At 32.8% G+C, this 70,984-nt stretch overlaps 6 protein-coding genes across 17 annotated transcripts in view; 5 read left to right on the top strand and 1 right to left on the bottom strand.

Moving 5' to 3' along the window:
* Nucleotides 1-10,616: 10,616 nt before the first annotated feature.
* LOC108565268 (lariat debranching enzyme) lies at nt 10,617-18,943 on the bottom strand. Of its 3 annotated transcripts, XM_017924631.1 has the most exons (8): nt 18,631-18,943; nt 18,416-18,477; nt 12,852-12,936; nt 12,467-12,797; nt 12,224-12,375; nt 11,921-12,161; nt 11,524-11,859; nt 10,617-11,464 (listed from the first exon to the last, which is right to left on the bottom strand). In XM_017924631.1, exons 1-8 carry the CDS (start codon nt 18,668-18,670, stop codon nt 10,921-10,923), a joined length of 1,791 nt encoding a protein of 596 aa, XP_017780120.1. In that variant the 5' UTR covers nt 18,671-18,943; the 3' UTR covers nt 10,617-10,920. The 3 variants fall into 3 exon arrangements, with proteins under 3 accessions (XP_017780120.1, XP_017780122.1, XP_017780121.1); XM_017924633.1 differs by lacking the exon at nt 12,852-12,936 and having other exon boundaries at nt 12,467-12,670; nt 18,622-18,943; XM_017924632.1 differs by lacking the exon at nt 12,852-12,936 and having other exon boundaries at nt 12,467-12,670.
* On the top strand, nt 13,350-17,935 carry LOC108565269 (protein halfway). The gene is made up of 8 exons (XM_017924634.1): nt 13,350-13,642; nt 15,220-15,460; nt 15,524-15,838; nt 15,897-16,057; nt 16,519-16,689; nt 16,770-16,928; nt 16,985-17,095; nt 17,172-17,935. The coding sequence occupies exons 1-8, from the start codon at nt 13,616-13,618 to the stop codon at nt 17,448-17,450; spliced, it is 1,464 nt and encodes a 487-aa protein (XP_017780123.1). The 5' UTR covers nt 13,350-13,615; the 3' UTR covers nt 17,451-17,935.
* A 14,115-nt stretch (nt 18,944-33,058) lies between the features above and the next one.
* On the top strand, nt 33,059-52,674 carry LOC108565267 (putative inorganic phosphate cotransporter). Of its 2 annotated transcripts, none has more exons than XM_017924630.1 (9): nt 33,059-33,468; nt 49,660-49,847; nt 49,897-50,151; nt 50,381-50,468; nt 51,280-51,500; nt 51,572-51,721; nt 51,788-51,920; nt 51,983-52,224; nt 52,296-52,674. In XM_017924630.1, the coding sequence occupies exons 1-9, from the start codon at nt 33,405-33,407 to the stop codon at nt 52,476-52,478; spliced, it is 1,524 nt and encodes a 507-aa protein (XP_017780119.1). In that variant the 5' UTR covers nt 33,059-33,404; the 3' UTR covers nt 52,479-52,674. The 2 variants fall into 2 exon arrangements, with proteins under 2 accessions (XP_017780119.1, XP_017780117.1); XM_017924628.1 differs by lacking the exon at nt 33,059-33,468 and adding an exon at nt 45,194-45,938.
* A 1,682-nt stretch (nt 52,675-54,356) lies between these two features.
* On the top strand, nt 54,357-61,874 carry LOC108565260 (putative fatty acyl-CoA reductase CG5065). Of its 4 annotated transcripts, none has more exons than XM_017924617.1 (8): nt 54,357-54,393; nt 59,805-60,007; nt 60,066-60,374; nt 60,427-60,622; nt 60,696-60,894; nt 60,948-61,187; nt 61,250-61,507; nt 61,571-61,874. In XM_017924617.1, exons 2-8 carry the CDS (start codon nt 59,807-59,809, stop codon nt 61,722-61,724), a joined length of 1,557 nt encoding a protein of 518 aa, XP_017780106.1. In that variant the 5' UTR covers nt 54,357-54,393; nt 59,805-59,806; the 3' UTR covers nt 61,725-61,874. The 4 variants fall into 4 exon arrangements, with proteins under 4 accessions (XP_017780106.1, XP_017780107.1, XP_017780104.1 ...); XM_017924618.1 differs by lacking the exon at nt 54,357-54,393 and adding an exon at nt 57,147-57,243; XM_017924615.1 differs by lacking the exon at nt 54,357-54,393 and adding an exon at nt 59,124-59,349.
* A 262-nt stretch (nt 61,875-62,136) lies between these two features.
* On the top strand, nt 62,137-66,171 carry LOC108565273 (amino acid transporter ANTL1-like). Of its 2 annotated transcripts, none has more exons than XM_017924642.1 (7): nt 62,137-62,499; nt 63,023-63,176; nt 64,483-64,651; nt 64,712-64,900; nt 64,967-65,211; nt 65,273-65,479; nt 65,546-66,170. In XM_017924642.1, the coding sequence occupies exons 1-7, from the start codon at nt 62,398-62,400 to the stop codon at nt 65,878-65,880; spliced, it is 1,401 nt and encodes a 466-aa protein (XP_017780131.1). In that variant the 5' UTR covers nt 62,137-62,397; the 3' UTR covers nt 65,881-66,170. The 2 variants fall into 2 exon arrangements, with proteins under 2 accessions (XP_017780131.1, XP_017780132.1); XM_017924643.1 differs by lacking the exon at nt 62,137-62,499 and adding an exon at nt 62,637-62,725 and having other exon boundaries at nt 65,546-66,171.
* Nucleotides 66,172-66,458: 287 nt separating this feature from the next.
* Nucleotides 66,459-70,984, top strand: part of LOC108565263 (protein furry) — a 26,848-nt gene continuing 22,322 nt past the window's right edge. For 4 of the 5 annotated variants that reach the window (XM_017924625.1, XM_017924622.1, XM_017924623.1 and 1 more), the window contains exons 1-10: nt 66,460-66,757; nt 66,902-66,984; nt 67,313-67,510; nt 67,571-67,797; nt 67,851-68,035; nt 68,098-68,307; nt 68,378-68,723; nt 68,814-69,048; nt 69,108-70,602; nt 70,664-70,840. In XM_017924625.1, the coding sequence (XP_017780114.1) occupies nt 66,939-66,984; nt 67,313-67,510; nt 67,571-67,797; nt 67,851-68,035; nt 68,098-68,307; nt 68,378-68,723; nt 68,814-69,048; nt 69,108-70,602; nt 70,664-70,840 (3,119 nt within the window). In that variant the 5' untranslated portion in view covers nt 66,460-66,757; nt 66,902-66,938. Of the gene's footprint in view, nt 66,758-66,901; nt 66,985-67,312; nt 67,511-67,570; nt 67,798-67,850; nt 68,036-68,097; nt 68,308-68,377; nt 68,724-68,813; nt 69,049-69,107; nt 70,603-70,663; nt 70,841-70,984 lie in introns of all 5 variants that reach the window. The other variant, XM_017924624.1, reaches the window with a different exon arrangement.

Raw genomic sequence — 70,984 nt, 5'->3', positions numbered from 1 at the left:
TGCGTTGCCCGATGATTATCGACTGAAAAGATCAGTCTCGTCCTGATGATGATGATCGTCACGATCGTCAATTACAGCTTAAACGATTTGCGCAAATTATCCGCATCAATCGCATCCCGTTCCCATTTATACACACTCACACACATTCATTCAACTTCATCTAACTGTTATTTATAGCAGCGTTTTCCAAACTGAGAAGCGCGTCTCCCTAGGGAAGCAGTGTTTTTACATTTCATTGATTTTCATTGAAAAGTATAATACATAGAATGAATCCAAAACATGCATTTGAAAGCTGAATGTTTGGGGAATCTAGGCAGTATCGATATATTACTGTGGTTTTAGCCGTTTGGCTGTAATTCCNTGTTCAAAGTTTAAAAAATGCTCGAAAGAAACAGTGTAATTAGTAGACATCTGACATTTCATTGATTTACTCGAAAACTTCAAATCCACTTCAAATCTAATAGGAAACAATAACTGGAAGATTCAAATCCAGTAGGAAACATTCAAATCCAGTAGGAAACAATAACTGGAAGATTCAAATCCAGTAGGAAATAATAACTGGAAGATTCAATCCATGAACAATAACTGGAAGATTCAATAGTGAACACATGTCAGGAAACATTCAAATCAGTAGGAAACAATAACTGGAAGATTCAAATCCAGTAGAAACATTCAAATCCAGTAGGAAACAATAACTGGAAGATTCAAATCCAGTAGGAAACATTCAAATCCAGTAGGAAACAATAACTGGAAAGATTCAAATCCAGTAGGAAACATTCAAATCCAGAGGAAACATAACTGGAAGATTCAAATCCAGTAGGAAACATTCAAATCCAGTAGGAAAAATAACTGGAATCGATATATTACTGTGGTTTCAGCCGTTTGGCTGTAATTCGTGATCAAAGTTTAAAAAATGCTCGAAAAGCAGTGTTTTTACATTTCATTGATTTTCATTGAAAATTAGTTTGGAAATAATGTAAAAATATCTACAAACTAATTCTAATATAAAAAATACAAGGAAAACCTTTCATTCATTGCACTTAATAAATAATGCAGTTCGCAAGGTTACGTACCGTAGAATTCTCATGCAGTAATCCCAAAACAAAATTAAAGTAATTAAAGCAAAAATAATTTTCCATTTTTTTATATTATCAACTTTAACCATTTAAAGCACAAAACCAATAATATAAGAACACATTAAAAATTATTGTTAGCTAACAAATCTAGCGTGAAGCGTGCGAGTCAATAAAACGACGAAGGCCGAACCTCAATTCGCTTATTTATTTATGTACTTATAGAACAATTCTCGTTCAATCTATTATCCTCATCCTCTTGTCCTACTCTTAACAACTATATTACTACTACCACTTAGATCCACGCTAAAAACTAAACTGCAAGACGAACATCATCTTCGAATGTTAAAAAAAAATCTATAAATAATCTAATATTTGCTAAATTTATTACCAAAACAAAAATATTCATATTTAGAAACTATTTTTAGTCTATTAGATCAAGCCCAGAAAATTTTCGCTCTTCTATTTTCGGATGCAAATAAATCTCATTTTCTAATAGCTAAAATACAAGTGTTTCTTTTTTATAGAAGCAATGCGAATTAACATTTTAAATTGATCAACAGAAACATCGTTAAAAAGTAAGTGATAAATTACGTTTCACGTGAACGCAATTATTTCCGAGTCGATGAGTTTGTAATTTAATAAATTAATAACACAACTGGAAATGAATTCAGCATAATTCAAACAAAACGCATGACTATCAATGTAATTTAAACTACTGAAAATATCAATTTGTACTTTAAATTCTATTTGAGAAAACTGTAGATTTTAAGTGTAAATAATGAGTTGCAAACTGGCTACTTGTTAATAGACTTAATTGTTCATAGAATCAATCTAATTTATGTTATTGCTTTAATCGAGATGAGATAGAAGCAAATTATGCGGGTTTCGTAACAGAATTCCTGCAAACCATTGTGTTGCGTTGCGCAAATCGAACTTAAACTGTCCCGCAAAACAAGACATTATATAAAATAAACTTTAATGTTACCTTCTGACATTTCGAGTGCGTTTTGCGTGTTGCCACATCACGATGGGAGCTCCCAAAGACACTCAGAACCAACCGAACACCTATTAATCTCGTTTCCATTTTATTTATTTTCTCAGTTTCTCAGCAAACTTCTTGTTTATATCGTTTCTTTTTTGCATGGAGAGATAAAAAAAAAAGAAAGAAATATCCTAGTTTTATTCCTTCGTGTAAAATTAAACGATTTGCATACGACTAGCAGAAAGAGCAATAATAAAGTAAAAGTGCTGTTCGGTGCAGGTAGAGCGACTTACTTTGCGGTTTTTAAACGCGACCACAATTTTTGTCTCTCCTATGGAAACGTTCATTAGTTATTTAGAACAGTTTATTGCACTTAACCTAATTGATAAATCAACTATAAATTTCTATTATTTTACTTGGTTTATTAGTTTTTATATCCAGAAAAATGAGGAAGAAAATTTCAAAATCTAATTGCTAACTTCGCTAAAAGATTTTGTTAACAAACTAAATAGTAAAGAATGAAACTTTTCGTTAAATCTCTCTTTTAAGATTTGATTAACACCTGTATTGTAAACGATTACTATGTAATTGTCATTTGCATTCACTTAATAGTTTAGTATACTACTAATTGCCATTTACAACTTGAATGAAAATGAAAAAGCATGAAAAATCTTTACTTTTTTTTTCGGTTTTTAAAGAAAGATATTCGAGTAATTCATAACAATGATCGAGCTTGAAAAACTCTATATAAAATTTAGTATTTTATTTCCAAAAATCAGGATACGAAAATAAATGTCTTTTTCAAATTTCAACGTTTCTTTGTGCATAAAACGAACGGTTTACTTGATCATTCGAATTCGTTTATTTCGATCCTATTTATAATCGCTTACAAGGAATTAAAATCCAAATATTATAGCAATTCTCAACAACAACAAAAAGTAGCGGAAACATTTTTGCACGCGATACCAAAAAATTCCATTTTTTTTAAGTTTTCCTATTAAATTATTTGCGACCGCAAATGAGTTCTTAAAATCACGTGCAGAAAGTCCAGTCACCGTGAATTCCGAATCACGTGCTCCCATATGAAAGCAATTAATTGAAACCTACGTTAAAAGTGTAGATTGATACAAAATAGATACAACAGCAACAAATAAACATTCACGAACGAAATGAGCTGTCGAACGTTTAAAGGTTACGCAACGAGCGCGAATTGCGTAAAGCGAAAGAATAATACGTACGAGAGAGAATCGAGGTTGCTAATTTTTTCGCAGTAGTAGAGAATTTTTAGGGTCAAAAAATTACGGTCTAAAATTTATATGACCATCGTGATCTCACTCAATCGATTACGCAAATCTTTCTAGCAAAAAATTTAACTATGCTTATTTTTAGATTGTTTAATATATTAACTTCAATGCAAGTGTAAAGTTTCGAAACATCGAATTACTTCGTTTTCACATTAAGATTTTTACGTTCCGTCAAACTGCTAAATTCAAGTATCAAATTGACTGCAACCTATTCAATTAAGGCCAATTGCGGCCGGTTTTTTCAATAACGTTCTCGATTATATTATCGTCATTTCGAATTGTCCGCGTAATCCAAACAATTACTTTAATTAGGATCAAAGAGAGGCGGTCGGCTTCTGTTTCTTGAAATACTCCATTTGTTACTTGATTTCTTGCGCAATTCGCGTCTCAAATCAAGTGTGCGCGCTTGCTTCAATCGAGAATAACAATTAAGATCAGAGTTTTTCCTTTTTTTTTTCGGTAGATTAATTTCAAGCACACTCTTATCACTTAATTTTCTGCTACATTATGTGCACTTCGCAGTTGTAACAAATGCACGACGTACACGTGTTTTTCTCAATTTTAACAAAACAAAATATATAATTATTTTTTATGTTAAATCAACAGTCAAATCAAATGAGTTAGAGATAAATAATATTTATAAGTAATTAAGAAAGTAATCATTAAAGCACATAAATAAAGAAAATAACGTAGGCTTAGAATTAATGTTTCAATTAACCGAAAATAGATGGCGAATCTATCTTTACCAATTATTAAAAACTTAATTAAAAAATAAATTGTATTCGTTATTGCTAAATATACATAATTTGTTTCTTATTTAAAATGTTAAATTTAGAAGAAAACTGTAAAATTTATGTGCATGGTTAAATGGCTATAAATATCCAAATATTTTCAATCAATTTTTCCCCGCATGTTTACGTTGTAAATTTGCCAAAAAACAAAAAAAAAAACTGTTACGCCGAGAACGTTACATAACTTACAATGAAAACAACTCGTTATTATATATTATACATACTTTTCTTTCTGTGTCGAATGCAAATATAAATAGAAAATCATTTTCCGTCTGGTTTCACGTGCTCTTTATTTATATTTATTTGTATACACACATACACAAACTCTGATCAACACGTGCCAAGAGCGAAAAACGATCCGTTTGTGTTCTCCGCAAATTTGCAAACAATAATTTCGATTTCGAAAGTCGATATTCGTACATGTATGTAGGTAAGGTATTAGACGTAGATTGTTGTTGTTGTTTGTGTGAAATAGCGTTAGTCCTTTTTTTAGGCATAATTAGCTAACAATGAGGTTATTGGCCTTGACTTTTCCGCGTTCGTAGCGCAGTTTATATTTATTTGGTAGTGACTCGACGTATTTTTATTCCACTTTGCGTTATTGCGTATAAACAAGCACATTTTTCTTGTTGTTGTGTAAATAATTCAATAATTACAGCAGTTTGCAAAATAACAAAGCAATATCACCCTTAATTTATGTATTGAAAATGTTTAACATATCAATTAAAAATTATGAAAATCAATTTTTAATTTCAGCTATATAATTTATTAATTAATAATAATTCAGTTTATTTCGTACAAAAAACTTTAAACATCGTGTATTAGGGTAATAATAATGTTATAAATCAAAGTTTCAAATGACTGATAACAGATGGCGTAACTAAATTTCGTAATTTACTGTAAACTTAGATAATTCTTAGTAAAAAGATAACATTTTTAAGCGTAATAACTAAATCCTTGTTTAACGGTTTTCGATTAAAAATGAAATCGAAGAGAGTGCAGGAAAGCGTTGATTATTTTGTTGGGTTTTCTTTGCTACTTTTGGCAATCTCTCCCTTTTCACGTCGTCACTGCTATTCGAATGCGACAATCCCATTGATTATATAACAACAGCTCGAGCGTCGTCAAGGTGATCCTCATTGTCTTAAGCAGCTTCGGGTGGGGAGTGGAAACGCGTGGACCCGCGGTGTGGTCGACCTCTTTCCATCCTCGTTTCTTTTGCGTAACACGAAACAGAGAAGAACAACAAGACAAGAGAGAGAGACGGAGAGAGAAAAAAGGCAAAGAAGAAACGGCACCCAAGAAGCATCTGGCCAAACGAAACCTCGTTCACAATTTCTCCAACAACTCACCTAAATAACCGACATTAAAATCTAGTTATTCGTGTTTTAATTATTCGTTGCTATGGTTTCAAATAACAATAACAATTGTCCAGTTGAAAATACGTATCAATTAATTGATTTAACGCTTGTCTCTGTTGTCCTTGAAATCATCGTTATTATTATCATTCTCAGTTTTCTTCTCATCTTGTTTGTTGTTTCGTTTACTATTACGTAAATCGATGGAATTTTACGTCCGGAATTCGCGCGCTCCATGAAAGATGCCTGATAAATTAATTCAAACTAAGATTTCTTCATATCAACAATTATATAATAAACACAATGATTTACCAAAATAAATATCTCTTTGGTACAAAATAAATTAGTTTGAAATTTAATAAACAAGAATATATTTCTTATCGAAAATGATAGTATGTAATAAATTTTAAACATTCTTATTGAAATTCTTATTATTACTATGTTCATTCATATAATGTCATAACAAGATTTAGATTCTAATGAATATGTGATTACAATATGACATCAATGTCATCTGTCAGTAAATGTCATACATTTAAATGAAATCTTATATAATTTTAATAGAATGTAATCAAAGCAAAAAGATTATACTAAAATTAGAAATTGGTATATCTATGAAAACATAGACCATCTGTCAGTGATTGTCAGATGTATCGAGACAATCAATTGATATACCATTAATATCTTTTGATTAAATAATTATAGTGAATTTTCATAGTAAAATTATAGTCAATATATAACTGATGTATATATTTGAATTGAGACATTCGTTAAAACATTTATAAAGGAAAAGAACACAAAACTGTATTAATGTGCAAAGTGATTTCAGTCGATGTAAAGTCCCTTAAAACATCGATTGATGAGTGAAGACTTACATAATACGACTCGGAACTTAACAATTTTCGGACAGACTAAAGTATTTTTATTGTACGTCGCTCGGCCACCATCATATTATGCGACCGTACCTTTCCGCAAACTAAAAATAACCGCCCCCAGCGCCAACCGAGATTATCCGTATTTATATTTTTTCCGAGGGACCGCGAAAAAATTAATTATACTCGACAGAAAACAACAGGAGAAAAAGAAAGGACGAAGTATACGAAAACCTGCGACTTGTGTTTGAGTGTGTGTATTTAAAGGTTGTTATCTTATAAATATTATAAGTCATGTCAGTGAGGATTTCCTGGCCATAGTTCAAATCCGCTCTTATCTGCTTAAATAACCAAAAAAACACGTGGTGTCTTGCAACGTGCAATCATTTCCATTAATAAAATTAGACCATGTTTTTAGTGAGATTCGCAAAATAGTTTGACAAAATTGGTGGCGGATGTATCAATTTTGAAGTTAACATTGTAACAACAGTGATTTATGGGGAAGCAAATGTACGGATCTTTAAATTTAGAATTCGCATTCAATGCCAGCAGAAAATCAATTTCGAAAATTTCGTTGAACTTTTCTGCACTTCGCAACTATCGTTTGGGGAATAAAACAGCATAAAGCAACAACTATAAATCGTGTCTTACCATTGATGGAAGTGATTGAACTCGAATCGAAATAATCATCACTGAGAGAGAGAAAGAGGGAAGAAGCACAGTTGGAACAATCGTGAGATTGGCACGGCGTGAAAGTACCACTTCCTAACGACAACTACCACAATTCTACCTACTACAAAGTCATATAACTCGGCTCTCGTCCACAAGTGATTTAGAACTGAGGTCCAACGGAGGCGAACCAACAAAAAAAAACTAATACAAAGCACACGCAAAGAGAGAGAGAAAGAGACGGTGATGGAAGTGAAACAAAGAGAAATGGAATAGCAGATCAAAATCGCTGTCGCTGCTGAATTCTTCATATGAGTGTTGACCGCCGCAAGTTTACTATCACCACTTCAATGCTTTTGGTGCGACCCTTTGGTTCGGATTTTGATTTGTTTGGAGCGTCGACGAATCGATATGCCTCTCAATTCACGGCCCGATTGGCAATTGATCAGGATTTGCTCAACCGGACATCTCTTATAGTTCACTTATTCCTTTCAATACCTTCCAATTACAACAGACACCATAGGATACGCACATCGTATTACGATCAAGAAATACCTAACACCACCATTTAAATTGTTAACGTAAACACATCCAAGTGCATCGCATCATTGATGGAATTCGCTGAATAAACGCAAAACTATTCATTCGATTATATTGCGTATTATATAACTTATTTGTATACTTTACTCATATACTTAATTGGAAAGATTTGTTATGAATTTTTCGTTCTTTGAAATTGCAAATTATAGACATTTATTTATTTTACTCTATATTATAATATGGGAAAGCTTACCGTGTGAAAAGATCTTCGATTCGGATAATTAATTGCGAGCCGTCACTCCCACTGTAGTAGACCTTCTGCAACAAAGAAATAACAGTCATCAATTATATTACATTATTGTAGGTCTAGAAACCGCGTTGATTGATCGCTCTTTCAGCCCTGAAAACCCAATAACCTCAGAAGCTTTTTTGTATATCTTCAAACCGTCCGTCTCGTTCGGAATGTCAGGGATTTCCTGAATGCGGAAGCACTTGTATTTTTCAAGTTCAAACCAATTTCCAGTGGATTTTATATAAATGGTTCCAAATTTGTTACGTTGAAACTTGTACAAATACCATAATTGAATTAATACAAATGCAACATTTTTGAATGATTTATTACATAAATTCTTCATAAATGTTTGTTCCTTCTTTATTTGTCCTTTTTTAAAGATTCGAAGCAAAGTTATAATCAAATTTTTGTAGATATAAAATTATATTTACATGATCCAAACTTTCGTTCAAACAAATTTCAGCGAGATTCTTGTAAACTTCCACTCTCGAAGAAATCGATCTAAGACTTAATTGACTTAAGTGACCCTAATTTTGTTTTTTCTTTAATACCAGGCACGTTTGTTTCTGGTAACAATTAGCGATTCGCTTAATAGAATTAGCGCCGAATTAACCGAGCGGACGGCCGTTGCGTAAACGCGAATTATCTTCGGTTGATGGATGGATATCACAAGGAAAATCACTTAGGAAATTGATGTGCATTATGTAAGTGCTCGTTGATAATTGGCACACGCAAAAGAACATAAATAAATTGGTCATATGATATCAATCAACTCACCACGAAAAAACCACAACCATAATTATGGCGTTTGCGAAATTGCCGGAATTAAGGTCATTCGCTTAATCAACTAACATGTAATTAACGTATTCGTATTTTTCCCAAAAAATAAATAAATAAAAAATTTTAACTTAATGACGAGTCGTGTTTGAAATACAGAAGTTACATAACAAAATATACAATATTTGTTTTCACCATAGAAACAATTACCCAGTGGTTACATAATAAAATAAACAATATTTATTGTTGCCTTAGTTACAAATATTTATTCGAAAGTCAATACAGAAACAATTACATAATAAAATATTGATTGTCAAACATTCATTAACATTCACTCAAAAGCTGAAGTCATAAATTTGGCATAATTCTAGCAAAACAAAGAAACTGTAACCATCTTCACTATTTTTGTTACTTTTTTTAATGGATGCCATCGGTGTGATTTGATGCGATAATAACGTTTTATCTTCGTTTGAAAATAATTGTGTAATTAGTGAACAGCGATTATGGAAGATAAAACAGAGCAATTAGCGGGATGAAAAAAAAAAGTTAATGCGTGCATTCATTCAAACGTTAAATAAAACAGGAAGAACAGAAGAAGAATGAAAACAAAAGGTTGGTAAATAGTGAACTACGCCAGTGACCTTGATCTAATTGAATCCAACAGGTGGATGAGCTTGATCCTCGCTCCGCACTCACCGCTCTCGGTTTCCTCCTCTTCGTCTGCGGACCTCGACGGTCTGTGTGTGTGTGTGTGTTTATAACCTCTAATTTAACAAGAACTAAAGTTGTACGGACATCGTAGTCCTTCGATGCGTGCAGCTTCCAACTGAAGATATCTCGCAAAGATGCAAGCGAACCGGGCCTCACATATGGTCACCAATTAAGCTGCTGGCATGCGGCTTCTTCTTCTTTGGGGGCACTTTGATGGATGTACCGGAATGTTTATTGTTTACTTTCTGGAATGCTGCTTTTTAAATAGCAACCAACGCCATCTGACCGTTTCAGAAGACAGGTTTCTCTACTGAAAGAACTGAAGAGCATATGCAACTTGATGAATGCTATGCTCATTTAAATACTACGCTCTTATCAACAATAAATCCTATCTGTGCCATTTAGTTTTTTTTACTCTCAGAGTTATTGGAAATCCACAATGATACATGTTTATTGCAGGTACCAGATTATATTTTGGATTACATCACTTCCAGCAAATACGATTTGCTCATCACTAGGAATTACACATTCCCAGAACTCAAATGAGTCTATTGATTTATAATTGTATTTAAAATACTGTATAATGATATATAAAAAGAACTTCAATAATTAATATCTTAATCAATTGATCAATACCTCAAATAGAAATTTAAAATTAAAACAACTTTGTCTTTGATTATAATTGTATTTTTTTGAATATTACAGAGAAAATACGCACATTTTAAATTCAAAAACTTAAATTTAAATTATGCTTGCAATTATACAAATATAACTATTTCTGCATAATCATATTTGCAATTAAAACCTTAATTTTCAATTAGGTATTAAAACAGCGTCAAAATGGTTGAACTTCAAGCTTTGCAATTTGTCCTGAAGATGACCATAGACAAATTAATTATTTAATTTGAAATAATTCCGCTTTGCTCCATCTGTAAGCAATAATTATAAGCTTATAGTTCAACGGTTTGAGCGCTGTTTCAATTCAATTAGTATTATTAGTATTTATTAAACTAATCTAACTAACTAATAGCAGGTCAATTTACTGCATTTGCAAAGGTTTCGACCTGACACTCACCATTTTGCTTAATTATTGTAGATAGTAAATGATCCTACCAACAGGACCCAGTTAAATGTGAAGGGGTTTCCAGGAAGGAAGGTCATTGTTGGAAGAGGAAGAATATTTGTATTTTCTAGAATTTTGTTGAAATCGTTTTAAAGGTTCTAAGAAAGATTTTTAGTTGAAATATAATGAAAATTATTTTGTTGTTTATTTATAGTTACAATTATAAAATCAATTACATACAGTCGTTATGTACCTAAGAAACACGAGGATAGAGGAATCCGTCCCTACCCTGAAGACCCGCACTGTTATGTACAAATTAATACATATTGAGAAATAACTGAATGTACATTCAATATACATACACATAGTAAGTCTCTCTTATTATGTGTATAGATACATTTATATAAATTTGTGGATACTATATCCATACAATTCGTCACAGATACTTACAAAAAATGTACAAATAGATCGAATAAACTTTAAATTTATTCGGTCTCTTCTGTTGCATAAAGACTAGCGTTGCGTCTCTTGAACTTCTTCGTAAAGTTATTTGCATCGTCAGTCTCTTTCACCTGCGGTAAATCGTCGCATTCATCAGACATTTTGATGTATTTACGCGGACTTTCATCTTCTTCCGTTTCTTCTCTTGCGTTAACAGGTTTAGGCAAGCTCAGACCCGTCCTCTTAAGAGGAGACAAGATTTCAGCAGATTCGCTGATATCCTTCGCTACGTCCACATCTTCAATGACAGAGGTATAACTGCTGTTCTCCGAATTGCCGCTAAGGTTAAAGGAATAACCCGCGAGCGATTTCAGAATCTCTTCGGTCGGGTCAATCACTCCCAATTTCTTGCAAAACTCTGTTGTTTGCGCATTGATTACGGCTTTAGGCTGTTGAACTGTGGGACCCTTGAACGGAGTCCCCGCCACGTAACTGTCGACAGTCTTCACGAAGTTTAATGGCACTGTTAAATCGCCGAACATCTTCAGAACTTCGTGCTTCTCTTCCTCGGTCGGAGTAAATTGCCATCTAAAATTAATGGATTATTAATGGATAACGTAATAAATTATTGATATAAAAGTAATTACCTTTCGTGACCCATTTTACTAGGTAAATAATTATTTGATTGCTTAACGCTGAACAGGTGATTCGTCAAGTAAAGGATTGTTAACCATTCCAAATCGTATTTTATGTGTACGCCATTGTCCCCTGTCTCTTCGCTAGGAATATCAAGAATCTGAAGGAACTTTCTCTTAGGAAGACACTTGTCCAAAGCCAAAAACTTGGTGGTGCTTTTGTCGTCGTGTTCGACGAGCGCCGCGAATTTGCAGTGAAGATGTGCAGCGAACCAATACTTTGGTTTCAACGTGCTCATGATTTCCCTGCACGGAGCGCTACCCAACTTGCCCTTACTAATATCGTCCCTGCAGCAATAAAAAAACGTTCGTTAGTTTCAATCACAATTTCCAAAACTGAAGAACTTACTTGAACCATGGTTTAATTTTAACTAGCGAATTAACGTCGCCGTGATCTGTGACGTCCTGAGGCCAATCGTGAGAAATGAACACATCGACGAGTCCCGACAACTGCTTGAATCTGTGCACCTCAATGTTTCTTGTGTGGTAAACAGACCTCTTTGCTTTATCATCGTATGGAGAGATTTCATGATGACCCCTCATGTAATCGGATGGTGAATATATTCCTGATATCCCACCAATTCGTATCCCTAAAATAGCATACTTATTGAAAAAATCTGTTGGGATGATATTGAAATTAAGAATTACAAACCTCCTATATTTATAACACTGCCGTATCCTAGATAGTAAATGTTGGGGGCCACCCATCCACCATAAGGAAGTTCTTGCAGGTAATTTGAAGCCTCATGATTTCCTCCAATGAAGATAGTCAGAATAGGTGCTTTCTTTTCACCACTGTAATATCTGAAAAAAGTATACATATAAAATGATCCAAGTTCTCACAAAATCATGTTGCCATAAACATAAGCATGTTCGAGACTCAATATAAACTTACTTGTAGAATGTGCACATATTGTAATATTTCTCTGGCACTGCCATGCAACGAAGATCTCTCTCATTCCTCACTGATTGAAAATCTCCACAGCAAATCAGCAGATCTATTTTATAATTATTCTCTTCCTCGAGCGCCTGAATAGAACTGTACAAGTTGTCCAGCTCTCCATGGGCACATCCTTCCACAGCAATTTTCATCTTGCCTCTACAATTATTAAAGCAACACTCAACGAAAACACGAACTTCACCAGATGAAAACCAAGTGTAAACTGATGGTAAATGCAGAAAACTGCTGTATTTATATGAACCCCAGGTATGGCAATAAAAGTAACCTAAAAATCATCAATTGTTTATTTACAAGCAGGTAGATGTTTCAAGCAACCAACTAATCAGTTCCCGGGATTTGGGATTGGGCATGATGAGAATGCGCAGCCCATGTTTACTTTTTGGAACTGGAACAGTTACAGTTTCCTGTAATTGGGTTTAATTTTAAAAAAATAATTCAAAATTTGAAATAAACAAAAGAGAAACAATTTGGATTATTAAAAAAAATACTGTTTTAATACTTATTACTTGATGTTTACGTGATTATTAACTAAAACCTAAAACGAAATGAGGTTAGATTCTTAGAACGTACAGTCTCGATTTGTTAACAAAAATCAAATTCTACATTAGTTTACTTGTAAACTAAACTAACTGTGTTAATTAATTAATCTAAATTAAGTTTGTAATGAGTGTGAAATTATGTATACGTTATTTTCTATTCCATTATTATAAACTATAAAGTGTAGAAATTGAAGAAAATGTATAGTTTAATAACTTGTTTTTTGCTGTTGTTGTTGCTTTTTCTAATTATATAGCAACAGCAGCAGTTTCTGCTTTTTGTTTCAAACACGCACGGTTGTAAATCAAATGTATCAGAAGTGTATGAAACCAAAGCTGATGCAGCGTTCGGTTTGTTGCCTTCCAATTTGTCGCTCCTTATCAGTTTTCCTTCGACCAAAAGCAACTTCAGTTCTGTCGCCTACAATAATTTCGTTAATTGTTTACTGTAGATCGTGCACACTACATAGATATAGACACATCATAAATAGGGACAATTCCTTATTCGAGTGTGTGGTGTGAGGAATTCCGAAGAAGACATGATCGGATGTTGAAGACACCAATTTCTGCTCAGGTGAGAAATCGCATGAACAAGTGCACAAGGAAGTGCTCGCAAATATCCGAAGGTTACATTCATTCCTTGTTTACGTATCTGTGGTAACGCAACGAGCGGAAATCCAGTAATTTGGACGTTTATTATTATGGTTTAATTCTCGTTTAGGTTAAAATACATTTCCACTATTTGGAACGTAGGAGTCTGTGCATTTTGGAATGGAAACGGTCGACATGGATTGGGAAACGTTGAATTCACGTCTATAATTGAATTCATTTCAGACCTTTAACCTTTTCCATTCAATGACAATATTTAGTCTTCATTTGTTATTTGAACAATTATTACAATTTTGACACCCAAATTTAGCTAATTCTTTAGCATAAATAAACAATTGCATATTGTCAATGAATAGTTGATTTATTTTTAGTGATTGTCTATTGTCTATGCACTAATCATACATGTAAATAGATCTAAAAATAAGTTACTACCAAAATATTTCCATTTCCAGAGAGAATAAACTATAAATAGATAAGTTGAAAATCTAAAATATTGCGAGAATTAACAAATTTATTGAAAATAAAAGAAAAATACGTTCAAGGATTCTCTTCGAATTGGAAAAAATATGTACATTCTATTTAGTGGCTTTCAATTCCATCATAGAATCAATATTTATAATTAAAATTGATGCACGTTGTTGTTTTTCAACAAATATTGATTTCTCTTTGATCTTGGGATGTGTTTGCATCAATTAAATTATTTGGCAAATAAAATATTTAGACCTTTAAAGCAATAATTACGAAATATAAGTGTTTGTAATCTATAATTAAACAGTGCTGAACGTTGGAGAAACTACCAATTTCCAAGGTTGCTTTAGGTCGTTCTAAATGAGGAATCCTATTATAATTCCTATCATCAACACTTGTATATTGCAACACTAACTACCTCATAGTATTTGTTCGTAAGTTTTCAATTCATCGCTAATTAATTAATATTATGTATATTCAAGAGTCAAGATTCTAAATGAAATAGCTTCTTTAATTAAAATCTTAAATTATGACATAAAATAAGTATTAGTAAGCCTCTATGATGATGATGTATAACAGTGTTTCTCAAGCATCCCATCTTTAATGGGTATCAAAATGACAGCTGCCATCTTTCGTCATCTCATAATACTATATATTTAGACAGTTTTCTATGATCAGCATTTCTATATTATGTAGTAGTATACAATTACTTATTAGTAAATCGAGTGTTGTTTTCTAGAATACATTTTTTGCTTGGTAATCATTAGGTAAATACGCATTGGCTTCGATATCGAACGAATATTTGCATATTGTTGCTCTTGGATGATAGCATTCGATTGAGCTGCCGTTTTAATAATAGGTTTAAATTGAGATTAATATGTAGCATGTGAAACCAATATAATATGAAAGCGCTTCATCGCCGAGCGAATGTAATCTTAGCGTGTGTTATCTGCATGATAAAGTCGCAGCTAATGAACGCAACACAAATATTTAATGAGTTAGTGAGGGACGCGGATTCGCGAAACAAAATTAAAAGGAAATTTCACTCGCTCACTCTTACAGTAAAACTTACAGATGTGGCGATTATGCTCCCTTCTTTTGCTGCTGTCCTTCACCATCCTGCCGTGCTGGTGCAGGATGGAACCGCTTCCCACCGAAGATCCGTGCGACAAGCCCGACTGCTACCATAGACCGGAGACGGATTGTCCTGCCGCTACGGACATCTGCAGGTGCAAAGTGGATGCCATCTGCAAGACGGCCGTCATCTGCTGCGACGTGGACGCTTCCGGATTATCCGATGGATTAGCCTGCGCGAGTACGTATTTATATACTACTGTTAGTTAGTTTCTTTTGTTCTTTCTAACATTCTACGATTTAGATGTGAACCGCATAAACATCTCTTCGATTCACATTAGGAACGCCACCCTGAGCACCCTTAACCTCTCCGATTACACTACGTGGCGCGGTCTCGTCTCGATGGCGTTCACGGATGGTAATATCACTAATATAGTCGGGAAGTTCGTCAAGTTTGCGAGCACCTCCTGCTTGAATTTCTCGTCGAACGGGATCAACCGGATCGAGGATCGTGCTCTGGCCAATCTCTACAATTTGAGGGAGCTCGACTTGTCCAATAACAATTTGACGGATGTGCCGCACTTTAAGAAAGAGGGAATCGTATCTTTGGATATTTCAGGTGCTCTAGTATAATTGATGATGATGACTTTTTACTAATAATTAAAAGGCTTTTGTAGATAATAAACCGATGTTGTGCACGAGTCTGAACGATACAATAAGACGCTCCGACATTCAATTTAACAATAGGAACAGAACTTGGTGTCTGTCCTCGAAAACCTTCGACTGGTTCAATTCGACTGAGCTGGTGCCTTTGGAGCAGATCGAGCGTGTCAACGAAGTAATTATGAACGACTGCAGTTTACAATAACTGCATTTTCCTTTGATAGACCTGCAATTCATGCTATTAGTAGTAATATAAAATGTATAGCGTACACCAGGGGTTCCCGAACATAAAGTCCATCCTGAGATAGACTAATGCTTTGACTTGGGGCGCCTCGGAAGAGTTCTGTTATATTAAGGACGCCGGCAACTGAAAAAGTTTGAGAACCCCTGATATACACAATTAATTATCAAAACAAACGGCCATCCTCTAGTGACATTTCAAAAACAAAATTTGTTTGATTAAGTAAAATTTAATTTAACTGTGTGTGCATGTGTCTGAAAGTGTCTCATTATATATTCGAGTAATTAGTCGGATTTAAATACACACATTCGTTCTTGCATTGAGATTAGTTTATTAATTGCAAATTGAAAATAATATATATATAAATAAATGTTTGTTTTTTTTTTGTTTGTCAGCTGAGGAAGGACTGCACGATAAACTGCACATGCCAACCATTGAGATTCGATATCGTACCTGGAAAATCGCCCATAATCAATGTGTACGTCAGTTGCACGTCGCAGCATCTCACGGAACTTCCGTCGCCGTTGCCCCCGAACACGAAGGCTCTGAATGTCTCCTTCAACAATGTGTGTGCCTCCCGAGAGAGAGACTCTAAGGCTAATTGCTTAATTAACTAATTGACTTTTTCTTCTTTTTTCTCCCGCAGATAACGTCTCTGCAACCAGTCAGCAAGGATCCCTCTTACCAGAGCCTGAGCGAACTGTACGCCGATCACAATGAGATCACGTCCATTCTGCCGCTCGAGGGAAGCAAATTCATCACGAACTTTGTCGCGCTCAGTCTCAGTCATAACAAATTGGAAAAAGTAAATTTCCTATAATTTATCGATCATTTAACCAATTTTCTTCGTTTTCATTCCAGATCGAAACCTACGTTCTGACGAATATCTTCGATAGGAATTACAATTCGCGACGAGTCAATCTCGGACATAACAAATTGCTCTGCGATTGCAACACAGCCAAAGTGCTGAAGGTAATTACGATCACGTATAAGAAAAACTCAAGATTATCAATAGAAATATTTTGATTTATAAACTGTATTGTTTTAGGTATGGCTGATGACGAAGCAAAAGCATATTCCCGATTACGATCAGATCGACTGCGAGAATATGGATATGAAGGTGAGCGATCTGGACCCGTCCAAGCTGTGCCAGAGCCAACACGACTGGACCGATTACATCTACTACATAATAGCAACCGAAGTATTGCTGCTAGTCTTCCTCATCGCCAAAGTATCTTACGATTATTGGATCTTCAAGACTGCCGGATACCTTCCTTGGCCGGCAAGCAAAATGCCCAAATTGCCGTGCGATTGGTTGTGCGAATAATAGTCATAACTTAACATAAGCTTCTCAAGCTCTTCTCATCATCTATTTTCTATCTATACATGGTTGTGATATTATCTTAATGTAGGGCGCGTCTGCTGCGGACGGCGCAGTCTAAATGACTCTAGTGTAAAACTATGAGTTTTGAGATCTCATGATTACTTTATAAAAAATAATATAATCCAATTGAATTTGTTAAAAAATCAAATTAGAAAGAAAAAAACTTCATGTGCCAATCAATTGAAGCTCGATTACGGCCAAAGAACACATAAATACAATATGTGGATGCACGAAAAATATATATTTCAATTTGGATTATTGAATGAAAAAAAAGAAACAATTATGAAATTGATTTTATTGTCTAGCTTAGCTAATGCTCGTGCTGATGATTTGAGCTAAAACAGTATGTATGTTTTCGAACTGAGCCTAATGCGTGCCTCTGTCCAAAAAGATAAAAAAGATAAAAAAGAAAGATTCTATGTGCCTTACAATATTTGAATGTGAAATGGTTGTGCCTAATCTATATTTTATGTGTACTTTAGTCATTAAGTTTCTTCGTGGTTTGTACTCAAAAACAAAACACAAAGTAATGAATATGAAATGATATTGAATCGTTATTTATTGACCACCAAAATTTAAGACTTGGATTCTAGTATATTTAGAGTATATATTTGTAATGTGTATAATATGTATGGTTACTATAATAAAGGAATTCAAATCGTAAGAACAAAAAAAATCTTTATAACGAAAACGACGACAGTTGAAGCTGTGATTCTCATTTCATTAATAATTAGCTAAAGCGTTTCGCTAATTAGTCAAAGTCAAACACTAATATTTGTTATTAGTTTTCGTGTTCGTGGTCGCAATTAATACACGTGTGTGATGGGAGGAATAAAAGCAATTTCCGCATGAGAAGTTGCACACATTTTGTAACTAAATTAAACAATCAAAAGAAAACTGCAGCTCACCGCCACCACCACCGACGATGATTCCATTGTTGTTGCTCGTCCATGTTGTTGCGTCGCAAATCCTGGAAATAAAAATGAAGTAATAAATCAGTGAGATATAAATAAAGAAATAATCGTAAATTGAAAACAGTATAAATTATAATCTTAGCGTTACGTAAATGCTTCGTGCAGGCATCAAATTAATTTAATTTCAATTGTTTCCTTATCTGACGTACCTTTTCTTTTGAAAACACATCGTCGAAGCGTCTCTTTCATACACTACATATTATTTTTACTCTTTCCAGTCTACTGACTCTTTCAGCCCGAATGTAATACACACACGACACGCAAATTGTGTATTAACATACAGACTCAAAGCATATGCTAATTGCCACATCTATTTACGGAGTTTACCTTTATTTGAACCATTAGAGAGATGCACGAAATGAGCCATCACCTTTTTTCTTCTCTCTTTTTCCAATTCCCAACACGACATTTTGAGATTTTCATTTGTTACTATTGGATTAGTTTTACAGTTAAATATCCAAGGCACACTTAAATTATGATTTTGTCAACTTTTGTACACTTATGTCTTAAACTTCCAAACATTTTAATTGATTTACATTTTATTATATTAATTTCACTTTTTTTTAACTCACGGCTCACTTGAACCTACAGTTAAATTTCCAAGGCACACTTAAATGAATGTGGATTATTGTTTCTTAAATTTCAATTAATGATCTGTACTTATTTCCCTGTTTTCTTAAAATTTATTATGTTTTACTCTATTTTCTTACTGTTTTATTCATGTTACGACTGCTTTTCATTCCTAGTACTTCATTAATAGAAGAGTTTTAATATAATAGTGATACTAACAAATATTTTCAGTAGAAATTTTTGATATTGAATACAAATTTTCGAGAACTTATAAACGATTATTATAGACAAAATAAAACACATATTCGTTACAAGATCATAACAATTTTCCTTGAAACACATGTAATGTTCATGATATTGAAACAATGACTACAAAAAGTACACGTAACAAAAAATCCAATCAAAGAATCCTTCCAAAAGGCCGCGACATACGCAAATGCAAATCAAAGCAGGTACACGAACGTCCTTTCCTGTATCCTTTATTCTTCCTTGAACGAAAACATGAAAAAAATTGAAATGATTAAATGTGCGATTATCTAATCGCTAAACACGTGGTTCCGTATTGAATATCGATCGACAGATCGATCATACTCTTAATTGAATCTCTCTGCAGGATAAAAATAGATGCAAACTATACATTCTCCGACGCTATCGACGTTCGGGATCTCCGAATTGAAGTGATTTTTACGTAAACGGATCACTCGCTTTCAAGTACATTCCAATTCGTACTCGAAATATCTTTGCCCTTATCGCACACCCGATTTCGAAAGAGAAATGTCGGTTTTCTCAACGACAACAACAAAAAAAAAGATCAAGTTTCCTGTTTTCTCTTCTTTTTCTCGTCCTTTTCCAGAAATCGACCTTTCTTTAAATTTAGTTTGTCTTCTTTTACACTCAGTTGAATTCATTCAGTTATCGACAATCTTGAACTTAGATAACATTAAAGTAAATTAATTCCAATGTTGTTGTTTATTTTTCAACATTTCACGTTGTTTATAATAAAACGTTTTCTTACGCATCTTCACTGTTTTTTTTAACATTCCATTTTTCGGTATTTTTCACTAAATCACTTCATCCAAAGTATGTGAATGTTTAATGAAATTTATTACAAACAAATGTGGTCTAATGAATTCTCTTAAAACATTAAATTGAATGTTGAATATTTTTGAATGTCATACATTTTGTAATTGGGATTTAATGCATTCGCATCGTGTCTGAAAAATTTCAACATCCAACATAAATAACGCATGTAGTATGTGTTCTTTGTGCGGAAGGAGAGTCAAATTCGTGGAATCCTTGATGGAAAACCACGAGTTCTGTAAAACCCCTCGAGTTATGAGTTCATTCGTTCGTTCGTGCAATGCATTCACTGATACTTTTGTAACACACATTGTGAACATGAAAATCATATTAATTTCGCCAAAGAAAACGTTTAAAATCACTGCTCAAAACATGATCTCATACGTATTTTTACATTTTTTCCCATATTATAATATGTTTACATGACATTGCAAGATTCATCTTTGTGGAATTAATGAATATTTTGCAAAAGATTAATTTTATTGTTAAGAACTCAATCATTTATAATAGTACATTAAAATTTATTGTCTGCTTTTAAAAAATAAGTTTTTTTTTTGATAATTCTTATTAAAATTACTTAAGAGTGAGAATTAAAAGATTAAACATAAAATGACGTTCTTCTCGCTGCGAAAGTTTAATAAACGTATTTATTAACGATTTACGACTTAATGGATTTATGAAAGTGTTTCAATCCCATCACAAATTTCGTTTCCTTTATCTAATTAACGTCACTGTGCAGGAAATCGTTACAAATTTACGTATTTGAATGTGACCGATAACGAAGTAAAAGGCTTTGCCAAACTTTTTCCATTCTTTAAAAAAAGGTATATATAATAATATCAACAATAAAAAGATTAAGTTACTTACGATTATTTTAAGTATACTAAATACCTCAATTATCTTGATTATCCTACATTTTTTTTCCTATAGATAGATACTTTGCAAAATAAATTGATTGTTCCAATTAATATCTAAATACATTTTCTATTTATATCATTTATTACTTTTTACGTACTTTTTTTTTTACAACAATTAAGTTTTTATATAATTGACAAATATTACATTTATCTAAAAATTCTTTATTCTGTAACAATTTGTTAAAATTATCCAAATTCAACAACAAATATTTTATTGCAAAAAGAATTATAAGAGAGTTTATCAGATTTTTTAAAGAAATTAGACAAAGTTTATTAATAAAATCTAAGGGAAGAGGAAATTCTTCAAGATATTACAAGCATTTATTTTAAGCATATTTATTAACTCTCAAATCTCAGCGATAACATTTAGAAAATGCAAAAAAAATCATTGAGATAAATCATGGGCAATTGAAACTAAAACTAGTTTTATTTGTGCGTTATTCCTGTAGCGGATTTCAAGGAACCCATTCACATCCAATCTGAATGCAATCTATATAAGTTACCTACATCTAAAATTAACAGAAAACATAATAACAAAGTTAGTTTTGCAACAAAAAAATTTGCAATTCATGATGCCTATTATCCGACACGCACGTTTCGATCGTAATCGCTTAATTGATTTGATTTAAAAAACATAATTGTCGCTGTTCTCTCGATAAACTAATTTATTTATAATTGATTCTCATAGATCAATTAAACACATATAGTTTTATCTGAAACAATTAGATCATTATTATTATAAAGTTTTTCAAATAATTTACAGTAATTAACACATTTTTCAACTAATTCAAAACAATTTTAATTGGAATTCAAGATTGGTTTCTGCTTGATTGTAGGAATTAAGAAGTTAAGGTCATTTAAATCTCCGAACTTAATTCACAATTATTTTAATTTGAATTCGAGATACGAAATAATTTCGAAGAATTATCTCATGATTCATTGTGTTTCTTTCTAAAAATATACAATAATTTCTTATGTTCTATATCATACTTCATATATTTTGGTTTCAATTGAACTTAAACGTAGATTATGATCTAAAAATTGATTAAATGCAATTGAAAAGTATCAAAGATAAAGTTATTCTAACAATTTCCCAATCGAGGACTTCGTGAATCCACTCAAACACTTAAAAATAGCGCAAATTTACTTAAGTTGACAGATACATTGGAAGAGATGATTCGATTTTAGCGAATCCAAGGATAGTCCAAGGAAATCCGCATCGGACGATCGATAAGCCGTGTTTTGGCAAACAAATCTGATAAAGACGTTCTGTTAAAGATTAACGTAAAACTTTGAGGTTTAGTAACCTTCACTCATTGATTGAGCCTTGAAACGTAAAGAGTCTAATTTCTAGGATTTTAAACTTAAATTCAGTGCTTCAGTTATTTATACACTGTATGAGAAAATAATCTGTGTTTCAGATATATTTTTGGCATCAAATTTGAGTAAATAATTCAACTTGAAAATTCAATTTTTAGTATTCATGATTCAAATTATTATGATTATCAATTAGATATTTTTATAATTACATATAGTTATCAATCATGAAATGTTTAGATTATGAAAATTTAAATTTGTTTACGTATTTTATTAATTATTTGAGCTGTTAATCTATTTTTACGTGGACTCGAGTGCTCCACAAAAATTCGTCTATATTTAGCGAAATTTTGCCGATTGCTCCGAAAACTGATGTAGAAATGAGCAATTATCGAATCGTATCAATCCGCTTTATAGGTTTTTTTTCGTTGTTTTGCGGTGGCGACGACGTAAAACGAGACTGTACTCACGTGTTCCGAAAACGCGAGCAAAGGTGTAAAGTCTACGAGATCAAAAATCGAAAAATAAAATAAATGTATAAAAAAAAATAAAATAAAATATATAGAAATGTACTCGTAATGACGTAAATCGAGTCGAGATGATAGGAGGATAAGTTATTACGTTTGACCTACTTGCCGGCATTCAATTACACGCACTTTCGTTTTATTTTTACCCATCAACGAAACACTAGGAAAACCATTCGCTTCGAAGATACAAAAATCAACATTTCATATGTTATTTCTAAATACAAACATTTTATATGAATCTGCATGCAAATTGAATTAAACTAACAACTTTGCTTCAATTTACAAGTTGATGAAGCACAAAATACGTTAGTGAAATTAAGCAGGATTACTTTAAAAAAATGCAAAAGCTAATTTGTCCCATTCAAAATGGATCTTGTAAAACCGTTGCTTAACTTTCACAAATTGCATTTAAATATCTATGAACATCATCATTTTCAACCAATAGTTTAAAAGATAAACATAAATTTCATTATGACAGCAGCTGTCACTTTAGTTGATTTCTTTTCCAGTCGACTTGATTTACAAAATTAATTTATTAAACAATATGCAGATTCCAATTTGCACCCGAGCCAAAGTCCAGACAAACATCAAATAATCGTGTTTATGTTGCTGCATTACTTTCATTTGAAATCACGTACGCAATTTCCTTTTCCTGCTCGAAAATGATGATCGTACCACACACACTTAATCAATCTATCAAATTAGTCGCGAAACATCTGCCTAACGAAAACACGCGTCCTTGCGTCCTTGTCGTAACATTTAAATTGCGGGTTTATTGAACCAACTAATTCCACTCATTCCATTGTTTAATTAACGTTAAATTATCAGAAAACAATATTGACACTTCGTACATAAATACATTTAAGCTAAATTATCTTTGAACTCTTGCAAATACAGTTTTTTTTTTGCAATTAAACTAAAATTATAATAATTTCATTTGTTTTGAAATCATAGCTTTCCTGATTGATTGATTAATTAATTGTATTAATCTAAAGTAATGGTACACATGATTAACGTAAATCTATAGAGAAAACAACAAATATTTGATAAAAATGGGAAAAATATTAATCTGAAATAATAATTAGTTTGTTTGTTTGTTTCGAATCAATCATAAGTATTTACCAATATTATTATTAAATGTAAAATAAATAATTTGTGTTATTTGAGGAAAGCGGAAAAATTATGTTCGAATATTGGAAATTGCTAAGGAAGTGATAACTGGTCTATTTAATAAGTTCCACGTACACGCCGTAACCTTGCCTGATAAATAAGTTACCTTGGTGATATAATTAATGTTTGTCTAATGTTTTTTCTCCATTTCCTTTTTCTTTTGTTTGTCGTTGCCGGAGAAACCTAAGCCATGTGGATATGTTCTAATTACTTACATTACTGTTTGCATATATAGAAAAAAAAAAAGAAGACATATGAAACAAACGCAGTTGGAATTTGTCATAGTTAGCATAGCTAAACTTACTATGATTATTGCTGTCGGATTCCTATAAGCCAGTTGCGGTAAATAAACTATATTTGTTTTGTTTATGAGGATGTTATGTATATGGGATCCGAAGTGTCTGGTTTCAAAAAATTTAAAAAAAAAAACAAAACACTGGAATTATTCAACAATTTACAATTCCACTTTTCATAATTGTATTAATTTGCTTAGCAACACCTATTTTCTCATGAACAAAAGTGGAAATAAAATTTTAACCTTAAAGTTATACCGTTGTTAAAATTGATATCTTAATAAAAGTCAGTGTCTACATTTTATAATATTTCTCGAAAACTATAAAACGTATATTGAATCCAAAATATGCAAATTAAAGCTAAAACTAATGTTTTATTCAATCTCTATATAATTTTTCAACAAAATTAAAGAAGTTTTAAAGATTCGAAAAAGAACGTTTAATTGTAATTGTAGTAAAGTGCAAATGTCACATTGGAATTCTTGAGTGTACTAATAATGAATCGATGGGACTTAATCTGTCGTTGATAATGATCGGCGCCGTCGATTAATATAATAAACTATGTTTTCCCGTTCCTTATTTGTTCTGATTAAAGGAGATTGCGTCTCTCTCCTCCATTATCTCACGAGTCCTCTTATATAGTCTGATTTTAATCCACCTTTTGTTGGATGCGAAGGTAGTGGAAATTGTTATCGCACATAATCCACACTAATCGCTCAATTTTGATGCGCAATTCCAGCACAATATAAGAGTCCGATTATGACGATGATGATGATGAGACTTTGGATTTCGTGCATCGTCATCTTACGTCCGGATGTCTCGATGTAAATGACATAGATTATTTCATTATTTAGGAAAAAAAATAAAGAATGATTAAATATGTATTAAATTACTATAAGCAATTCAAAAACTATTAATAATTTGTATTAATTTCAAGGTAATCAATTAATTTACTCTGATTACAATTTCGTGCTTAAAAACCGCAAAAAACAGATTAAATTTATCCTTTTTCTTCACAGAAGAAAACATCAGTTTTAATTATATGTTATTGAATAATTGTAAAAAAAAAAGTACAGAAATATTATTGTTGTCGTATTTTTTCCATATTGTTGCTTAACAAATTCCGTTGTAGCTATTCCCAAGGTTTTCGCGGTTAAATAAATAAAAGGAAGACGAAATTGTGTGTGTGTAGTTATCAATGACAACGATGAAAGAGTTTCGATTACCAAAAAAATAGAGGTAACAACAACATAATATTGTTACGCGACAATTCAAGGAACAGAGGAAAACGTGTTCCGTTTAGTAATTACTACTTTACCTTTAGTTTCAAGTTTACCAAAATCGAAATATAACAATAAATGGATTAAGGTTATATAAATTTTAGAGTTTTAGTCGATTTCCATGGTGATTTAAAAGTTTAAACAAATGTTAAGATACAAATAGTCATTTTTTTTAAATACAAATTTGCACAACGTTTCATTAAATTGTACACGTTTTGTAGTGGAATGAACTTTGATTAGAAATATAAAATAATAAAATAATATATTTTTTTTTTGTTCAATAATCGTGCAATTAATATAATTAATACTTTTACAACGAATTTGCGCAAACAATGATCGACGATTTACGTCGATGGGTGTGTACGTTACCTTACATAAATGTTGTTATATGTGTGTGTGTGTATGTATTATCAATCATCAACAGGTAAAATTGATCGGCTGTTTCAGGCACAGATAAAACGTGCATTCGAAGCACGAGATTGAAACGTGCATAGGATTGATTGATTTTTACTAAATAATCGTACGTAAATCGCAATACATAGCAGATTGTTAGCACCATTTTTATCAACAACAATTGATTGATTGAAATATATTGTTTTTTACATATTCCGTGTATCCAAATAGTTAATACATGATCAAAATAATCGATAGATTGTAATAATGTAAAAAATGTACAAAACTAGAAAATTTTCTATAAAATTAAGAAATACGATTGTAAAATAAATATTAAATGACTTCATCAGCTATAAAACACTATACAAATAAACTGTATATTTCTTTTACTCGCATCTTGCTCAATTAACGACTGTTCATTATGGATTTCACAAGTTTTTTTCTTTAATAGATGTTTTTCTTACATTCGCGGAAGCATTAAAATATGGAAAAATTTAATAACATACATCTTTGCATTGCGACAAGCGGAAGAGAAACAACAATAAAGAAAATGGAAAACTGCAATTCTGAAATTTCATTTAGAAAATATAATTTTTTGTTGTGAATAATGGAAGAATTGTGTATTTGTGCACATGCTGACTTTGTTTTTATCTCTAGTGCACTTAAAATCCTAATACGATGTGACGCATCTTCGGTAACAAAGGTTTATTTATTTTTAATCTTCTTCGCGCATCTTGCGCGTCCAGACTTGTGCTCTAGATAAGACGTTTTGGTCATAAGTCGAGAGTTTCCTTATTTTGATTGCTTCTAGAAGGAACGTACAGATTGTACATAATAAATGATAATAAAAAAAATATGTTTTTTTACGAGTTTACAATTTTCTAAACAAATTTATTTTTTTTTTGTGTCAAAATACAATAATTAATGAACTAATTTAATACTAGAAAACAATAATATTTTAGTATAGAAATTATTAATAGAAAAAAAATTGATTATTTTAATAGTTTAAACCTTGAGAATTAGTAGAAAATTTCTAGTATTTGATTATTTGAAATTATTAGAAAAAAAAAAGATTATTTCATGAACAAAATTTTGATATTTTTCTGACTAAATTATTATTAGAAAAACCTTAATTTTTCATCAATTTCGTTGATTTTTAATGTGTGAATATGAGACAAAAAAGTATCATCTTCCATAATTTCGTTACAAACGAGATCATTATCTTGAAATTGGCTTCTAAATCCCGATTTCATCACAAAACAACTGCAGTTTAATTCGTTACGTAAATCTAGATTACTAAAACCGATGCGGTCTACTTCTATTGATAACTAGAGATTGAAACATTGTAGTTAATCCGGTTTCCTAGACGAATCAAATGTAGACAGGATTCCGATCAACGTTGTACAAAAAAAAAGAGTGCTCCACGATAATTATTCTTTTGTTTTCTCATTGACGCATTCACGAGACAACACGTGTATACTACTTGATAAATACATAATCTTCAAAATTATACAAATTTAAAAAAAAAATCTATTGAATTGAATTTTATCTTTATTGTGGGAATACAGTAATACTTCGTATAGTGCGGATTAACTATAGTCTAATTTGTGTAGTCTTTTTTATTGTTATGCTGTTTAAAAGACCTCGATTAGTACGGTTCAAGCAGTAACCTACACTGTGTAAGGTATTGTTTTATTATTGTAAAGAGATTGAAAGAATGGTAGAATTTCCATAGAAAACGAAAAGGAGAACAGTACTTGCTCCGTATCAATTGACTCGCTTAGATGGTTGTCGCTTTCTTCGATCACGTTCCAATGTAAATCATGGATAGAAAAATAAGAAAGAAAAAAAAAACGAAGTAGAAGATGTTTCTCCTGTTTCGTATAAACTGTGTCAAGTTGTAGCATACAATTCATTGTCAGAAGTGTTTTAATGCCATATTGTTGTCTCTCGTCCGTCTCGTTCCCAATTGCTCGATCAGAATGCAGTTAATCCCACGCGCGCGCGTTCGTCTTGCATATATTGGACAATTATAAGAATTGGTAATTGTAATTCTTCGAGATAAACAGTCTCTCTCTCTGACTAATCCGTGTCAATTGTCGTGTAAATGCGACGGAAGAGACCCATCTTCTCGTTACGAAGAGCGATTCAGTTTCAATTGTAGTAAGTTGGCTGCGCGTAATTCGCTTCGCACGAAGAGCATATTAACATATTTTCTTCGTTCAATCACAGCGTCTCTCTGTCTGTCTGTCTGGACCAAATTTACAACGCAAACTCTAAAATGATTAATTGGAAACAATCAAATGTCTTGTCTGCAATATTCAATGAACACATGAAATTAATCTTTTCTTCAAAATACTAATTAAAAATGAGGAACGTTATTATAAATCCAATATTGAGTAGAAATGATGAAAAAAATTAGGTTGCAATACAATTACATATAAATACGTTGGAATGTGTGGACTAATAGTAGAGAAACGCTGTTATAAACACAATAAATTTGTTATAGATTGTTAAATGACAGCTGTCAGTTTGCGTCAAATCGTCAGAAATTCTTGGGTTATAGTATAATTACATATAAATATGTTGGTTTGTTTGAAAAAAAATAGTTTGAGAAACGCTGTTATAAACGATTATCACCTTGACGTATTTAGTATAATTGATCATAAAGAGCATTACGTAATTGAATTCAAGTCTGTTGATGCAAATTTACATAAGTCCAATGTCTTTCCTTTTGTTCAACTTCAGGTATTAATTGTTAAATATATGAAATGAATGAATACACTTTACGTGCAAAACAAGAACCAAGAAATTGATGCGAAAAAATATATTTGTTGCTTTTATTAAATTTAATTATGAGGAGCAACTAAAAGTCGTCTGCATTGTGTTTCTTTTATAAAAAAAAATAAGAACAAAGCAGTTAATTGTTAAATTAAATATTTGCAGTACGTGTTAAGATAATCCGAAGATTGATTTAACCTAATTCAATGTTTGCAAAAAGGAGTTAATAAAGCAAAAAAACAGGAATCAGAAATATGCGATTACGTGTTTGGATGTGAAACGATTCACTCGTTTATTTATAAGAAAAAGCCAGATTTGCCAACTAACTGACATTTGTATTTTTTCTCAAAGTTTTTAGTAATAAGATATGTTTTTTATATAATTGCTTTACGTTGTTCTTAGTAATTCGAATTGCTTGAAGTGCTCACTAATTATTTTTAAGATAATTTTGAAATGAATGCACGTTGCCAAAATGAATAATCTTTACATGAACTATTGGCAAAGTTTATACGTGCATTTCATAATTATGTACGTACAAATTTTTAGTATTATGCATTTGATTTTTTTTTTGTAAAATTAAATTACTGTAATTTAAGGAAAACTACAAAGAGACTCGTTTTCGAAAATCTGTTGATTAGGTTGTAAAGTATGAAATTGATGAGACGAAATCCTGTTATTGTGAATCTTCCATTACGAAACCGGTTTATTAATAAAAACATATATTAAAAAATAAATATTTGTTAACGAATTTCTTCATCAAACGTCCAATTTCCGTGAATCTATCACTGAATATTTATACAGAAGCAATTAATCATAAATATAATGTTGTCGGAATCGTATTTAGTTTTTTTTTTTGAATGAATTTAACTGTATTCTTTTTTTTTTGTAAAATAAAATTATATTTGTTTTATGTAATTAAATATTAACGTTTCTAATGTAGTTAGACAATATGAAGTAAACTGCATGATTCAGTCCGTCAGTTCAATTATGTGGAAGGAAAATAAATCTTTGTAAAATTTATTATTGGAGCGCAAAAACAGGATATCCAAATTCGCGTGCAGCGAGTATAGGAAGCTGTGAAACAACAACAAACTTTAAGCGTTTTCAGCCTCGTTTCGCACACTGCAAACACACGTGTTGATTATCAACACTTGCAATAATTTACTCGTTCCTACAACGAAATCAATCGTAAGCATCGAAGAAGAAAACTCGTAAAATATTATTGTAGAAACGTGCTCCTCGTTACGCTTTACGACAATATTAATTTGTCACATAGAAAAAAAATATATAAATATATGTATTTAAAAAGCACGAGTTATTGTAATTGATAACTAATTAGTACACATTCTGTTTCGATATTTATTAAGGTATGTTTCTTTTTTGCTGCATTTTATTTCCAGGTCATTTGCACGTTAATTATTTAATTTTATTAGCGCGAGCAAAAGAAGCATTACGAAACGCAGATATTACGAAATTGGTTTGTTGATGATGCAGCCGTGTTTTCCAGACTTTCTCTCAAGTTTCACCGTCTTCATTATTATTGAAAATGACCCCAAATGAAGACTAAGAAGAAAATGCGAATTTTCAATCAAGCTTTATCAGTTTTTTGAAGAATAATTCTATAATTCTATAATTAGCTTAATTTTACACAATGTTTTCTCCAGTTTTGCGTTACGAAAACGCAGTATTATTGTGGAATGCATTGTTTTCTTAATCGTTTATCTTAAGTAAATTTTATCTATCGATAAATATTTTGTCAGACTGTTTTCAAACTCGTGGTGAAAAAAAAAATGAGAAGACAGTGAAGTAAAGTCAGACACATTTAGATATGAAAGCGCTTTATTTTTTATAAATTCAACCTTAAGTTATTCGAATAATCCAAATTTACATTGTTTATTATTTCTATAAATTATTCAAATCTGTGACTGAAAGGTTTTTTTTTCTTCTTCTTTGTAATTATCATTAAAATCATTTGTTTCTAGTATTTAAAGTTACGTTTTTTACAATATATTAAAATAAATGTTCTTAACAAATGTTTCTACAAACATTCTAAAGTTGATAGATTTCCGCACTGAATTTATTCTAAATTTGATAAAAATAGTATGAAAGTTCAAAAATTTAAAATTTCTTAAGTTCCATAAAAACTTTCGACTTTTATATAAGTATTTGTAACAAACATTTCTGCATACTGATTTTATACTGGAAACACAGCAATTTCGAGTAATGCACGTTCAATGTTGACCAATAAAAAAAATTAACATCTTTTGCAAAATACTGTTTACAAGAAACGCTAATAATTCTCGAACTTCCTTTCACTCGATTCCATATTGATCCAAGCAAATATTATCTGCATATTTTACCCAGTATTTTCATACGTACGACATTTAATTAAAATTGGGTATTTCCATCCACAGAATAACGGGAGAATTTATGCATTAAACGTTGATAACCTCGAGAATAACACCAGTTTTTCAAAACCGATTTCGTAACAATAATTAATGCAATTAATGCTTCGACAATAAAACACAAAATTTGTAATAAAAAAGTGTATTATTAATATAAAAAAAATCGATTATCTGGTGAATCGAAACGTAACTGAAAGCCGCATTGTTCTTAGCAAATATGCTTTAAAACCAAAAAAATAAAAAATTCAATCTACTATTCGAAAGTTATATAATAAATCGAATGACGTGATCGCAATTGCCCGGATTAATCGATTGTTTATTTTTATTGCTTCTTTTGTTTTATTTATTTATTTATCCCAATATGCACTTAATCTTAATTAATCCATTATTAATATTCGAGATTAATTTATATCTTAATTTTATTTATTATTTTTATTGGTGCAAACAGAGAGAATAAAATGTGTGCGCAAGTGAATCGAGAGGAATGCATTTGGTGAGGTAATTTTGCTCATGAATTATGTATATAGACTTGATGCAGGTGTGTTACGACATAGTCCAGATTGGATTTTTAACAAATAATTATCGTGATACACTTGGGTTCAGATGCAATCTGTGAGGAGGAATCCATTTGAATAAACGCAACGAGAGATAATTTGAAGAGAAAAAAATTGGGAACGAAACCGTTTAGCGGATCTCTGGAATCGACGGATGGGATAATTATTGGCCATAAAAGATAATTGTAAATTACTGTGCTGAGAGAAAGAAAGAAAGATGTGGCTGCTGCTGCTGCTGCCGCTTTCAAATTAAATTGCGAAACTCGTTAAGTTTTGGAACGGTCGAAATTTCGGTTTTATTTTTTTGATGTTGTTGTTATAAATATTCTTGTAGAATTTCAATTTGTAACGACGAGATGAAATACTACAGCTTCACAATCTGAAACGGTTATCGGGCGAAAGGAAATCCTCTGGCGATTAGAAGGAATCACTACGAAGATTAGATAGATTGAACTTGGGAAAAAAAAAATCGAAATGTACAAGTTCTGTATTTATTCGGTTTTTCTGAACTATTTCCTTTCAATTAGAATTAGAATTTATTAATAATATGTGATAAGTGTATAAATCAGTGTTTATATCTTATATACAAAATAATGTTTCATTAATGTAAGATTAGTACTAGTTTAAAAATGAAGTAATACAAGATAATAGATATGAAATTACTAAACAGAAATAAATCTTGTAAATATTTAGTTTTAATATATTTATTTCAATGTAGATTTATTACAAAAAAAATCTATACTAACAAACTGAAACTATCATTCTTTATAGGACATTATCAATATAGTTTTAGCAACATATTTGATAAGCTTTAAAGGAAAAATTTTTCAATTCACCAACTAGATTAATTTCATGAAATTATTTAATTTTTTAACTTTTTTATCATTTTTTTTTTAAATTATTGTTTTGAATATGCAACAAGTATGCCTTAGATAAAAAGATGAAGATATTTTAACAATGAAAACGAATATTTCTGTTTTACTTTAATGAATGAGAAACTATGAAAGTTCTTTGATATCAACAACAACAACTACAAAAACATAGATCAGGAGTGTCTAGATTTTCCCTCCACCTGATGATGGATGATGATATTACATTGTAGGAGGAAAAAAAAAGGACGTGTGTATGAAAAATCCATGTACAATGCATACGGTTTTGAGTACGGGTGCAAGGGAGAGGGAGAATTGGAGCGAGATAAGTGATAACAATGCTTACCTACACATACATATATATATATACATTTTAATGAATTGAATCAAGGTATTTATAGAGAGGACGGTCAGACCATTGCAAATAACTTTCAGACGTTTGTACGAAACGGATTTGTACGTACGTTGAAATATTTTACGAAAGTTCGTTTGAGAGTATTACAGTCGTCAGTGACCGCCAACCTGTGGCGCGGAAAACACCGCGGCGCTCTTTATATATATATATAAATAATATACAAAACAACTGTCCGAACACAGAAGGCACGGAACGCCTTCAAAGTACAACAACAACAACAACAGAAGAACACAATCCATCAACACAATCAGCAGAAGAGACGGAAACACTGTCCGAGTGTATCCGTTTTTCTCTGTTGCATTTCCGAATTACATTCCACCAAAACGAAGTAAAAACTTAAGTTTTCAAAAAAATGGGTCTTGGCAAGGGGACAGCAATTGAAGCCGAACAGGAGCAGCATTACGAGAAACCGAAATGTAAGTACCATTTGTTCAATTTTGTATTGTGAATTCTAAAATCGTTAATTTTTATTCATCAAAACTTAAAATTTCTTAACGAAATGCTCATAAATTTGAAGTTTTATACCAATTTAATTAATTTCCTTCTTTAAAACTAAAATATTAAAAACTAAGAATTATTACAAATTAATTATTTCCTTATTCAATTTTGATGAAAATAAGTATGTGACAGTAAATTTTTTCCTTATTTTAACGCAGAATAAACTGCAATTTAGATAAAATATACTAATTGTTAATTAAACAATTAATTATCTTAATCCAGATACGATTTCTGATAAGAAAATCTCCGGTAATTTATCTATTATTTTTTTTGTTCTATCATTAAACAATGTATTTCTACGATTTATTTATATAAATATTGTTGCAATAATTGCACAAAAACAAGAATTGTACGAAGACGTAAAGTTTGTAGTTAATAAACTATTAACATTTATGTAATTATTTATAACAACATTGAATAGAAATGTACAAAATATCCTAATTGTTGTAATAAAAATTTGATTATCTTAATCTTGATATAATTTATTTTTTTTGTTGATAACAAATCTCGTGCAAATTCTCGTTTTTCTTTTTCATAATTAATAATTAATTAACCAAAAAGTAACGTTATTTATGTTGAAATAAAGTAAAAATAACTGATTTCTTTAACAATAGGCGATTTGTATGTAAATCTATACAAAATTATAACTAATTTTACGAATTAATTGTAACACTTTTTTCTTCTTTCTTTTTTCTATTATTAGAGCATAAAAATAAAGAAAGCGTTGCATAGCATTAAACAAGTGAATGTTATTTATGAAAACGAAGGAAACTTCACCACTCGTTTTTCTCGTATAATCAAATAATAATAAAAGAATATACGCGACGTGTGATTAAAACGTTTTAAAATAAACGTGCGTATCTTTCGTTGACAGCAAAAAAAAAACAATAAATAAATGGAATTCCAACAGCTTCTATTTCGCAAAACCAATAAAAGAAAATCTTGTTTATTTTGCAGAAGAAGAAATAATAAAATACGCGTTTTATGTAACTGTTATTGTTAATTTTTATTGGTTGACAATTTGTATATTTTATTAGCAATAAATCGAAGCTAATTCATTAAAGAAAACGATGTTGAAATATGTTTTCTTAATGTAATTTGTTTAAAGTCGATTCTTCACAGTTCAAGTGTGAAAAAGAAATTATTTACTTTTATAAATTGCTTTGATTTTCTTAGATTTAGTGACTAAATTAAGATTTGTTAGAAATGTAATAATTTGTTGAAGTTTATGATTAAGTGTGAAAATAATTCGAAGAACGTCGTTTGCAGAGAAACGTTTCCTAGTAGAAAGGAAAATCTCTTATATACATTTCGAGAGGGAAAAATAAATAATTGTGCAGGAATATAAAGAAAGTGTATCTTTTATTTACATTGATACAAGCAAGCCACGAATATAACAAGTTTGCTTTACGTCTCAGAATTTTGGATAAGTTTACTTTTGTACGAACGAACTCCACTCGACTACGTAATAATCACCTACATTTATCCACTTTATCAGTATTTTCATTGACATACAGTCATTATCAAATTGAAGTGAAAAATAATAATATAATCAATGTTTAAAAATTTTAAACTAAATTCATTATTTAACTTAACTTATAAAGTATAAAAAAATATAAGGTAAAACTGGTCGCGTCTCAACAAACTGAACAAAGTTTTTGATGTTTTTACAATGCGCCTCTTTCGCATCAACGTCCGTTGCCAATCCTCAAATTCTTCTCTTCATATACCTGAGAGACTGCGGTCAAGGTTTCAACATTATTTTTTTCTTTATTTTTCGGCTGCGATTATCATTCTTTCGTCCTCTCAAACTTTCGCGCAACGCACGAGGGTTTTTCCCGAATGACCGTTTCGCATTTCTGAATGTAATTGAAGCGAACGCAAGAAACGGAAGAACCTTGTTGTCGTCGCATTAAACTTGACAATTTTTAAATATGTCGATTGTTGTTCTTTATTCACTAACAAATTGTATTGTTGTGAGTGTAAGTTTACATGAAGATGACTCAGAGGAGTACGGTTAATTTCAGTAAGCAAGAATTGATTGTATCATTAAACTTGTATTAAACAAAACTTGATGATTAAAAATGCATTAGAAAACTTGAATCGAAATTTACACTAATCCATTATTAATTTATTAAAGAACAATTTAAAAGTATTAATATTTTCCATTTGATACTTATTACAACACAATTTAAAAGCCACTTAAAGTTAAACAAATTGTCTTGGGGAGATTACTCGAATGGGTGATTCTACTTTCAAGTGTAAATTCTATTATCGTTACATTGAAACTTGCACTTATCGCATAATTTCATTGCGTTTAGATTGCGCAAGTATACAAATTGACCTTTTTTGTATATAGAAAGTGCAGCAATGCACGAAGAAATGTTCCACAAATTGCAGCCAAGGACTAGGCAATATGTACAATTTTTTTTAAATTTAATTACATGCTTTTAGTTGAATTAATTAGTAACAAGAATTGCAGATATTTCTATATTAGGTAACAAGAATGCCTTGCTTAATAATCAATTAAAAATATCGAATTGGTTAGTTTTAAAAGTTTTTTCTCTTTAATTCGATGAGAATTTGCAAATTTATGAAAATCATTCAATTTAATTAACTAATAAAATTACTCATTAATTAATCTTTATTTTATTATAACTTTTTAAATATCATGAACATTAATGAATGCAAATTATGGTAAAGTTAATACAAAAAAAACTAGTAGAATAATTGTTAATTTAGTTGTTCAAATTTGCATTAAATTGAAGTAAAGTATCAAAAAATTATTTGCAATTTCAGGTAAACATTTGCAATTTACGAACTTTCATTAAAATTTTAGAAGTTTCTTTTTGGTCCTAATTGGATAAATTAAACTATACTTATTTGTCTCGAATTGAAGCAATTGAAATCTGCGTCTATTGTCTTTATTTCACTATAGTTTCCTGTCTCCAATTGGAAAATATATTCAAATTGCATCAATAAAAACTAATAAATTCATCATTTTCAATTGCAACTTTACCATTCGATGCATTTGCATAATTTGCTGCAAGTGTCGAATCACAGTGGACGTGAGGTGAAATGTTATGGGAAATGGATTGAATTCGAACTGTTGCTAATTGAATCTCTTCAAATTTAATATCTCATCCTATAAATAAGTTATGAATTATTTACAACAAAAAAAAACAATTGTTGACACGATTTCGAGTCGAGTAAACGTGTTATATGCGGTTTTTTTAAACTGTTTTCTTTGTTGAGTCTATTTTTCTCCGGATGGAAAAACCTTGATGCGAAATGGTTCTGACATTCACAAGAACAATGATGTTACGCAAGATCAGCTTTTGTATTCCGCGTATGCAGTTGGCGTGCGCGAAAAAAAAAAATGTAAACAATATCTTGCATATGGGCGGAGCGGAATTAGTGTATGAGGACAATTAGTGAATTTGTATTTGGCATCCGTACGTACGCACGTCTGGATAACTTTCACGAAACGAAGTGAGAAAATGATTGAATGAATGTGAAAGAAAGAAAGAGCGATAAAGTTGAAGAAAACGCGGGTTTCTTTCGCTACAGTTTGCTGGGTTAGTAGTTATAGCTGGGGATTTAGAAAACACGAATAAATCAATCAATATCTAGAGCAGATTCCGAGCGCGAATGCCAATTGATATCGATCAATCAGTGTAATAGCCTTTAATTGGAATCCCAGAGACGCACAGATTGAGAGAATAAACGAGCGCACTTAATAATGTAATTGCATTGGGTAAAAGGTGTGATTTATAGTTGCACGATTTAATGACTTTAAGCGAAGAGCTAAAATACAGTGAAACCTCACACAGTGCTGATTCACTATAGTACGGTTTTAAATTGACCAAAATTATACTTTATGCTGTTTAATCCTCGATTAGTTTGATTTCAAACAATGCCAGATATTATCCGCACTGTGCGAGCTAATTAAAAATTGCGATTACGAAAATAAACTTGTAGAAATAATGATTAATAATTAAATCTCAAAAAATTAATTGTTAAATCAAATTATAAATTCATCTTCCTGTTTCTATTTTTGTGTTTGTTTAAGATTCGCCATTCGATATTAGCTCTCATTTGAATATGTTCGTTCGCATTCATTTGATTCTGGCAAAGCAAGAGATTTCTCTGTCTCTAATTTTAAACCGTTTTTGGCTTCGATGTAGCCAATAAACGAACAAATACCAATTCGGAATTCCGAATTCGCCTATCCCAATATCCTTTTTTTTTGTTGCTCATTGTAAACAGAATTGTGCAGCAACAGATAAAGGCACGAAATAATTGCAAATCGTGTAATGTGCAGCCTTTCATTCGATGACCGCAGCTCACTTCCTCGTTATTTGCAAAATTGAGTAATGCGAGTCGAGTGGATAGATTTTTCTGTTTGCTTCCTTAATCAATATTTATAGCTGCAGTATATAAAATATAAAAACAGAAAGAGAAACAAAAAAGTAATAGCATTTAACTGAAACGAGTTTCTTGTTCATTCTAAAGTGAAAGGTTATTTAGAATTAATTTGTTTAAGCAAACCGTTAAATTAGATTCATTTATTATTTCAAGAAAGAGACATAAAAAAAATGTTACAAAGTTCTATTCAAATCAATTTTCCAATCAAATAAAATTCATTTTATGAGATTTGTGTTTCAAATTTCCTTTTAATCTTTATAAATTTCGTAAAGTTAGTTAAGAATGAAGCTGCTAATACTAAAAGATGAAAATACTTTTATTGTTTATTGATTACAAACAAATTAGTTAAATTTGTAAGTAAAAATTTTAATCCTTATAAAATTTATATTTCAAACTAAGAAAATTCAAGCATAAAATAGATTTGTTTTTCTCATCTAAATTCATAGAGTACTTTCGAATTGCTTTTAAATCCTAATATGTTTATTGAGGGAAAACCGATTTTACTGCAGACTTATTTGTAAATTAAACACTTTTTCTGCTTCTGTTTTTCTTCAATCGTATAAAATCCAATTTGTTGTTTCAATATATTTTATAATTCAATATTTTTACGAGACACAATTTAATTATTGACCCACTTTTTATGGCTCTATTATTTAAGTAAATAGATAATAAACGTAGCTTCATCCGTTTTTATGATGGTATTTACCGTATTTAGTCTTCCAGATAAGACGAAGCCGCTTTTAGTGCATTGAAATTGTCAAATTTACATAAAATTTATGAATTATTAATAAATATTATTCAATGTAATTGGTACAATCGGTATTTTCAATATTTATGAATTGATAAAAATTGAAATTAAAAAAAATTACAAAAGTTTTAAGATATATTCGAATGGTTAATATATATCCTATGACTGTAATTGTTCAGTAATCTAAAATGATTCAAAACTAATATTGCAAATACTTAATTTTTCTTACAGATTATTAATTAAATATTTTCATAATATTTGTCCTTAAATATTGCAAAATACAGGAAAAACCTGTCGGTTGGAAAAATACGTTTGTGTTTTCGTAACCATGGATATCCCTGTTTATATACTATAGTTGTATGTAACCAGTCGTACATTTGTGTTTAAATATAGTCTATAGTATATTATACTCGATATATGAATTGATTTAATTTAAACTTCTTTAGTAATAATTATTATTATTTTTAAATTACCTTACCTTATTGGTCTATCATGAAAGTAAAAGTGTGGAATTTCTTTTAATAATCTATTGAAATTCCCTAGCTTGTTGACATCGTTTTCAAATTTGTAAAATGCAAATAGAGAACGTACAGAGAATATTATAAATAATATATTTACTTTAATAATCTCCTAGGATAAGTGTATTGACCTCAAATTCTCTTTAATTTCCTTTACGATAAGGGAATCCCACCTCAACAATGAATAGGATTACAAACACATATCATTTCTTTATTTATTCCCAACGCCGCTCTTTATTCCAATCGGCTTCAGTAATAAATCTGATAAATACGATTTACATTTCATGTCAAGGGTGAACCGTGGGGCTCGGAATGATGCAGGATCGTAACGAGCCATAAGCCACTTCGATTTGTGGCAAAATTTCAATACTTTTGTTTTAGTAACAAAGAGGAGATTGTATACACGTGGACAGTTGGCTTTGAACGAGGTCAGAGTTGACAAACGACACTATTGAATAATGCCAATTTGCTCCAATTGAATCCTATTGCTTGATTACATAACGACATCTAAATATATTTACGTACAAACAATCGGACGATTCCAATACGAAAAAAACGAAAACGAAATAAAAGTAACAGTGTTTTGTTTTATTTTTATTTTGGCATACACCGATTGGTCAAACGCCAATTGTTTTCTTCTGTTTATTTATTTACTTATATCTTAATTAATTTATAACAAATTGTCAATTAATTTATGTTACGAATAAATCGTTTTTTTTTCTTTTGGCAACTACGGAATAGATTATTATAATGAGTAAGAATCAAATCTGTGCTTTCTAATTGCAATTGAAGCTGCGTAAATAATAATTAATTAATTTACCACCGAAATGAACAGAGAAATACCGAGATTACGGCTCTTCGGTTTTGTCATTGATAAAAAAAAACCGCTGTCTCTTTATCAACAAACCGAAAAAAAAACAGTATTTGTTAGGGCCATGTGGTTAACGTTGATAAAGCAAACATAACGTACAGATTAGAGGCGAAGTGCGATTACGGCTGTTCATTTTTCGTGGGTTTGAATCAAATAAAATACATAAAAATGTGATTGAAAAAAAAACTGAAAAAGTAAAGAATAGTTTAATGATTCACGTAATTAACGATTGACGTGGGTAGAGAAAATTTGCATTTGAAATGAAAAATGATTGAAAACACGTTACTTAATAATTATAAGCATAAATATTTAATGCACACCTCGACAAATAAACTTTTTGTTCGAGCGATTTGTTAATTAAGTTGCATAAGTTTGCATCTATTTTTTTGTTGTTGTGAAATAAGCGAATCGGAGGAGGCTGCTGCGAATAATATTTATTCTGTAAATAATCTTTTCCTCTCCACTTGGGGAAACCTTCGATAAGCCGAATCCTTGAAGATAACATTTCCAAGTTCAGATTCGGTTTTCAATGAAAAAATAAAATAATAACTCGTTTGCGCAATCGGCACGTTTCGAATCATCTTCAATTTGTTAACAAAAATAAATAACAACTTTGTCCACTTTATTCCTTAGAAAATGTACCCTCACAACTTCTGCAAATTGATTCGGATTATTTTTCATTCACAATGAAAATCGAGGAAATAGTGCGGTTTCGATCAGTCCGGATTTGCTATAGTACTAAATTACTACAGTCCGCGATATATGTTACAGTGACATCTATTTCCATTTGTTGTAAACAATTAAAAAATAGAAGGCTATGGATCACCCTTTCAACAGAAAACACGTTGTTTAACGTTTTTGCTAAATGTCCTTGTGAACTATAATTAACAAACTATGTTAACTATAAAAAATAAAGCAGTTTGGAGCTTGTATTTTCCTGATTACATAAATATACATACATAAAAGTAGAATTGTAAAATAATTATAATAAAAAAAACATACATAATTATAAGAAAAATCTTTAATTTCGTTTTTAACAGAAAATGTAAAATATTTTTAAACTTTTAAACTACAATTGAAATCTATATAACTTATATAATAAAACGTATTTCGATGATTAAATTCTTACGACTTGCGCAATTTCGTCAGATTTTTTTTATAAGCCTGACAATAAATTAAACGAAACGAAAATAAAAATTATCGAGATGTAATTGAAACAACAAGATGGGATTAAGTACGTTCCGTTTTCCAATCTCGCGAAGTTGAAATCTAATTGGATCGTAAATCAATTAAAAAAAAAACAATACTAATCCTTGCTACAAAAAAAAATGTACGTCAATGCGTTTCGTTTTTCGATTTTTGTTGCCCCCTTTCCAATCAACTTTTATTCCCGAAAAACTGCACGCATCGGCTTTTGCTTTCATTTGCAAAATCGATCGGACGACCTTAAAACAACAGTCAAAGTCCACGGGTTTTGGTGTCGTTGCACCTATACGTAAATACCGACTGTTTTACAATTATTATCATCATTATTATTATTTGCAGCTCGCATTATTTTTCGTGCAATCGTTTTCTTTTCTTTTGATTTCGCGCATTCAGCAAAGCTATTCGTTTGTTTTCAAGACAAATGAAAATCGCGAATATAAATATTCTAGTGTGCGGAAAGAAGGGGAGCGAGAGATAGAGATTTAGAACATAGCCAATGGTCATTAAGGCTGACATTGACATCGATGCCAATGACGGCGACTCGCGAATTTCGGTCAATGTCCAATTTTTAGAAGAGAACATACAAAAAAAACACGAGAATATCTCTGCTTTCATAGATTTTAATTTCTATAATAAAAAGTATTTTGTTTTTAAATATTCTTATTGTACTTCAACAAAAAATATATAAAAAATAATTGTGCGGAGTGAAATTGAAATGATTTGAAATTCTTGTGATTTGGTAATTAATATATTTCTATGCGAGACGTGTTTCATAATCAATTTAAATATTTTACGATTTCAATGTTCTCCTCTATTGCCAGTTCAGAATACCGTATCGATTCTAATGGTTCGTGGAAACTTTGCGTAAAACCTCTGACGCTTTTATAAGAGAACTTGGAGAACTTGTTAAACGCATTTAATTTGCTTTCATTTACTTCAAATTTTATGAATTATTAATGTAGGCTTACGCAACGAAGCGCCGTGCCTGAGAGGACATTGACATATTTCAAAATATATCTTTAATTTAATTTGTTGAGAAACAAATAATGTTTTTTTTTTCTTGAAATGTGTATTATTTTGTTTATGTTTTCTGCACGGCAAAAGATTCGAGGAAACGTAGCATTGAGGCTATTTTGAGAGGAACCCACAAGTTATGTATATAATAATAACTCAGATCGCGCTGCATATAAATAGTCCTTAAAGTAAGGATTCAAATGGAAGGAAACAGAGAATAAAAAAAAAACATTAAAACATAGTGTGCGTCGACGACTTTCAAGCAATTCACCTGAGAAACGCGTGCAAATATATTGGACATGAATCTCGTGCGTCGCGAAAATAGCGAATTTTACAATAACAACAAAAAAAAAATGAGGTAATTGTAAATGAGGCAGAATTACGCGTATTTTAGCACCCGACATAAGACCATGACTAATACGTTCAAAGGTGTAACCGATTCCTCTCATTCCTACGGCTTAATACTCGTAATCTTGTCACGGGTTTACTTAGTAATTAGTTTAATTAGCGCTGCTCGTGACGTAACGATACATCCCCACACGTTCGTCGTAGGTGCAACAGTCACATGGACAGATGTAATCTCGCCCACACGTGAATCTTATCTCGAGACTAAGGATTTTTCGTTTCCTTCAAATTCTCAAAATTTTGTACTCGAACATTTCAGAACTACCTGCTCAGAGAAATCTCTGAGCAGGTAGTTCGGAATGGAAAAAGGGATTTTCTACCTAAACCGAAACCTTCCACAAAAAAAAAATGATCATTTTGGAAATTGGTTTTGGTTTTTGTGCACCACGTGCGAGAGCCAAATCTGATTTCAATAATCGAAAGGTTACATTCGTCGATGCGCGGCCAAAAATTTTGGACGCATGCAGCGATAAATCAGGGTTTAAAAATAGGCGGGAAATACGAAATACGTGGTTGCGTACATAAACGAATCATCCTCTTTACGATTGCACTTTCAACGAAATCAGATAATCGAGAGACGAAATATTTATTAGGTTTTACATTCGACTTTTCTGAATGTAGAACATCAAAGTCAATGCTGTTTCGCATTTGCAACATGCATACAATAACATGTAATTAATTCTAGAACGTTCCGATCGCAGTAGTTTCAATGCGTTTATTAATACGTAGAGAAATAAAACCTTCTCGATATTAATTTAAAGCTGCTAATTCCGGCCTTGTAACAAAAATTCTAAGATTTCATTTTTACCTTGTAGGAAGGTAAAAAAAAATCAAATAATTATAATAATGATTTACATCCAATGGTGATTCTATAACGCGCATGACATTTTAAAATTGTCCTTCCGGTTATACCCAAACACAAATTGGACATTATTACAAACAAAATCGATTTAAAAAAGTGTATAATTGCTACATATAACCCAAAAAAACAAACTCATTTAAAATTGGGTTTTTTTTTAACACTTTTTCATTCAATTACAGCTGCTAATAAGCATTTTAAGTGTGATGGAATAAAATCTACAGAAAGTGTATTTACTAAACAGTTATTCCTATTGGTTAGGAAAATATCCTTTTTTCTTCTTAAATGATGATCAATTGGTTGAAAACATGATAAAAATAGAAGTGTTTCAACGAATTTAAAATTGGCGCACACTTATAAACGTAATAAGAAAATAATATTTGCATGTCTTAAATAAATAATTATTTTCTTTATTAGTTTTCTGTTTATTAGAATCTGATTCATTTCAGAATTATTTTATTGTTTTATGTGAATATAGTTAAATTAAAAAAAATATAAATTAGTGTCTTGAACAATTTTAATATTGTGAAACATCTTGAAATGAATTATGCTTCTGTATATTCTTGCCATTATGTTGTTGCCATTATCAAAATAGTGGGAATTACGTATATTTCAAATTTCATGATTGTGAAACATTTGTAAAATTTTATTTAATAGTAAATTAATCAAGTTTTCTGTAAAGTTTATAAAATAACTGTTATTTTGACGTTGACATTTTATGGTTGGTTATGAGCCTGTAATATTAATATTGTAATATGCTTAATTATTTCTATTTCAATTACTATATTGTAACTAAAGTCTTTTTAGTTGTGAAACACTTTGAAAATATTATTTAATTGTCAGCAAATGGATCAAGTTTTCATTGTTTAAATAACCGTCATTTTGACGTTGCCATTTTGTTGTTAGTTATGTGCTTTTCGAATGCGAAGCTATTTTACATGGATAATCTCTACGGCTGTGAAACATTTTGTAAATGTTAACTAATAAATAACAAATGAATCATGCTTCTTTGTATTCTTAAAATAAGTACATTCTGAAGTCGGTTTTTGTTAAATGTTGTTTTGAGCGGATCGTTAATGAATTGTAGGAATGGATTTTATACCTGGAAAAGTTGTTGGCTTTTGCGACATTGCGACACAAATAAATAAAATGGCGCTTTGGTGCGCACAACATTTTCTGCGTTGGTCCGCAGGAATTTCGTTACGAAATTTGAATGCAAAAAAAGTGATGCATTATCGTTTATTGAAGGGGGGAAAATGGATGCGTGGAAATTTGGAGCGTGTGTGGTTGCCTACGGCGAAGCACGTGGATTACGCACAAGGAAGAAGAAGAAGAAGAGAAGAAAAGAGCGCACTTGGAACGCGTCCATCGGCGTCGCCGATCTTTTCTTTCTCTCTTTCATCCACCTCTGCTTTGTTGGAAGAGGGGAAGAAATGTACCGATAATGATGATGATGAGGGTGGGTCTTTGAGGCGGAAATTCTTTAAAGTCGGATAGGTGGAGGCGCGTTCGCTCGCTCGCTCGCTCTTTTTTCCACCCATTTCGAATTCGAAATGTGTATAAGGTCCGAGCGTGCTGGTTGTCTCTGTTCAGAAGAGGCTACGACACTGCGTGTATATATATATACATATATACATTAAAAGTATAGTAACATAGAGTCAGCATTGTGTGTGTACTCGAACACGTTTTGTTCGTAGTGTCTCTGAGCAGCAAGGAGCACGTGTTTGTTGGAGGGAATCCGAAGTGAATTTCACAGTCATACTCATTCGGTCGAGGTGTCCCGGCGCGCCGCTCATTTCGTTATCCTCCGCTGCTAACTACCAAAAAGGAAGGATTTTCGCGCATCCGTGCTGTTATCTATACGTCGCGACTTAAGTTATACATACTTGCACACATACACCGAAATATATCTATATATATATATATATATATAGATATATATAATACACAAGTAAACTACTCCAAGTAGAAAGGAACAGTCGAGATCTGCGGTGCTTAAAGGCTTAGTTTAAGCCATGCTGTAAAATATAAAAAAAAATATTGTGCGTTTATTTATATATATACACATGATTTTTTTCGCTGCGAGAATTCCGGTAATAAAATGTCGATATTAATATTATGACCTATAAATTTTGGCGTCATTATCAATCGTGCCGTTGAAGTTGTTGTAATTGCCTGAAAGCATCATCATCATCATCGTCGTCGTCGTCGTCGTTGAAACATCTTCACCGTCTTCAACATGAGTCGTCCAAGGACCGGCGAGGATCGCAACAAGAATGGATACATTGCCGTCTTCGATCAAGCCAACATCCACGAAACGGAAACCAAGAAGCATCAAGGTTCGTTACGCATTTTACACCAGAGAAGAAAAACAGAAAATTCGCCATAACAAATTCGTAGTTGCGCTTGCGACCACAGTGCACATGTGTACAAGAGAATAGAGAAAAAATGTAAAGAGAGAACCGGACGCCACGTGCTTCTGGAATTCTTGAAATTTCAAAAGCCGTACGTCTTAGCTTCGACTCGTCGTCGCCCGGACTCAGACTCTCTTGGCGGGTGAGAGTTCCAAATTCCAAACTCTGAAAATAATCCACGCCGCTTTGACAAAAAAAAATTAACTTTTTGACGAAAAAAAAATAAATAAAAATACACACATGATGCAGCTTCTCATGCATGCCCAACGAATATACAACAATTCGATGAGGATAATTGGCGACATCCTCATCATTTAATTGTTCGCGAATTTGCGTCACGTCCTCCCCGAATCACCAGAAAAAAAAAGGTAAATTTAGAACACATCAACCGTGTGCGCGACGACGCCAAAAGTAAATTACATAATATGTAAATCTGCGATTCACGAACTTGAACTATCAACCGTGAAGGTTGCATCTGCATCAATTTAACATACATAACATAACATTAATTGAAACCCCATCAACCGTGAAGAAGTTGCTGTGTGTCAATTCAATTCGCGAAATTTGTTAAATACAAATAGAAAAGTAATTAATTTAACGCGTCTATTTTTGAGTGTGTTTGCATGGAAAACAAAGGCGGCATTAATTAAAACCGTAACCGACGTAAGCGATTTTCCTGGTACCTTAAACGCTCATTGCAATTAAAACGCGCAATTGTCCGAAGATAATTAACGGCAAACTCCGCTCAAAAATTTAAATACATAAGCAAATCATCATTTTACGGCACAGTTTTCGTTGATGAAGAATTCTTGCATTCTGCTAAATAATAATAATACATGTTTTAATGTTTCACTGCAATCATTTTGTTTTGAACATAAAAAGCAATTAAATTATTTTCTATTTTTAACTTCTAACAATTTTATAAGTTTAATAAGTTTTCCTCATAAAGTGTTTTACATAGGATGTGGAAAAACCATAATAGAAATTATGTAAAAGATTTTTTTTTTGCTTCATTGAACCATGAAATGAGCACTAAAACAATCGTTTTCTTTTTACCGCAAAACCATCATCACTCGAATTTACTCATTTTATTTAAAAAATATTCAATAATGTGGTTAAAAGTCTTAATTTGAAAATTTTCATTTTTACCATTTCCACAAATTATCATTTATTAATAGTTGCAAAGATAAATTAATCGTATTTTTTTTTTAATTTCTTATACATTTATGAAATTAGTTTGAATCAGGTCTACTTTGAAAGAGAAACTATTCATAAGAAATCAATTTGAATTTAAAGCAAATTTCAACTGTATATTTTATTTTTTTAAATTGAAGAAAGTTTGAAATATATTTTTCTAAGCTTAATTGCTTCTGGTCTTTAAACGCCTATGTGAATACTTAAATGCTAATAAATAAAGACAGGTTCAAATTCCAGTTTCCATGTAGTCTATTTCGTAATTGGAAACGTATTCGTTTGAGGCTGCAGACAGAAGTCTATGAAAAAATTATGAATAAATCCTTGTGATGTGTTTCCCCTTGAAATTTGCAAAAAAAAAAAATCAGATAGTCGAGTTCACAGGGTTAGCTACAGTTTGCATGTGAATGTAGGAAGAAAATTAAAAAAGAAACTGTTTCGTTAAAGCCTTTTTTTTTCACTTTGAACAAATTCTAGTTCGATCGGATCGAATTCGACTGTCGAATTTAAACAAATGTATTTTATTAATAGACCTTGTCCCGTGTTTAATAGTGTCGTGTTTCAATTTAGAGTTAGTGAGTGAGTGTGTAAGAGAAAGAGCAATTCGCATCCTGAACGTGAACTTACATCACATCCACACACATTCGCGCACTAACTAACTACATACAGCCCCGCTTTTATTTAGATTTCGCAAAATTCAAATGTTTATCTAATGACTGTGATTACGCATCGCGTGTTCCATCATCACGTTTGTTACCAACGAAACCACAATCTTCATATATTTTAATATACATATCAACAAAGTTTTTTTTTTGTAATTTTTCATTAAAAAGAATGAACATGAAAAGAAAAGACTCTACATGAATATAAAAGATTTTATTTCTGGTTAATTGTGAAATTATGAAGTGCTGTATTTATGACTAAATGCTGGTGGTAAATATTATTGAAACGTCGACTCGTAATTGACAGGTCGATAAATATTAGTTGGCGAGGACGATGTTGAAAATTCCCCCCCAATGAATGAAACGTTTTGCGCAGTTTTCTCTCGAATGAAAATAGTAAACAAATGTTATCGAATCAAACAAACAAAAAAAAAACACAAAAAGATCCAAGTTTTATCAACGAGAGTTCCTAGTATTTTTTTTTCTCTCGCTCAATATAGTCAACGATGTAATTGAAGGCCGAATCGAAACTTGTCACATTTTACGCACACTTGACTTTGAAAATACGACGATATTTAATAGAATCGATGCCAGTTTCATAATCTATAATCGGTTCGGTTAAACTTGCAGTTTCAGTTAGATAGGCCGCGTTCGCTTTATCTGTTTGCCACTTAAGCGAGCGCACCTCACAGCCAATATCTACATTGCAATTACGCTAATAATAATAAAAACTTCCATGAAATATTCCGTTTCGAGCGAAACGTAATGGATACGAACGTTACAGTTTGAGCAAAGAAAACTCAATGCACGTTGAATAGAAATTCAATTGGGATCACGAGACGAACGCATGGGCTTTTCCTGGCATAATCACCGCGGAGTTTCCAACGAACTAAAAGTCACTTTTTCGCCAAATTTCATCATCTTGTGCAACATAGTTTTTAATCAAAATGTAAACTCATTACGGCTCAGTTTAAATTAATTAAGATTAGAAGTAGATTAGGAGAATTGGATTACGCATTAAGTATTAACTTATCAATTTATCTAGTTTTATTTCTCTCGCTCGATGCAGTATTATTATTATTATTAATAATAATAATTGTATTAATTTGGAACGCAAAGAAAGTACGTTTCATCCGAGAGAGAGATTAATATTTTATAATCCGAAGGTTAGTGTTGACGTCCATCGCGAATACGTATTTTTTTTATTATCTTGAGCCAATAAACAGATAATTCCTATATATGTGTCTGTTATTAAATTATTGCCGCTGCTTACTTCGATGTTTGAACAATGGGATTCCCGAGGGTTGGGGGAAAAACAAAGCAAAACAAAAAAAAAAATAAATGAGTGGAAATTAATGCGTCGACTTGATCTAAAAATAAGCGTATTTCAAGTGGTGCAAATGCGTTTCAAGTGGATCAAGTGGATTACGTGTAATTTTTCCGGCATGAAAAACAAAACAAAACAAAAAACAAGTCCGGAAAAAATATGTTGCACCAACAGTTTTCCTTTCTACCCAATTCCGTAAATTTCGCATGACACAGCGTAATTTATGATATCGTTTCGAAGTCCATAAATCGTTCTTAATTGTGTGTATCATCGATAATGGAGCGCGCCGACCGTGGATTAACAAATGTAACAACAATCGGTCGCAGTTATCCATTGATGTTTTTCTTTTCCACGCTATTTATTGACATTGAAAATTGTTCGCGGAGCTGCGCTAATGGAAAAAGAAAATGAAGATTGTTGCGAAATGATTTTGATTTTTTTGTTGTTTCTTGTGTGTTTTCAGCATGTTTCGGTACGAGGCATATGGTCACGCTCATGCTGTTCTTGGGTATGGCCAATGCGTACATCATGAGGACGAATATGTCCGTCGCCATCGTCGCCATGGTCAACAACACGGCTTTGAATATGATAGGTGAACATTCCGATGAACCGATTGATGATGAATGCGGCATCGTGGAGGACGAGGAAGAGGTAACATAACTTGTTGCTCTAACAGTTTCTTTAAATTTGTTGTTTTTAGGTGGATCCTCCTCATCTGGACGGGGAGTTCTTATGGGATTTCGACCAGCAAGGCTACATCTTGAGCTCCTTCTTCTACGGCTACGTGATCACACAGATTCCGTTCGGTATCCTGGCCAAGCGGTACGGAAACATCTACTTCTTGGGCGTCGGGATGCTGATTAACTCTGTGTTCGGTTTGCTGGTGCCGATCGCGGCTCAAGAGGGAGGCCTCTGGTGGTTAATTGCAGTCAGATTTATACAAGGACTCGGGGAGGTGAGTAGAAGCTAGCAAGCTGTACGGAGTGAGAAAAGAAGCCCATTTTTGTGTATAAAACAAACAAACAAAAAAAACAAAAAAAAAAGAAACACGCACACAAAATGTAATCTTAATAACAAATTTTCATAATGAAACGTCGCGAAACAAAAGAAAATGGCAAAAATGCGGCGTTGTTGTTCTCACTTGTGTACCTTGTCTTGGTACTGAAGTGTACATTTCTGGTCAGGGCCCTATTGTACCATGCACGCACGCTCTTCTGGCAAAATGGATTCCACCTAATGAGAGAAGTCGTATGGGTGCGTTCGTTTACGCAGGTATTATAATATTTTCTGCATTCTAAACAAAAAACAAACAAAAGAAAAATAATTGGATTTTCAACAAAAAAAAAACAATTCTTTTACGTTAGAAGGAAACGCAAACCATCTACAGAGATCACCTACATCGTTCCCCGAGCAGTAGTCGTAACTTAATACATAAAAAGCCGAACTTTGGACCAAGCAAATGGATAATTAGCGAACAGCGAGCAGCAAATTCAATTCCTTGAAGCGCTCGATGAGCAATTCGGTTTAAATATAAATTAACGCGCGCGTCGCAAATGCAATCGGCGGCAAATTCATTAAGCTGAAAAAGGCTATTACCAATCGGCTTTGACCTTAAACTTAGTTTTGATTGAAAATAATTAAAAGGGGAAACGATGTAGCGGGGCTGAAACTTGGTTGGATTGCGTTTCTCTCTCTCTCTCTACAAATTCCGTTATGTAAGTATGAACAAATTTATTTTTTTTTTTTGATCCCATAATATCTTTGTGTGTGACAGAAACGTTTTTATTTCTTACTTTTTTTTTTCTCTATATATTTATAAAATATACATATATTCTCTTATTCGTATACCAATTCATTGGTGGATGATATATTTATTATTTTCTATTTATTTAAATTTAATTTATATTTCTTTTTATGGTTGAAAGCGCAAAGTGTGTTTCGGTAATTTGAAATTAAGAACTAATATAATGTGTGCAAGAATTTTTGTCTCGAGATATCTATTTCGTTATTTATTTTTTTTTCTCAATAATTTCGCCTACGCCCTGTCACGATGAACCTACAGAGATCGTTTCGAATGTTTTAGGTGCCCAATTCGGTACAGTGATTTCAATGCCCCTCAGCGGGCTTCTGTCTGTATCCGATGGAAGATGGCCTTCGATCTTCTACGTTTTCGGCGCCATCGGCACCGTCTGGTCACTGGCGTTCCTGTACTTTGTTCACGAAGACCCGGAAGTACATCCCAAGATCAACCCGGACGAGAGGAAGTACATCTTGAACTCGCTTTGGGGCACTCAGGGCATCACCGTAAGCACCACACACACACTCAAACATATCAATCAATACAAATCAATAACACTTTTTATCTGTATCATCAGATGCCACCAATTCCATGGTTGTCCATCCTGAAATCGCTTCCGTTCTGGGCCATCCTGATCGCCCATATGGGTCACAATTACGGTTACGAAACTTTGATGACCGAACTGCCCACGTACATGAGACAAGTACTCCGTTTTGATATCAAAAAGGTATGTTTTCAATTAAAAATAAAGCACACAATTCACTCAATAACATTATTGAAATTCGCTTTGCAGAATGGTTTCCTATCAGCTCTCCCGTACTTGGCCATGTGGATCTTCTCGATGGGCATCAGCCACGTCGCCGATTGGATGTTGAACTCGAAATACTTTACGCATACCGTCGTGAGGAAAATCCTCAACGGAATTGGTAATTTCTTTACCTTCAATCGTAACTTTCAGAGTTTATTTGTTGCTTCGTTTTTTGTTTAGGTCAATACGGTCCAGGTGTAGCTTTAATTTGTGCCGCGTTCACCGGTTGCGATCGTTGGTTGACCGTTTCCATTTTGACCATCGGCGTCGGCCTCAACGGCGGTATCTATTCCGGCTTCAAAGTGAACCATCTGGATATTTCACCGAGATTCGCCGGCATCCTCATGTCGTTCACCAACTGCTTGGCCAATTTGGCCGGTCTCTTAGCGCCGATCTTTGCTGGAAACATCATCAAGGGTCGAGTAAGTTCTCAACCATCAAAATCACAAAGCACCAACGAAATAAATAAACAAATTCTTAACTTTCTTTGCAGCCAACGCAAGCTAAATGGAGGATAGTCTTCATAGTTGCTGGAGTCGTGTACGCAGCCTGCTGCACCTTCTACATGTTCTTCGCGTCCGGCGAGAGACAGGATTGGGACAATCCAGACAACGACGAGGCGAACAGGGAAAAAGATCCCGAAAGGAACGGAAGTACTCAAGTCACGAGTACATAAGTTTAGTTATTATTACATATTTTTTTTTATCAAGTGCAAGAGGAAAAGACATTTTTTTTTATTCGGTATAAATGATTACGAGTGAAATGATCGTGGCAGCAGCAGCTACTAGGATTTTAGGTTTAAACAAAACATTTTTTTTTGTTATTTATTTGTTAAAACACGAAGATTATTTATTATGATGTTAGAAAAAAAAAAACACAGAAGAGAGGCAAAAATGTTATTTTGTATTCTTTCAAACTATAGACGCGTTTTTAATCAATTATTTAAATTATCAATTAGTTTTACTTCCATGCACACAAAAAAAAACAATTATACAAATTAGTGAAAGAGAGAGAGAGTGAGAGAGGAAAAACCTTAGTACAATTGAGATTGTATATAAGCTACAAAAGATATACAACCAAAAAAAAAAATAAGAAACAACCCGATATACATTATTTTTTTTTTAAGTATATGTGTAGTATTAAATGCAAAACGTTTTAGTTATAATTCTCCTCTTCACCCCTTTTGTTTTTTAAATTTTTATTATTACGAAACTTTTCTCTGAACGAAACAGAGAAGAAGAAGAAAGCAAGTGTTTTATATATACATATTAATATTTATTTAGTATTATTACTGTCCTTCTCTTACTACTTTATTCAATTTTTATTATTTTCTTTTAATTACCGCTTATATTTTACTATTTCCTAATTATTAATTACTATTATATAATTAGACCAATACTCAATGATAAAGTTAAAAAAAAGAAATCTTGTTGTACATATTTATTGTTGAGCCAAAACAAAAAAAAAATTGATAGAGAAAGAGAGTACAGAATTCGTCTCAAGTAATAATTAAAAAAAAATGAAAATTATGGAACGGGTAAACACGATTGTGATTTTGTAACGATGCTGCATCGTTCCACTTTGATTTATTTTGTTTTTAATGATGATGATGATTATTATTATAATTTTGTAAATTGCAATATTTTCTTTTGAATTTTTGTCTTTAAAAAGAAAGAAAGATTTATATAAGACGTATATTTTACATACACAAAGCACTCTACGACCAAGGTAGGTATCAGACACATATCAATATATATATATATTTTGTTGTTGTTGAAAGATGATGAAGAAAATAAGTGTTTTTTTTTTGTTTCTTTGGATTTTGATGATCGAAGCGTCATCATCATATTATTTTTTAATAAAAAAAAAAGAATGAAACCTACATTCAAAGGTACATTTGTTTTACTTGTTTGTATCATTATTGTTATTACTATTCACGTCGAATCCTCAGTCGCATTGTTCACAAATTTCATTTACATTGAGATTACATCAATCGGAAGTAGTGTGTAAGTAATATTAAACAGACGTAAATGGTTTTATTGCTTACAATTACAATTCTCCGTTTATGAATGCTAATTACAGTTATGGAATGTATTTGGTGAATTTTAATGATCGTTAAACTCGCGGGAATTCGCTTGCAAAGTGACATTTCGTAGAGTGAAACAAGGAAAGTGTAAATAAAAACATCGTAAAATTTAGTGTTTAAAATGATGAACCATTAGTTGAGATTTCAGCAATTATTATAAAACAATTTATCAAGATGTAGAAGTTTAAATTGCAGAACGTCAATTTAAGACTTTATTAATTGAACTCTGATATTGCGGGTTAAAAGTTTCAAATTTTGAAGAACAAAAAAAATTGACAATGAGGTGGATTTCGAAATTGCAATTAGAATTTGACGACCTTTCTCGTCTGATGCACCTTGACTTTCTAACCGAAGCGGCCCAAGTTATTTTTAATAGTTAAGTGGGTAACAAGGTACTTAGCTCGTACCCAAAATGCACTCGAGGCAAGCTGAAGTGCCCCGTCGTCTCATCAAATGCCAGAAGCTATGCCAAGAAAGTTTTTGGCGTCTTGGGAATTGATATCATGTAAGATGAAACGGATAAAATCATGTTAACAATTGCGATATTTTGTACAATAAGAATTAGTGCACGTGTGACAGATCCAAGAGATTTTTCATAATCGGAATTTTATTTTAAGTAAATAAAGTTGCCTATACATTCGTATTGGAATTAATTTTAAAATTTGCTTTCACAGATTAATCCATTCAAACTATTATAGTTTTGTATAAAATCACTAAAACGTGAAAACAGTGCATTTTTGAACTTTAATTTTTGCCAAATCTTCATCAGAATATAAATACTTATTTTTAGTGTAAATGTTAGATTTTATATAATCTTGTCAAAAAGAAAAAATCAAAGCAAACATAATCTCGAAATGGAAACGCGCCGATGAGCAAAACATTTCACTTGACCAAAAGGAGAGGATTACGAAAGGCGAAGAGAGGAGAGGAGGCCGACGATCGAATAGAAAAGCAATTATATCGTAAGAAAGATTTTTCAATCTCACCTTGTTGTTGTTCTTCTCATCTGGCATCGATTTTTATTTCTCTTCAAATTACACAAGAGATATACATGCAAGCCATTAATTATGTAAGCGCTAAATATTTGAAATACCTTAAAACGTTTGCAACTGCATTTCCATTAAGAAGAAAACATTTGCAAAGTTTGAAAGAGTTTCGAAAGAGAAAAAAATACAACAAATCCACAATAATTGATCTCGTTTTTTATATATATATATATGTATATAACAAATTTCGCAACGCGTTAAGTTCAACGCCTTCGAGATAAATGTAGCTGGAAAAACATGAAAGCGAAGCTTGAGGAAATGTGCGTTTCCACATAAGTGGCAATTATTATAACCGCATTAGTATTAGGTCCATCAATTATTTCTCTATTAGAAAACCTTTTATGTGGTGCACAAAGAAAAACATTCGAAAGAGCCTCCTTTGCATTTGAACAGAAAAGCAATTCCGCAATTCGGAGTTACATAAATATAAAATAATTATAGAGAAAGAAAGAAAGAACAAATTGGACTTGTGAATGAGAGCTTAGATGCATTTATAATTGGAACGATTGGATAATCTGCATATTATGATATTTGACTCGGAGAGGAGATTGAAAAGTAAAAGTGAAATTAGATTGATGCATTGCTAAGAAATATTCTATAATCGTGTTCGCAATATTTTAAAAGAATATTTATTTTCTTCGTCAAAAGCAAAATACCTCTAAAGTTCGAATAAATCAATACTTTTTTATTCCTTAAATATATTTTAATGAATTTACAATTTTTCTATTATTAGAAAAAATAATTTATTGATGGAGAACTTATATTAATAACTAAAATATCAACGGCTTTTAAATGTATGTGAAATTCATTGTTCTAGCAGATTGTGCTCGTTTCGGTTTACAAACTACAATTTGTTTTAAACAATAGCGTAAATTATCTACTCTATTTTTTTTTATTAATAAGTCATAGTCAGTTAGTTTTCTACTGATTTCTTTCACTACAATTAATTGGTAACATATTGTACACGAATAAAGAAAGATTTGTGTATTTTTACTTTCGAGAACGAATTTTAAAAATAAATAATTAAATGGTTGTGATGATATATGTAAACACACTTAACGACAGAATAAAAAAAATAGACTTAATTATTCTTTTAATAACAACAACAACTTTGTTATTTTCTTTCGATGAATCAAGTATTTTATGAGCAGTTTCCAAAATAACAATTGATCAATTAATTAATATGAAAATTACACAAGTTTTAAGCAGCTTCATGTTATAAATTCTTCTCATTTCTCCAAAGAGTTGCACATTATACACATTTCAATTATTCAATCTAATTATATACATAACTTTGCGTTTTTTTGACTAATTAAGATGAAAAAACACTCATGTTTTAAATGTTTTCTTCGGACAGAAAATTACAATTTTGTATGTTTCGGTTTTTCAATTCCTTTTCAAATTATTGCTAGTAAATTTCGAAATTTAGATTTTTCATATTCAAGTTTTTCAAATTATTATGTTTTCCATTGCAAATTTTCTAATTCCATTAAATTTGTTCCAAGTTGAGATTTTCATATTCAGATCGAAGTTGGCGTTGCTTAACCTTCGTGAACTGTCAAACTTCAAATTAACAGTATTCAAAAACGAAAAAAACTAGACATAACATTTTTTAAACCAATCTAATTTAAACTAACAAATAATAGTCAATGTTTACCTTTACAATTCTTCTAAATTCTTTAAACTTGCGTTCAAAGTTGAGATGTATTCTCCTTAAGCTACCAAAGTTCAATTAAAAAAAAATTAAACCTAAACACTTAAATCACTTAAACTGTATACTCTTCCTGCTCCAGTTTCTACATATATTTATATTTTATTACACAAAACATTGTTTTACACAATTAATGAATTTACGCATAAACAAAACAAAAAACAAACTAATTGTATTCGTTGAAGTTGAGCCATTACTATAGAAACGGACGTACTCCAAAAAAAAAACAAGCTACCCATTGACTGGAAAGCCTCAAACAAAACAATAATTAAAATAAACAAGTGCACAACAAACGAAACAAATGTGTTTTTTTTTATTTATTTATCCTTTTCTTCCTCGTTCCTCGCCGATTGAAGGAAATAAGCCAATTGTGCGTCTTTCTCGTTTCCGAAACCAGTTTCGCGGTGCGAGCGAAAGAAATGGAGAGATCCGGTGCGATTTAGATTAAGTAAGTTTGAAAGAAAGGTCAGTCCGCCAGTTTACAATTCACGCTCCTGCAGATCGGAGCTTTCCACAACAAAGTGGAAGTTCTCAACAACAACAACAAAAGAAATACAGTTTCGAATTCGAATTCAGTTATTTTCATTTCATTATTTTGGTAAGTAATATTTTTTTTGGTTAATTAAATATCATAAATAATTTTCGATGAAATTTACAAAAACAAAAAATATCCATATTTAATATAATAGGAATGTGCCATGTGTAGACATGTAATTCACTTTCTACTTTTATAACGTTAATATACAAAATGAGTGTGCGTTTAGATTACACTACAGCATTAAAATATATTTAAATGAAGTTTTGAGAAACTTTCTTCAAGCCATCTTTTATATATGACATTAATTAAATTCATAGCATTCTTGGATTATTTCTAAACATGATTACGGGATTTGTTTCATCAGCAAAATATAAACTAGAGATTCATAGATTTATTGACAACATTCAACAAGTATACAAGACTGCAAAAATGATTATTTTCAAATAAGATTACATGATTTGTTGTTTCATAAATGAAATATAAAATTGGGATTTATCGATTTATTGTATATACTTTTTCAGAAACTTTCTTTAAATTTACTTAATGAACCAACAACTTAAGCTATAATTATGTCAATATTTAGGTAAGGTTTATTAACAGTTCTTTAATGTACACGAGAATTGCTGAATTTTGCAATCAGAAAATTATTGCGTGATTTTATTACTCTAACAAATCAATTTAAATCTAACAAAAAAGAAGAATCTCCAATTCAATTAGATACCGTGACGCAGCTTCTTCAACTTTCTTAAACTACGAAACTAAATAATAATAAAGATGTATGCTTAGATTAGATTATTCAACATAAAAAAAAAGTTGTGTAATTTGTCATGTTTTTTTTTTAAATTATTGCTCCAAGTAAATAAATTAATTAATGGAATTACGTAATCTAATGTTCTTACATAAATTGCTTTGTATTGTTTGTCTAAACATCGCCATTCTTTCATCTAATTGAAACTTACTTAACACCAATAAACTACTCGCAACTGCGACATCGATGAATCCAATTAACGCGAATCAATTAAAACGGAAAGTGAGGAAACGAAGAAGAAAATTACCAATTACCCACTAACGAATTCCAATTTGCGAATGGAAACGGAAACACAGCATACAATTATGTCACCGCGTTGTTTCTAAAAAAAAAAAACAAGCTATATCAATTCTCTATAACTCGTTAAGAAAAAGGAATGTAACATTCGTTGTATATATAAACAGTGACAATGTTTTAAACGTTCTTCCTTATTATGAAAACCAAAAAAAAAATAAAAATTTCAAGTGAAAGAGTTTCCTTATTATGCAAAAATAAAATTAAAATATATACATAGGCGCGTACATCACCACTATTAATTCCATTTTAAAACGATGGACTTTAACTTTCTTGCATTAGCGAATGCATTCCTCGAAGGTAACTGCATCATCATCATATTTGCCGTATGTTAATTAAACTTAATGACATCCTAGAAAATATCATAATTATTGTTGTGTTTTTTTCCGCAAAGAGTAATTAATAATTGTGATTAATTACGAAATAATAATTGAAATTGTAATTAATTGAAATCTAAGCAATCTCTAACCAAGGGAAAGATCTCTTCGGTAATTATTATTGTTGATGAATAAAACTAAGCAACTGAAGAACGGCTTTCTCAATTTCAATCACGAATCTCGAAATATCTAAGCGGTTGCGCAAAGGTAAGCATTAGAATTTAAAAACCGGATTACGTTTAGGTTAACCGAATTTTGTAAATTACACCGACAAGATGAGAGAAAGAAAGAGAAACAGGACTTAATAAAGTTAAATATTAAACTTGTTTATAAGTCTATTTAAAGAATCAAGGTTTTTTTCCAATTATTATTTACGTAAATAATTGTCCGTTCTATATACATTTTAATTGTAGCTTGCAACATCAACTCTCGTAAGAAATATTGTTACAGATTGATTGGAAATATACTTGATACCGACAAGACAATTGGATTTCAATCAATTTGAAAATCAAGATGAAGGAATTCATTTTATTTTTTTGATTTCAAACGAATGAACGCAGTCTTATAAATTGGTTCACTTTCACCGTTTGTTGAGACAAACGTTATGAATTGTCCGCGCTCCAATAATGAATGCGCGACGCAGGGAAAGTCACAGCAGCAGAAGAAATAAGATCGTATCCGAAATTGGTAAATTGCATTATTTTCCAAATTTGAATATTGAAAATACTAATAATATTATAACTCAGGAAAGCTTGACGTAGAGAAACGTTGCATCATTCGTATTTTAGGAACGGCCCACCAAAATTGATTAATCATGGAGAGAAAATGTCAATGTTTACGTAAAGGTTTTTTCTTTTCATTCTTCCATTTGAAGCTTGACCATTCACGCGGAACAAAAATCAAAAAGTACATCGATTCGAAAGTTGAATTTGATATGATAAACTTAAGCTTAAACATTGGTTTTTATTTTTTTGTTATTTTTTTGTATAAAATCATTTGTAAGAAGTTTAAGAATAATTAATTACAATTTAAGATGTGAACTCTCTTTTATGAAAAAAAAAACAGACTAGAACAAATTAATCATTGTTTCTAAAAAAAGATAATATAAGTAAATTTCTTGTGTTTTTTTTGTTGTTGTTTAGCAATGGATCACGATAAGAGCGCTGTAGCAGAATGGTACAAAGGAAGGAGCATCTTCATAACCGGAGGCACCGGTTTCATGGGTAAAGTCCTCGTTGAAAAGCTGCTGTTCTCCTGCAAAGACATCGCCAATATTTACATCCTGATGCGTTCGAAGCGCGGAAAGAACCCAGAGCAACGTATCGAGGAGATGTTCAAATTGCCAGTCAGTAGCCATCAAATGCCATCAATCTGAATATTTTAAGATTTCTCTCTTTTGGTAGATGTTCAAGAGATTGCGCGATTCGAATCCTGCGGCCATAAAGAAATTGAAACCTGTGCACGGTGATTTGGTCAGCGAAAATTTGGGTTTGAGCGAAGCCGAGCAACAGCTCATCATCAACAATGCTTCCGTGGTGTTTCATTGCGCTGCTACACTCAAACTGGAGGCCATCCTCAAAGATGCAATCGAACAAAACACTGCGGGAACTGAAAGGGTCGTCGATTTGGTGAAGAGGATCAAGCATTTGGATGCTTTCATCCACATGAGCACCGCATTTTGCTCAGCTGATATCGACGTTTTCGAAGAAAAAGTAAGTTATTTTAAATAGTTTTAAGAATACTTTAATTATTATATTGCTTTAGGTTTATAAATGCCCCGACGATCCAAGAGCTGTTGTTGATGTTACCAAGTGGATGAAGGATGACGCCTTGCTGGACGTAACAGAATCTTTGATTAAACCACATCCAAACACGTACACCTACAGTAAAAGATTGGCCGAGACGCTTGTAGCCAATGAATCTGATCATATGAAGGTTGCCATCGTACGTCCATCCATTGGTAAATGCAACAACATTTTTGCAAAAAAAATAAATATTAATTTTCATTTTTCTTTTTTTCTTTTTTGTTACAGTTGTTCCAGCTCTTTCTGAGCCTATTAGAGGTTGGGTGGACAGCTTGAACGGTCCTATGGGATTATTAGTTGCAGCAGGAAAAGGTGTGTTGCGTTCAATGCATTGCAAAGGAGAGAACAGGGCTCAGGTCGTTCCAGTCGACATTGCCATCAACGCCATGATTTTGGTAGCATACAAATTAGGATCGTTGCCTGAAAAGTAACCACAATCAATCCATCAGTAAACGAAATGTTAATAATCTTCTTTTGTAGACCCAAAGAAGTGCCTGTATACAACATGACTAATGACGGAGTCTTCAAGTTAACCTGGGGCGAAGTCTTGGACATCGGAAGAAGTCTAATTTACCAATATCCATTTGAAATGATGGTTTGGTATCCGGATGGCGACATTCGCGCTTCGTACTTTATTCATCGCCTCTACTGCATCTTCTCCCACTGGATTCCAGCTTACTTAATCGATGGTCTGATGTTCATCTTCAGGCAAAAGAGATTGTAAATCATCAAACTTACTTATTGAAAATATATTATTAACAAATCGTGTATATATCTTTCAGCATGGTTCGAGTGCAAACGAAGATACAGGACGGTTTGGAATTGCTGCAATTCTTCGCGACTCGTCAGTGGAACTTTTCCAGCGAACGTTTCCTATCTCTACAAGATAATTTAAGTCCCGTCGATCAAGAGATATTCCACATGGACTTCAGAAAATACTCCGTCAAGGAGTACTTCAAATATTGCATATTGGGAGCTCGCGAATTCTGCATGAAGGAGGATCCGAAAACCTTGCCCAGATGCAGAAGACAACAAACATTGTAAGCATCTAGTACATCAAACTTAATTGAATTATATATACATCTATATTTTATTTTTTTCAGCATGTACATTCTCGATCGCGCTTTAGCTTTGGCTTTCTACTTGGGCTTAATCTGGATGGTAATCTCGAATTTCGAAACGGCAAAGGACGTTTTCGACTACGCCGGAAACTGCGTTCAGGATATACCTGTTCTGGGAAAGCTGGTCGCCAATTGAAGAAAAAAAAGAAACGAGAAGTCGAAATTAAAGACTGATGATGCACGTTTTGTTATAATATTTTGTATTAAAAGAAAGGGATTAAAATATTCTCTAAGAGATTTGAACCTGTATTAATAATGCATTGTTATCTTCCGAATAACGAATGGAAAAGGTGTTATAATTACTTATAGTTTTCGTTACCAATAAAGAAAAAGATAAGAAATTACTGTAAAATTAATGATCATTTCATAAGGTGCGTGGAGAAAAGGGAGCAATCGTTGCATAACGTTTTCGTTACGTATTCGGGTTATTCCAAGAAGTTTCTAATTTTAAGAAAAGTGAACGGATTCGTGAGTTGCGTAAGCTCGTTACGTTTATTTGAATTTCGTTATGCGGGCAACCAAACGTACACCCATTGCTCTGATGACAGTCGTCATGCGGGAATATTGTGGTGGTGCTCAGCAGCAGCAGCAGCAGTTTGTTATGGAAATGGACATGGTCGTTTCTAGATGAAACGAATCAGTGCGGGATGAAGGAAACAGCTGGCGGTTAATTCGCACCATTCGTTGTGGTCAAGTTCAAATTATTAAAATATCCTCTACAAACAAAACAAAAGGAGAAACGCGATGACCTGTGATAGCAACAGTTAACTATTGCAATAACAAAGAATTTATTTTGATTGATCTGATTGATGATGAGGAACTACAATTCCACGGGGGGCTCCAGGGAACCCATCTGGGCAAGGGCCACCCATGATCCTGAGGATCCAATAAGGAGGTTACACACTGACCGGGTAAGTCGACTTGTTATTCAACACTGAGCAGATAGATGAAGTAACACATGCACACACACACACACACAGAGACACACATAAGAGTCTGCTTTATCAGGAAGAGCTTTGATTACATTAATCGGACCAATTATTTTGTTATTACAGTTTTCATTCATTTGATTGTTGTTGGTGCGTTAGGTTTGAAATGGTGAAGGACTACACTCAGTTGAATGTCTGCACCAAAAAGGTTAATCCAGTGAAATTACATATTAACAAGAAAAAGAAAACTAGTTTACAAAACAATCGTAATACATTGATGGAGCATCTTTTTTCTTCTATTTATCAATTTGTTTATTATCAAATAGAAGTATGAAAACATGAAACTGCTGCAATGATTTCTGGATTTAAATATGATGAATTCTCCAAATATAATTATTGTCGCATTAATAATCTGCTTTATTTTTAATGTTTACTTCTGGAAATGAAGCAATTTGTTTTGTTTATAAATAATATAATTATAATCAATTGTTGTTTATTGTTTTAGGTGCAAACTGGATCCAATAATGCGGGTACAGATGAGGTGTCCTACACACAAAAGGAAAAGAAGGGGCTCAACGTTTTCTCGGCGGCCGTCTTCATAGCTGGAGAGATGGCGGGAAGCGGTGTTTTGGCATTGCCGAAGGCCATAGTTGACTCAGGTAATTGATTCTTCGATACGTACAGGATCATCCTGTAAGAATTGTAATACGAAACAGATTGCGATGTTCTTCGTTTCGCTAGACGCGCAACCTTGGAAGGTGTAATTAAAGTATGTGTGTACAGTGGAGGTGGCGATGAGGTCAGTGTTTCGTAATGATGCATGCGTTTCTATTCTAATCTTAACCAGAATATGAGTTTTTTTTTTTTTTACTTGTTACTTGTTTCGCTGGACGAAAATTCTGACCTTCATCTATATATATATATATAATATTTATGTATTCAATTTTTTTTTTATTTCTCCAGATAAACCGAATAGAGTAGTCAGATTAGTTTTATCTATATTTCGCTTTGTACTTTCGCGCTTCGCAATGAATAAATAAGGAAAAATTTTTGGATATTTATAATTGGTGGGGTAATCAAAGTCAATTAATTGCCGCGTGATGGACAGTAGTGCGATTACTGTTGACGACTCCTCCTCTTCTGATAGAGTAACTAGTAGACCAGTCATAATAGTCTGTTATCTGAATAAAGGAGCGAATGCCCAACGATTGTAGGTTTCTTGTCGAATCGTAATTAAAATTTATTGCATTGTTGTAGCGAGATAGGCTGGAATTCCTACACTAATTACGATAAAATTCTTCTTCATCATCATCATCATCGTCGTCGTCGTCGTAATGTTTACATTCGAATTTGAACCAAACAAAGATGCGCACTGTTGCTACGAAAGCAAGCAGTTCAGTTACATCATAACATTTTTTTGTAAATATCGAATGTAGAACGCCACTATTTAAATACTATTATCAAAAGTATATCGAGCTGCACGGAATTCTTCAGTTCGCATCACGAGGAAATGACTCATTTCATTTTTGTTACCTTAGTTACAGTTGAAATCCAACAATTGTCAGCACACGTGTACGTTTTATCCGTATTTGCTTTTTTTCTGACATTCCAAAAATATATTGATTTCGGTAATGCCGCGATAACTTTATTTTTCGAAAATTCTTAATCTTTGCTGGTTCGAAGTGGTTCGATGTTAAATCTCGACGACATCCATTATCATAAGAAAAACATCAATTAATTTCTTTTATAATTCTATCAATAAAAGAGTCGAAAGTCGATAAAACCATTCAGATTTTCGTTTTCAGTTCAAATATAAAGTTGATATCTTTATTTCATTTACTTGCTATTATTCTAAATGACAACGAGTAAAGTTTATTATTTTTATTTTCATGTTTCATTTTAATATACATTTTTGTTGTTGTTGTTGTTGTACTTAGATTAACGTGTTTATTGTTTATTTTTCAGGTTGGATAGGTTTAATTATCTTAGTTGTTTTCTGTTTTAATGCGGGTTACGGTGGCACAAGGTTGGGGGCGTGCTGGGATATCATAGAAGAACGATACCCAGAGCACAGGGGGCGCACCAGGAATCCTTACACGACGATAGCCCACAGAGCCGTGGGGAAATGGGGCAGGTGAGCGAGATAACTAAATTGCAAAATACAATATTCTCTACTATTCGATTCTTCGATCAGCGTTCTGGTCTCCGGCTGTATACAGTTTACGCTGTTCGGTGCTGGAACGGTCTACCTTCTGCTCTCCTCGCAGATCTTCCAAGAGCTTCTCATCGATCACTTTCCTCGCACCAGTTTCTGCGTCTGGTTTTTGCTGATCGCCGCGGTGCTCACGCCTGCGATGTGGCTGGGATCTCCTAAAGAATTCAGGTATTATACTTGTTACCTTTCTTGCGATTATGATCTTTGCATTACAATACGTATTTAACATTTTAGGATCGTCGGCGTCGGGGCCTTATTGACGACAGCTGTAGCTTGCGTGTTGTTCTTCACGCAAATTGTGATGGACGGGATGAATAAGACTGTACCGACGCGCCACGAAGTGCACGGATTTCAAGATTTCTTCCTCTCTTTCGGAACGTTGCTTTTTGCTTTCGGAGGAGCTTCCACCTTCCCAACCATTCAGAACGATATGGAGAATAAGCAGAAGTTTTCGACGAGCGTCACAGCAGCTTTCATTGGTATTTAATGATATTTAAGCAAATAATTCTATATATATGTACTAATTTCTTTTATTTTTAGTTATACTAATCTTATATTTACCGGTAACAGCTGGAGGTTATTTTATTTACGGCGAAGACGTAACAGCAAACATATCGATGTCGTTGTCGAAAACATCTCTCGTCACAATTGCAAACATTCTCATGGGAGTTCATCTGGTTTTAGCTTTCTTGATTGTCATTAATCCGGTGTGTCAGGAATTGGAAGAAATCTTCAAAGTGCCCAGACGTAAGTTTATCCTAGCATCATCGATAGAACTTTAGCATTATTTTTTTTGTTTTTGTTCATTTTTAGATTATCATTGGAAGAGAAGCATTCTTCGCACGTGCATCATCTTCACCATGGTCGTAATCGGCGAAACCATACCTAGGTTCGGAAAAATTCTCTCTTTGGTCGGTGGCTCGACGATCACTCTCCTGACGTTCGTTTTTCCGCCCTATTTCTACATGAAGCTCTGCGGACAGAAGAATCCGCTCTGGCCAGAAAGGCACATCCCAGGTTACATAAGAATTTACCTTTGGGAATTGATCGTGATCGGTCTTGTGGGTGGAACAGCCTCCACGTACAGCGCGATCAAATCCATCTTCGGATCCGGAATGACCGTGCCGTGCTATTGGCCATCATCGTAAATACTGCAATGTGTTGGGCAGCAACGACAACGAAACGTACGATACGTACAGCATTATAGGTTGTATGAACAAACCAAAACGACGATTTGTTACCATTTTACTTCTGTTTTTATTTTTAACTTGTGATATTTTAACTCGTTTTCTGTTTAGGAAATAATTTAAAATCTGTTAACTTGTTCTTGTAATTTGCATTAATCCATTTACGTATTTTAAGATGCGTTTCATCCCGTATATCAAGAGTTTTACCGTAACTCTTATTTTTTTATTAGCATGTTTGGCAAATCTAAATTATATAACTTTTATATGTAACTTGTATATATTTACTCCTAACGTTCTTTTTTCTAAATAAATATTAAATAAAATGTTTCTCTTATTTACATTTAAGCTTTGAAAAACAGAGTCACATATTCATCATTAAGCAACCAAATTAAAACTATTCACTGGTATTGGTATTGTATGTTATATAAAAGTATGTTATTTGTAATTTTGAAAAATAAACCACACCTGCAAAACTTTTTCAAATATTTTAAATATAATGTACATTTGGTTGCCAATGTAACACTATTGTAATCAACGGGGGTAGGTGTATGTTGGATATTCCCGTTTGATAATATAATTGTTTGTTAATCATATTTCAAATGTGTATTTAGTTACGATATTTAATAGAAGTATCGGTATGCAAATCATGTTGAAAAAAAACCGCAACCCAGCTGTAATTTGACAAATGCTGATGGGTGCTGCTATGAGAAACGTCAATATACCAATTGGTTTTATAATATATCATTAAACAAACAATAGGAAGCAGCAGCAACAGTATTTAAAGGGCTAAATTGGATGATATTCGCAAATGTTCTCCGCTTTGCAAAGATGTGATTAGGTGAGGTCCAAAGAAGATCTATAACCTGTATATTTGTAATACTGATGTTTTTTTGTGTGTGTGTTCACTGAATGTAGTCTTAAGATTACAATTGCTTATGATTAATGCTTTCATTTACATTCTTTACATTAGTGTTTATTGCAGACATTATGCTAGAATAGAATAAAAAGCGAATTAAACGATGGCTGACACTGGCAACGAACATCCCACACAGGACAACATCTCAGGTATGTACTACTGGTTTCACTCATACTCTAATTCGAACAGGAGCTGCTAATTTGCTAATTGTTAGGAAGAATTTGCCAGCACAACCTTCACTTGTTTGCTCAGTCTGTTTAATCCAGATGTATATCACTTCACCTGTCCTCCCTCTCTTATTTAACTTTCCAATAATCACCTCTTTGATAAAACATTGAGTACATCCTTCTCAAAGTTGATGTTTTGATGCTCCACAGAGATAAAAGCATGTGGCTCAAATTCAGACCTAAGAATGGTATTCACTGTGTTAGTGCCACTGAAGTTGCTTTCAATGTTGCTGTGCTTCATGTTTTATAGATACTGCACTGAGTGCCCATGATTCCGATGTTGAATCCTCTCACAGTGTCTGCTCTGGCTCAGACACACACAGTGGACACACTTCACTTTCTGGGACCACAGAGAAGGGCTCTATTTCTGGACCCATAGTGCACATCAGTTCCACTTCCAGTGAAGGTGGAACATCAACAACTCTACTGGCCACTGCCAATTCACCAGGTGATCAATTTTACTTGATACCATTGAAACCGTTCTAAACGCGCGTCAATTTAATCGCAGAACCTGATGCCAGATATAGCATGCTAAGCACTACGTCCACATCTGCCTCGAGCAATAGAGGTACGCTTCTACCATGGGGCGCTACAAAAGAAAGATCGCCGCATCCGAGCGTTGGACCCAGCATAGACATGGACATTCGACCAGGAGAATTCGTGATGAGAACGCTCTTCGCGGATTTCACTCTGCAAGCCGAAAGGAAAATCGAGTCCGTCATATACGATCATCACGTAATTTTCTAAACGACACTTCTTGCAATACCTTCAAATTCAATTTCTTGCAGGATAAATTACTCTCCAGAGTGTTGCAAAGAGGTGAAGATCCGCTATTCGACCAACTACTAAGCTCGTTTGGATCCGTCGCTGAGCACTGTCTACCTTCGTTGTTGCGTGCCCTGTTTTCATGGTATCAAAGGCAAATCACAGAGGTTGCAAACGCTGAACAGAAAAAAGTAGAAAAGGGAAAAAGGTAGTTTCAATTCTATCCAGAAAAAAAAATGTTTTTAAATAAATTTGTTTCTTTGTTTCTAGCATCATTTATATGGTGTCTGGGAATACAACTGAAACCGTTGAGAGAAGCGAGTCGAACATCCAGCAGGAACGCAGAGATTTGGCCGTGGAATTCCTTTTCTGCTTAGTTTTAATCGAAGTCCTAAAGCAACTTTCGTTCCATCCAGGACACGAAGATCTCGTGCAGTATATAGAGAGCATCGCTTTTAAGCATTTCAAATACAGAGAAGGGTAAAACAAGATTTTATTCAATAATAATTAATTATTAATTTTTTTGTATATATATATATATATATTTCAGTATTCAATCGAGTCCGAATTCTGCAAACATCCATATGATAGCAGATCTTTACGCCGAGGTGATTGGTGCTTTAGCTCAATCCAGATTCATGTCGGTGAGAACCAGATTTATGGCGGAACTTAAAGAGTTGAGGTCAAAGGATCCCAGTCCGCATACAACGCAGAGCATCATAAGCTTGCTCATGGGCATGAAATTCTTTCGGGTAAAGATGGTACCGATAGAAGAGTTCGAAGCCTCCTTCCAGTTCATGCAGGAGTGTGCCCAATACTTTCTCGATGTCAAAGATAAGGACATTAAACACGCTTTGGCCGGATTGTTCGTAGAAATTTTAGTTCCAGTAGCAGCGGTGAGCCAAAACAAATCACAAATCAAATAGACACATTTTGCTTGAATATAGTCTAAATTTGAAAACAATATCTATTCATATTCATTTCAGACTGTTAAAAACGAAGTCAATGTACCGTGCTTAAAGAATTTCGTTGAAATGCTTTATGCCCAAACACTAGATGCTAGCACTAAATCGAAGCATAGGCTAGCCTTGTTTCCGCTGATCACATGCCTTTTGTGCGTCAGCCAGAAGCAATTCTTCTTGCAGAATTGGCATTATTTCCTTGCCATGTGCCTGTCGCACTTGAAGAACAAAGATCCAAAAATGTGCCGTGTGGCTTTAGGTATTTTCTTGTTTTTACTTTAACGAGTCAAAATGTTATTTACTTGTATACATTTTCAGAGTCGCTGTACCGTTTGTTATGGGTTTACATGATTCGCATCAAATGCGAAAGCAATTCCGCAACTTTATCTCGTTTGCAGAGCATAGTCAACTCGCTCTTCCCCAAAGGATCCAAAGCCGTCGTTCCCAGAGATACGCCTCTAAACATCTTCGTCAAGATCATTCAGTTTATAGCGCAGGAACGGTTGGATTTCGCGATGCGCGAAATCGTATTCGATTTGCTTTCGGTGGGAAGGAACATCAAGATCATCCTCACACCGGAGAGGATGAGCATAGGTTTGAGGGCGTTCCTCGTGGTTGCAGATAGTTTGCAGCAAAAGGAAGGCGAACCACCGATGCCGAGGTCTATGGGAGTATTGCCCAGCGGAAACACGCTCAGAGTGAGGAAAACTTTCCTAAATAAAATGCTAACGGATGATACTGCGAGGTCGATCGGGATGAGTTCGTATTTCCCGCATGTGCGTCGCGTTTTCGTGGACATCTTGAGAGCGTTGGACGCGCAGTACGGAAGACCTTTGATGATGACCAGTACGCAGAATGTTAATAAGGAACCGGACGAGATGATCACAGGAGAGAGAAAGCCGCGCATCGATCTTTTCAGGACTTGCGTTGCAGCAGTACCACGACTGATCCCTGATGGTATGAGCGGCGTAGAGTTGGTGGATTTGCTGTCCAGATTAACCGTGCACATGGACGAGGAGTTGCGAGGATTGGCGTTCCAGAGTTTACAAACTCTGGTCATGGATTTCCCCGATTGGCGTCAGGACGTTATCTGGGGTTTCACTCAGTTCATGGCGAAAGAAGTATTGGACACCTTCCCGCAGCTAGTGGATAGCGGCGTCAGGATGCTGCTCAGTCTGCTCTCGGCTTGGAAGAACGCTCTCTCATCTCCCGGAGGTAACATGAGCACCAGCATGAGATTGGGTAAAGAGCCAGCAGCTGCTACGGAAACCACGAAGAGCGCGACACGAGATCCGAAGGCGACGAAGAGGACGGACAACGCTAAACCGGAACCGCTTTCGTCGGTGCTCCATTTGGTCGAAGCTTTCGCCTTGGTGATGCTTTGCACTTACCGTTTGGTCCCAAGAAAATTATCGGTGCACATCCTGCGCGATATCAAAACTCTGCAGAAACTGTTGAATTGTACCGAAGAGATGGCGATATTGGACGTCATTGATCAATGCCTACCGCAGGTCGTGGAGAAGGTTATCCCGTTTTTACCAGCGAGCGAGAAGACGTTGGTTCAATCCGTGGCTAGCATCGATCTGCAATGGCTGGTGGAGCGGAACACGTGCATTTGGACGGCAGGACTGCACGAGGATGCGAACCTAAAGAGCGGATCGAATACGGTGAATTTCAATGATCCTTGGAGTCTCCTACTGTTCGGTTTCCTTGAGAGAGATCGCATTCTCGGTTTTTGCCCGACCGCAGTTGCCCACTCTTGGCCCTTGGTGTTCTACAGACTTAACGCTCTGTACCCTGTCATAGATCCAACGTAAGATACTAAATACTTATCCCAAAAACTATATGTTTTCTATATAATCTGTTATCTGCAGGCCGGTAAACGACAATCGCGCTTCTTTACTGAGGAGTTCAGCAGCTATCAAGAAGCCCGTCAACGAAAGAGACGCCTACATTCACGTATGGAAGAACTACATAACATTCGCCTTTCGCGTTGTCCCTCCGGTGCCCAGTCCTATAGTGCGTTGCGCCAGCCCCGATCTCAGCTTAAGGTAAGTACTAATGCTTTCTGTACAAAAGAAAAATAAAACTTAAAACACAGAACACACATATGAATTACACAGCTTAAAAATACAGGGCATATGCGAGTAATTGAATCTCCTTCCTAAACTTCTCCTTCTCTTTGCATTAATGCA

The sequence above is a fragment of the Nicrophorus vespilloides genome, unplaced genomic scaffold (assembly GCF_001412225.1).
Source record: "Nicrophorus vespilloides isolate i.1.1-1 unplaced genomic scaffold, Nicve_v1.0, whole genome shotgun sequence".
NCBI lineage: Eukaryota > Metazoa > Arthropoda > Insecta > Coleoptera > Silphidae > Nicrophorus > Nicrophorus vespilloides.
This window is presented reverse-complemented; position numbering and strand designations above follow the sequence as displayed.

What these genes read in the sequence shown, in the direction of transcription:
- LOC108565269 (XM_017924634.1), top strand. Translation starts at nt 13,616, where the DNA reads ATGTTGAAGACACCAATTTCTGCTCAG. An exon ending in TGAATGTCTCCTTCAACAAT is followed by an intron (nt 16,690 to 16,769) that starts GTGTGTGCCTCC and finishes TTTCTCCCGCAG; the next exon opens with ATAACGTCTCTGCAACCAGT. An exon ending in ACACAGCCAAAGTGCTGAAG is followed by an intron (nt 17,096 to 17,171) that starts GTAATTACGATC and finishes GTATTGTTTTAG; the next exon opens with GTATGGCTGATGACGAAGCA.
- LOC108565268 (XM_017924631.1), bottom strand. Translation starts at nt 18,670, where the DNA reads ATGAAAGAGACGCTTCGACGATGTGTTTTCAAAAGAAAAG. An exon ending in AATATGTGCACATTCTACAA is followed by an intron (nt 12,376 to 12,466) that starts GTAAGTTTATAT and finishes TACTTTTTTCAG; the next exon opens with ATATTACAGTGGTGAAAAGA. An exon ending in CAGTGTTATAAATATAGGAG is followed by an intron (nt 12,162 to 12,223) that starts GTTTGTAATTCT and finishes ATGCTATTTTAG; the next exon opens with GGATACGAATTGGTGGGATA.
- LOC108565267 (XM_017924628.1), top strand. Translation starts at nt 45,839, where the DNA reads ATGAGTCGTCCAAGGACCGGCGAGGATCGCAACAAGAATGGATACATT. An exon ending in GGAAACCAAGAAGCATCAAG is followed by an intron (nt 45,939 to 49,659) that starts GTTCGTTACGCA and finishes GTGTGTTTTCAG; the next exon opens with CATGTTTCGGTACGAGGCAT. An exon ending in TTATACAAGGACTCGGGGAG is followed by an intron (nt 50,152 to 50,380) that starts GTGAGTAGAAGC and finishes ATTTCTGGTCAG; the next exon opens with GGCCCTATTGTACCATGCAC.
- LOC108565260 (XM_017924615.1), top strand. Translation starts at nt 59,289, where the DNA reads ATGAATGCGCGACGCAGGGAAAGTCACAGCAGCAGAAGAAATAAGATC. An exon ending in TAAGATCGTATCCGAAATTG is followed by an intron (nt 59,350 to 59,804) that starts GTAAATTGCATT and finishes GTTGTTGTTTAG; the next exon opens with CAATGGATCACGATAAGAGC. An exon ending in TCGACGTTTTCGAAGAAAAA is followed by an intron (nt 60,375 to 60,426) that starts GTAAGTTATTTT and finishes ATATTGCTTTAG; the next exon opens with GTTTATAAATGCCCCGACGA.
- LOC108565273 (XM_017924642.1), top strand. Translation starts at nt 62,398, where the DNA reads ATGATGAGGAACTACAATTCCACGGGGGGCTCCAGGGAACCCATCTGG. An exon ending in GGAGGTTACACACTGACCGG is followed by an intron (nt 62,500 to 63,022) that starts GTAAGTCGACTT and finishes TTATTGTTTTAG; the next exon opens with GTGCAAACTGGATCCAATAA. An exon ending in GGATCTCCTAAAGAATTCAG is followed by an intron (nt 64,901 to 64,966) that starts GTATTATACTTG and finishes TTAACATTTTAG; the next exon opens with GATCGTCGGCGTCGGGGCCT.